We start from the raw sequence: 60948 nt of genomic DNA on the forward strand, positions 1-60948 counted from the left end.
TTTACAAATGTTGATATGTGTTTTACCTAAGTAAAAGAAGTATGGAACTAAAATAATGTTCGAATTAAATACTGGTATTTAGCAATATGATTTTCACTTTGTCTTAAATATTCACTAATGAATATTTAAAAAACAACTTTTTCAAATAATAATAAAGTTAAGAAAATGTTATTGTAAAAATAAATAAATAAACATATAAGTGAAAATAAATACATTTTAATAAAGTTAAGTTAGCAAAATCAAAAGGATGGACTGCGTTAAAAACAGCAGATCCAAACCTTTGACTAAATTTATTAGTTTGTTATAACTCAAAAAACAAGCCGAAACAAAAATAAATCAAACAGGTGTTATCTTTGAACTAAGTAATACTTTAAGTAGTTTAATAGATGACATCAGCTAAGTCAGTTATGTAAAAATTCTAAAAATATCTCCTGATTCACCACCAAACATACTGTGCTTATTTTGTGTTTTACATTATTTCTAGTTTTTTTTTATTTTCTTCTCACAAACTCAGTTATTCTGATAAATTCAACATTATTCTGTAATAGACATCTTGTCAAACCTCCTGCTTTTCAGTGGATTTATTCCTTCGTTCTTAAGGAAAATGAGTTTGACCTAAATAAGTTATAATATTAAACATTAAGTATAATATTTAAGTAGATAATTTATGACTGAGCTTGAGGATGAATCACTGTATATGGATTCAACAGCCAACACAAATTAAATCTGTAGCCTTTACCAGGCAGTGCCACACATTATGAATAAGTTTTAAAATTATCAATCAGTGATGACGTTCTGTTAGTAGAAGACGGAACTAATCAAATGATTATTACCAGTTATAAACAGAACTGATTAGTATAAGGATCTGTACCAGAAAAGTTTTCCAAAGATGGAAGATTTCTTTATAACCTATTAGTCAATGTGTGCTTACCTAAAGAATTACAGACCCATTCTAATAGACTAATGAAATGCCACCACACGCCTGACTTGTTATGTTAGATAGAACGTAGAAATAGAGTTAAGAACTATAAGTGGTCAATATATTACCTACAAATAACAATACCTTAAAAATCAATGTCTAGATAGCCAAAATCTTAAGGCCAATGAACATAAAGAAAAAATATGCATTTTGCGTTTTAAGCTCGACCACTTATTTGAGTAGAGCTTCGAAAGATGAAAATAAGAAAATGCTAGCTGGTCAAAAGTTTAAGATCATACTGAAACAAAACGTTAATCGGTAAACACGTAACAAAATTTAATCATTTGTGTTCAAGTATTAGCGTTGTCAATATCTCCCACTGGCATCTCCTGTGTTATATTGGATAAAAACATGGCAAAGGCTAAAACGTTGACAGAGTTTGAACGTGGCAGAATTGTCGAGCTGCAAAAGCAAGGTCTCTCTCAAAGCGCCATCGCTGTTGAGATTGGGCATAGTAAAACTGCTGTTGCAAATTTCTTAAAAGACCCTGAGGGATACGAAATGAGAATTTCAAATGATCGGCCCAAGAAAATTTCGCCGGCGTTGAGCAGGAAGATTCGACGGATTGTCCGGCAAGACACCAGCCAATCGTCGAACCAGATTAAGGCCCTTACGGACGCAAAATTCAGCTCAAGAACAATAAGACGGCATCTACGAGAGAAAGGCTTTAAAAACCGTAAACGTCTTCAAAGGCCACGACTCCTTCCATACCATGAAACAGCTCGGTTAAACTTTGCTGAGAAGCACCAAACATAGGACGTATAAAAGTGGACGGAAGTTTTGTTCTCTGATGATGCGTGGAAATAACTGGATCTTTCAGCAGGTCAACGCTGCAATCCACAATGCCCGCAGGACAAAGGACTTTTTCATGGCGAATAACGTGATTCTTTTGGACTATACAGCGTGTTCGCCCGAACTGAACCCCATTGAAAATGTTTTGGGGTGGATGGCAAGGGAAGTCTAAACAAATGGACGTCACTTCCAAACAGTGCATGATCTTCGTGAAGCCATCTTCACCACTTGGAATAACATTCCAGCCAGCCTTCTGCAAACGCTTTTATCGACCATGCCAAAACGAATGTTTGCAGTTATTCGCAATGACGGCCGTGCAACTCACTACTGAAACCTCTTGTTGGGCATTTTATACCTTGTTTAGGACTTCATTTCAGTATGGTCTTAAACTTTTGACCAGCTAGTATTTAGACTAATTTCATAGTGTTCACGTTTTCCATATTAAATGCCAAAAGTGTTTTACCCCCTTTTTTTATTTTCATCTTTCGAGGCTCTTCTCAAATAAGTGATTGAGCCTAACGACGCAAAATGCATATTTTTTGTTGATGTTCATTGGCCTTAAGATTTTGGCCAGCAGTGTATATATAAATGTATGTATCTCTGTTTGATATATTGCGAGACAACGGTATTCTTCCTGATATGCTAATATGTGATGTAAACAACAGGTCAAAGTTATCTAATATACGAGTGGCAGGTGCCTCGTGCGTTTTCTCCACTACCAGCGTCTCATTGGTGAGTCTTAGACCGTACATCGCTGAAACATCAGGTTTCCGTTGGAAGAATTGGAGTAGTGTATTGTCTAGTTTTGTATGTAAAAAGTAAATCAAAGGAAACGCTCACGAAATTCCTTATGTAACTGCATGCATACTTTGACAAAATATTGACTGGATGATGTTTGTTATTGTTAACATTTGGAATCTGGATATGAAATCCCACTCTTGTAATAATATTTTTTCGGTTTTTTTTCATAAACATCTTAGGTTTCGTTTTTCATACAGGTAATTGACCACCCACATTTCATTATGACAGCTTATGAAGATATATTTTAATTATTGTCTCAATGATCAAGCTGTATTAACATGCAGTAGTTAATTATTTTCATGTTTAATTAAGAACAAATGTACACTGGTATTAGTGGTTTTATAGGCAAAGACTTATAGGCAGAGTACCCATATCTGTTCATACACATTTGATCTGTGGCACTTGTAAATAAGGTATACATCTGACAAGCGATAAATCCATATAATGATGGGTAGGTCCTTTTACTCCATAGGTCATAGTTAACTCTTCCCACCATGTGGTTTGTACCCGAAGATATTTGTTCGTATTTTATAAGTGATGCTTTTCTTCTTGATGCTTTAATTTTCTTGTTGTATTAAAATATCGTAAACGGTTAAAGTAATATAAGATATACAACTTTAAACTGGGTAAACAATTAACATTTTTTTTTAATTAAAGCCAATCTATAGCTTCCAAAATGTTGACTATATATTTCGACGTTGCAACGAAACGTAGGGAAATCAACTTTTTGGACGCCATAGACTGACCTTAATTAAACGTATTTTAATCGTGTACCTATTTTAACATTATGTTTTATTTACTATTTTAAGTGCCAGAAAACATTACTGGTTAGAAACGGTCTCTTTATTTCAAACGTTAAAATTAGTGTAACTGTTGTGTAACTTCGTAGATATAATTTGTGCGCCTGACTGTTTGATTTTGAATTTCGCGCAAAGCTACTCGAGGGCTATCTACGCTAGCCGTCCCTAATTTAGTAGTACAAAACTAGAGGGAAGTCACGTCCACCCACCGACAACTCTTGGGCTATTCTTTTACTAACGAAAAGTGGGATTAACCCTCACATTGTAACGCCCAAAAAGCTGAAAGGGTGAGCATGTTTGGTGCGACGGGTATTTGAACCTGTGGTCCTCAGATTACGAGTCGAGTGCTTTAACCACCTGGCCCTGCCGTCCGCAGGTTGATTACATCTGTAAAATTAGTAATAAGTGTTTGTTAAGGGTGTAAAATACAATTCGCTGTTTGTGGCGTAAGGAAAAAAAACGTGTTTCAAATTCCCCTTTTGTCTATGTTAAATTACACAAGGTAATAGACAGTTGTTTTCTGTGTCCAGTACAAGCATATTAACTCCTTAATCACTTCATGTAGTACCAACACAAAAACATGTATAATTTCTTCAGAATAGAAAATCTGAGGCCCCCTGATCAATTTGAATCCCTGTCACTTCAAACATGCTTGCCCTTTCAGCCGTGAGGGCGTTATAATTCCACTATTCGTTGGTAAAAGAGTAGCCCAAATTTGGTGGTGGGTGTTGATGACTAGCTGCCTTTCCTCTAGTCTTAAACTGCTAAATTAGGAACGGCTAGCGCAGATAGCTCTCATGTGGCTTTACGCGAAATTCAAAACAAACACAAACCTGATAACGTGAGCAATCAGTCATTTCAATTGTATGCTTAGTAACGTTTAACGACCGCCAGTGCCAGTCTATAGCACAAGCGAGATACCAGGCAGACAAGATTTATTGTTTTTACTTGGAGTTGCTTAATCTTCTTAAAATAAATTCTGAGCATCTAATTCGAGCCTTAAAGGTTTGTGAGTGGACAGGTCCTCTCGTGTCCCTTGTCCCAACTTATGAGTGAACAATCTGGGCTGATTACCTTGCTTCTTGCCGTTAAAAACTACCAGATAGCTAATGTGTGTCTCTGTAATTATTACTAAACTTCTGTTTCACTGTAATGTCAGATAATAATGGGTCGTAATAGGATATTCTTTCAAGTGTTTGAAATCCCAAAACATTTTACATCTGAATGACAGAGTATTTAAAAAAAAAACGAAAACAACTGTATAAAGATATCACAAAGTTTGTTTGTAGTCAAGCGCAAGCTACATAATATGATATCTCTGCTCTGCTCACCCATATTCTAGCATTTTAAGCCCTCAGACGCGTCGCTATAGCACTATTGACTCAATACCCGTTGTTAACGTGTCGGCTTTCTTTCGAAGTGAAGTGACAAGTTGCGCTATCTGCTGCATTTTATGAAGTGAAGACACCGTTTCTCAAGAGTGTAAATGTTACGAAGGGTGTGTTTTCTATAAATTAACTCTCTGTTTTTCTAAAGCAACGCAATCAACCTTATATTTGTATATCTTATTTTTTAATACTATTACTGTTTATTATTGATAAAAATGAAATTAAACTGTTATATTTGTCTTCCAGTATAAAATCGTATAACTTTTAATTTGATATATCCAATAAATGACTGGAATTTGCTGGCGAAATTCTTCTTTTCGGTCAAAAGAGTTGACAATGCTGATTAAGTGACTTCCTTCAATGATCAATAAGCTGAAAATAAGGGGCGACTATGTGCAGGGTAGCAATATTTGCTTCTAGACATTTTTATTTGTGTGTGGAAATTAATATTCCAAAGAATGCTTCTAAGTTGTTCGATAACTCATATCTACATACAATTATTTTTTTCTGTTAAAAGATTACTTCATCGTTTTGAACAACGACACATAATGTGTAATTGGATTTTTAAAAAAATTTTATCAATGTCGTAATTTTATAAAACAATAGATGCAGACTGCGTTTTTCATAGCATAATTTTTCTTTACGGTCTTGCACAAACTACACAGTATTTTATGCATTGGAAGGAAATTTAAACCTGCAAAATATTTCTGAAATGCCAAATGACTTAGTTTATTTACATCCTTAGTGAACTACCATCTATAAACTGAGTTTTTTCAAAAACCTAGAGACATAGTTTTAAATTTTCTGTCTTTAATTCCTTCTGTTCAAATGGTGTTTCGACAAATGTGTGGCATTTACACCTACTGTTTATGATACTGTTTTTCTAAGTTTTGTTAGGAAGGTGTATAGAAAAAAGAAATTTTATTGTCTACTAAAAGTTAGAGCAACATCAATAACTATAGGGACGATGAAATACCTACATAGAGTAGAACACATTAACTCATGCAATATGTTTGTTTCAGTATCATTATCTTTTAAACGGTGTCTTGAAAAAAGTCATAAAATTGCGACTTTGAAGTCAGTTTACTAGAACTCGCGCAGATTTTTAAGTGATATCCTAAGGGCAGACAGCAAGAAAACAACACCAATTGGTTCTGTCAAACTGAATAGTAGGTTTTTATCATCATTTTTGTAACCTTTACAGGGCTCAAAGAACGAAGCACGATTTTGTTGTAAACCGTTGTAACTCAGCTGAGCCATTTCGGCCCTAACTTAAGAGGGGAGCTATTTTGTTAACATAAAAGCTTGGTAGGAAAAGGTAGTATTGGAATTAGAGTAAGAATGATTTCAATGTTTACACTGTTAGGCTACAACTGTAAATACTTCCGCATTTCTTTCCTCCACCATGTTACACAATTTCCCCGATATATCCTCAATTCTAACAAAACGTGGGTAATCCACTTTCCGTTCCTCTGACAGCATGTTACACAATTACTCCAATTCATTCTCAGCTGTAGCTAAACATGTGCAATTAGACACATCTTGTTTTTATACATATTTTGCTACTTCTCCTTAAAGTGATACTAGATTAGATGTATATCCTGTACTGATTTGTTGTAGCAATACAAAGTGTTAATCTAAAACGGAAGCTGTGATATATCTCGCACATGGTAATAATTCCATGTTCTACTTGGTATATGATAAGGGATGTCACAAACAGGGAATTTTTACGATGAAAAATTTTACTGAGGTATTTTCTATTACACATCAAACAACGTTATGTTGCTGAAAAGATAGCTGCCCTCTATCACAGTCTCGGAATGAAACAAATAATAGTGATAAGCATATAGTTATACCAAATAAGAAAGATGGTTGAACATTAAATATTATTTTCACTGATTAAAACATCCCTGTATATTGTACACAAACTAGTTCTTACGTACATATTACTATCAAACACAAAACATCGTCTGTTCTGGTGTGCAGTTCGAAAACTGACAGTCAAGAGAATGAGAATAATTAATCAGATAATTGTATGTAGTCATGTGACTGGAATTTTCGTAGGGAAATAGACAGTGAAAATTTTGAGAAATTAAGTTGAGAGAAAAGTTTTTTTCTAAGCAGATTATCAGTAAAATTCATAGAAAACCAGATCAAGGGTTTGATCCGAGACAACTGGACAATGGCTATGGACTAAGAACAACCTTTAAGATTTCGTAACGTAACGGGTAAGTGACACTGAAGTAGTAAAAATAGCTCAGACAAAGATATTTTCCAGACTAGGTCAACCGTATTTACTGAAGACGAACAGCCAGCAATGTCAGGGTAACGGGAGTTCCACCCACTTGGAAAGCAGAGCACGTGCTGTGAATTCATCAGTCTGTACTCAAGCACGTGTAACACGCGCGCCTTGTCCTACTCAAATTAATTTTCACGACGGAGAATAAACTTAATAGGTATTTAATTGGAATTTATATATTTTTTCAACTATTCGTCACAAACATTTAGAACTCCCCGCTAGTACAGCGATAAGTCTACGGACTTACAACGTTAAAATTAGGGGTTCGATTCCCCTCCGTGGGCTCAGTAGATAGCCCGATGACGCTTTGTTAAAAGAAAGTACGCATACACACAAACATTTAGAAGTGTCGATTTACCAGAACAGCCATCAAGTACTGACGATTCAAAGGGCTCAGGTAAAAGACTGAGACGATTACATGCATCAATACGTCGGAACTAAAATGTCTTCTCAAAACCAAACAAACAAAAAGAACAAGTGAAGCTGAAAATAGTCACACAAGCGGACATATATATTCATTTGCATAATATTTCTTGAATCGTAGTTTTGATTTGCTCTTTGTTTCCTCTATTGTCGATATACTCGTTAAAGTATGTTGCAGCATAAGCAATAAGAAAACACAAGGCAGTGCACCCAGTCTTCCCAAAAGATATCCTAGTGGATGTAACGGTGATTAACTAAATTCTGTAAAATATAGTTTGAATTCATTTTACAATTAGTACAAGTAATTTAAATTTAAGTTAGAAAAACTACTACCATGTTTCCAGGAAGTAATATAATAAAGCTGTGAATTTATCAGACTTTCTTATAGAAATAAGATAAGACAAAATATCTTCAGGAAAGTTCTAGTTTCTTTTCGGAAATACTTCTGCCTTCCAAACAATTCTTGATCAAATCTGTTATATGTTGATGAAATAAAAATAAAAACTTGTTACAACTGGTTTGTCATTACTATTTAGAACTTCCTTATTTATGCTATATGGGTATGCTGCTCCAATTTAAGGCCAAACTAAGCAGAACATTTAGTTTTTTTACTGAATACAGCATTGAATAGTTTACTTAGCTTAGTTTAAACTACAAAATATAGAATTCAAAGGATTCACAACAACAAAATTAAAAAGATACATACGTATATTTTCAGGTGTATAGCTAGCTGTCCCTAAGTTTGAACTATTGATCAAAGAAAAGCCAGACTGACAGTAAAAACCAAATAGAGAGACTGACTGTTGATGTTTTTTAATTCTGAAAGAGAAATCCAGACCAGAATTAACAACGTCACGTCTCAGAGTGCTGACTATTCGATTTAACAGTTACACGTGCTAATCCCTAAGCCACATTTGACCAAGGTATACATAAACCGTACAAAAGTAGTGTACAAACTAACAACAACAAAAAGAGACTCATTTAAGCCAACTATAGAAATATATAATGGGGTAACAATAGTTAGCTGATGAATATGAAAATTAGTTTTTATTTCCCACTAAAAATATTCTATAACGTTTGTTTTTTGTTCGTTCTTTTTAATTTCGCGCAAAGCTACACGAAGGCTATCTGCGCTAGACGTCCTTAATTTAGCAGTGTAAGACTAGAGGGAAGGCAACTAGTCATCACCACTCACCGCCAACTATTATGCTACTCTTTTACGAACGAATAGTAGGATTGACCGTAACATTGTAACGCCCCCACAGCTGAAAGGGCGAGCATGTTTGGTGTGACGGAGATTCGAGCCAACGACCCTCAGATTAGGAGTCGAGTGCCTTAAACACTTGGCCATGCCGGGACGCTTCTTTAACGAAATAAGCTTGACAATATAGATGTTTCGGTATTAATATTTTTATCCTTAATGTATAATTTTCAAGTGTCCGCTTGTCTCCATCTGGTTCGACGATCGGCTGATGCCTTGTCGGACAATCCGTCGAATCCTATTGCTCAACGCCAGCGAAATTTTCTTGAGCAGACCACTTGAAATTCTCGTTCCGTATCCCTCAGGGTCTTTTAAGAAATTTGCAACAGCAGTTTTACTATGCTCAATCTCACCAGCGATGACACGTTGAGAGAGACCTTGCTTTTGCAGCTCGACAATTCTGCCACGTTCAAACTCTGTCAACCCTTTGCCATGTTTTTACCCAATGTAACACAGGAGATGTCAGTGGGAGATGTTGACAACGCTAATACTTGAACACAAATAACTAAATTTCGTTACGTGTTTACCAATTAACTCTTCGTTTCAGTATGGTCTTAAACTTTTAACCAGCTAGTATTTAGGCTAATTTCATAGTATTCACATTTTCCCTATTAAATGCTAAAACAGTTTTTTAAATTTTATTTTCCCTTTTCTTATTTTCATCTTTCGAAGCTCTACTCAAATAAGTGGTTGAGTCTAACAACGCAAAATACATATTTTTTCTTTATGTTCATTGACCTTAAATTTTGGCCAGCAGTGTATAAACGGATAAGCTTCATGTATAAGATTGGTTTGGTTTTTTTCTTTGATAGATTGTTTAGGCGGAGTATTTATGATGAAACTTTGCAGAATGGACGGCAACTGCTTGTTGTGGAGAGAGTTGCCGTCCATTTTACAAAGTTTCATCATGGTTTAGTTTTACTTTGAATTTCACGCAAAACTACACGAAGGCTATATGCGCTAGCCGTTCCTAATTTAGCAGTGTAAAACTAGAGAGAAGGCAGCTAGTCATCACCACTCATTGACAACTCTTGGGCTACTTTCTTACCAAGGAATAGTGGGATTGAGCGTAACATTACAACTCCCCCACGGCTGAAAGGGCAAGCACGTTTGGTGTGACAGGTATTCGCACCCGAGACCCTCGGATTACAAGTCGAGTGCCTTAACCACCTGGCTCATATAAAAAAGGAATGATAAAAGAAAATTTCAAATTAAATCAGAGGAAAACTTTAGAAGTAAATAATCGTTGAAGGGTGCCGTACAACCATTTAAAGTGTTTATAATATAATGTCTGTATCAATGTTGGGATTTGTTCAGGTGTTAAATTTATGAAGTTTCTTTTTATAAATAAGCTTACACGGGTTATGATTGTGCAAGCAATCAATTTAAACAGCAATTTAAAGTAGAAAATGTAAAATGGACTGAAATAAATACATATTTTGGATTCAAGATTTGTTAGTATGACCAGTCTTAATGAAGTTAGCTGTGCATTGAACAATAGAACGATGAATTTTTGTTGTTAGGGAAGCAATAATGAAGGACTAGCCACCAAACAATGTTAACTTTATAGCTTCAGCTGAACTACATAAAGAAATTCATGTCAACCAAGGTACATTCGTAAATATTTCTCACACATCTAAAAATCTGTTCGATTAATTTTCGTTTAGGCTTGTGATGATTGAGATATAGAAGAAGTGACTTTGACACAAGCCTAATGTATATGTTTGTTTGTATGCCCTCCTTAGTTTTCAAGATATTCAGTAATTATGAACCTAATGTACGTGTTTGTTGCATGCCTTCCTTAGTTTTCAAATTGAACGACAATTGTGAACCTGGTGTACGTGTTTGTTACATGTGTTCCGTAGTTTCCAAGAGGTAAGGTAATTGTAACAACCTCCTAGCTTACGATATGTGTCAATGTCCTTAAGTAACCCATAACCGTAACCTTGAGGCTGCAATGTAAAAGTATCCAAAATAACGTGAATCGTGACAGGCTTAGCGAAAACTTGCATGAAAACGAGAACCTGGTTTCTGAAATGCATACGGGTATGCATTGTTTCATCTGAAAATATTAGATTATAAAGCCTACTTTCATTTTAATTATCAATAGCCAAGCGTAGATAATGAAGAGAATCCTTATAAAAGCATTGCCACAGCAGATAGAATGTTTATAATCTATGTGTACGAAGCAAAACACCTGGTGGGAAAACGTAACCAAAATAATTGTTTTCGGAAAATAAGTCAAATAGAAGTTTATCTGTAATTCGTTTTATAACTTTGATATTAAAGATTAAATTTACTTTATTGATTAGAAGAAAACATATATTCGCACAAAAAAATGCCCTGTTAATAAAGCTGGTATAATGAAAATGGAAGATATATTCCACAATCATTGTTTAATGTGTACAAAATCGTTTCTTCAACCAAACTAGACTGCATTAAATCTTGTTGCCTGTAAAGGCTTTAAAAATTAAGCTTACGGTATCAGAAATACCAATTTCACATCGCTGTTTTTGTTTTATTTTTTAATTACAGAACTGAATTAAAATGAAAAAATGTTCAAAATGTTAAAATACAAAAAGGATAAACATTGGCAAAATTATTAAGCATAATAGAAAAATTTTGGGACAAAAACTGCATTGAACAGGCTGGTATGAACATATATTATTTCTTAGATATAAATAAAAAGAAAACTAGAAAAGACAGGTACGCTTGAACAATACAATAAGTAACATATTTTGCGACTAAAAAGAGTGAATATGCGTCTCTAAAATAATGTGAAACGATTAGTTTAATCTCTATTGATTTCAAAACTAAAGCTACCTTTAGACCAGGTAAAAATCCATCCACAAACTGTTGTGAAAAGTCTAAAAGAGTGAGCGATAAACTGAAATAGAATTGTCCTATAAATCAAAAACGTGGAGTTTTAAAATATTTTACGGTTTTGGACAATCTCTAAAGTAATATTTTTAAATTAAGATGATCCGTTATGTTTATGTTGTGTGTTTCATTACCCAGGGTAGTAATTTTTGATATGGTAATTGAAAACTGTTCCACGGTGTAAATGGATTCTTTTGCTTTAGGACTTTTACCAAAGAAGAATGATAAAAAGCCTTTTAAATAAAGCATATTTTGACTTTTTATAGGCTTTTGGCTTCTATTACATACAAATGGTGGCTCTATTACCGCAATGTTTAGTATTGAAACTAACAAACTGTCCAAAAAGGGAGACAAAAACACCCTGAAATATAATTTTTTATACTCTTGGTTTTGAACTTAAAGACATAAATACTAAATCAGATAAATCAGTTGGTATTACCTACCACAAAGCAGAATATGCAGGTAGTATCTAATGGTTCAATTTAATAGGAAAATAAGGAAGGAATAGAAACATATTCTTACATTGTGTTTCCTACATGTTTCCTTCCTTCACGGGTTCCTTCGGTTAGTATATTAACAGTTTTAGCAGATGGTATTATAAACAATCACCAACAATGGCTATTTCTGAACTTGAACATGCTATATGAAGCGATTCGTGACGGTGAAAACCTTAAATTAAAACACAAAAAATTGTGGAACCTTGTAAACTGTGTTGTATGTTACTGATTGATACGTTTATAATTGGTAAACGGATAACCAAGCTTAAAACCAATTAATCAGAATCAACCAACAACATCAGATTGATCGATAAATTATTGAAAACTGATGAATAACCCATTCTGAGAACTCAAGTAAAGTAACACTTTCATGGTATTTTAACTAAATACTTTTAAACAAGTTTACTACGCTGGTACTTTCTGTTATTACTGTTGCTTTCAATTTACTTGGTCGGGTGTATTTACATCGCAAATAGGCCCGCCATGACCAGATGGTTAGAATGCTCGACTCGTGATCTGAGGGTCGTGGGTTCGGATTCCTGTCACACCAAACATGCTTGCCCTCTCAGCCGTGGGGTCAACAAAGTGGTGGTCAATCCCATTATTCGTTGATAAAAGAGTAACCCAAGAGTTGGCGGTGGGTGGTGATGACTAGATGCCTTCCCTCTCGTCTAATACTGCCAAATTCGGGACGGCTAGCGCAAATAGCCCTCGTGTAGCTTTGCGCGAAATGCAAAAACAAATAGACATTGTGAATATTCATAGGGTGTATGGATTAATTCTATCCCGAATTTAATAGATCTTAAATGACATTACAGTGTATCTCTGAATTAATTCCATCCAGCTTTTTGCATACTTTTTTATTAGTATATATACCAAACAATGAATGTTTAACAATTATCTGATTTCTATCTTTCAGTGTATACTGATACCCATCTTTCTTATATAAATTGATTTCTCTCTGCCAGTGTATACTGGTACTCATCTTTCTTATATAAATTGATTTCTATCTTTCAGTGTATACTGGTACCCATCTTTCTTATATAAATTGATTTCTATCTTTCAGTGTATACTGGTACCCATCTTTCTTATATAAATTGATTTCTCTCTGCCAGTGTATACTGGTACTCATCTTTCTTATATAAATTGATTTCTCTCTGCCAGTGTATACTGATACTCATCTTTCTTATATAAATTGATTTCTCTCTGCCAGTGTATACTGATACTCATCTTTCTTATATAAATTGATTTCTCTCTGCCAGTGTATACTGATACTCATCTTTCTTATATAAATTGATTTCTCTCTGCCAGTGTATACTGATACTCATCTTTCTTATATAAATTGATTTCTCTCTGCCAGTGTATACTGATACTCATCTTTCTTATATAAATTGATTTCTCTCTGCCAGTGTATACTGATACTCATCTTTCTTATATAAATTGATTTCTCTCTGCCAGTGTATACTGATACTCATCTTTCTTATATAAATTGATTTCTCTCTGCCAGTGTATACTGATACTCATCTTTCTTATATAAATTGATTTCTCTCTGCCAGTGTATACTGATACTCATCTTTCTTATATAAATTGATTTCTCTCTGCCAGTGTATACTGATACTCATCTTTCTTATATAAATTGATTTCTCTCTGCCAGTGTATACTGATACTCATCTTTCTTATATAAATTGATTTCTCTCTGCCAGTGTATACTGATACTCATCTTTCTTATATAAATTGATTTCTCTCTGCCAGTGTATACTGATACTCATCTTTCTTATATAAATTGATTTCTCTCTGCCAGTGTATACTGATACTCATCTTTCTTATATAAATTGATTTCTCTCTGCCAGTGTATACTGATACCCATCTTTCTTATATAAATTGATTTCTCTCTGCCAGTGTATACTGATACTCATCTTTCTTATATAAATTGATTTCTCTCTGCCAGTGTATACTGATACCCATTTTTCTTGTACAGTGATGCTCATTAATATATTCAAATGACCAACATTTCTAATTGCTCAGTTAAGGACTTTATTATAAGACTTATAAACTGCTTTGAAACAGGCATTCTACAAGTTTTGACATGGTAGTACGTTTATTCTTAGGAGTTTAGAAACAAAATTAGTGCCAACGTATATGCAAACTATTAGTCATGCAACTATTTAATTTACATACTCAATTTAAATAATACAACACTATCTCACCCTCAAGTGGTACAGTAGTACGCGTGTGGACTTACAACGTTAAAAACCGTGTTTCGATATCCGTGGCAGGCTGTGCACGGATAGCCCATTGTGTAGCTTTGTGCTTAATTCAAAACAACAACAACTTATTTAAGATACGATAATCGGTTTTGATGATTTACATTATTTATATAGTTTCTCTAATATTTATGGCCGTCATACAATTCGGTTAAGCTAAAATAACAGTTTTTTTTTGTTTTTTTTTACTGAATTTCATGACCAGTATGACTTGCATGTTCTTCTGTTATTATATATAGTATTTATTTTCCATTACATTATGTTATGAAGTTAGATGTGGGGAACATCAGTTAGAGTTGAGAGAAAGCGGCTAGCTTTCAGTCAGCTTTTACGATACTAGGAAGTTACCGCGCTCTACATCATTAGAAATATTTGAGGAGGCTGCCACCTTTCTTGTTCAGCTGTAATTGAGATTACAAGACTATCTATTATTATGGAATGTTATAATTCCATACAGGAAACAGGCGTGAAAGGTAAAAAGAAAGGGACTTGCTAAGCGTAAGTTTGAGAAAGGTGTAAACGGCAGGAGGGAGTTTAGCAAAAGAAGAAACGTGTAAGAGAGAACAAATAAATGAGAGAGAGGCGAATGAAGAAATCAATACGATACAATTCACAAACAAAATATATTTCTAAATCTGTGTGTTACAAACAATGGTGATAAACAGCTGTTTGTTTTGTTTGCATTGGTATGAATTAATTCTTGATAGGGATAAGAAAAGCCTAAATAAATTTGAAGAGCATAAGAATGGAGAGCGAAGTGTAAGTATATCACGATTGTAAGAAGGTGGTGTCAAAAGTAAGATTTATTACTTCATTAGAACAGAACAACAAAATAAGAGTTTTAGCCACATCAGAAAAAACCAAGAAGGAAAGCTAAGTAGATGAAGCGGTGAAGTTTGAAAAGAGAGTAAGTTTATTTGATGTTCTTACTTTGTTTGTTTTGATTTTGATGGTTCATTTAGTTCTTAAGGTTATAAATTGTAAGATTCGCTGTTTAACAGTAGAGAATTAATGCTAGCATGAATTTGAATATGAAATTACTGATTAAAAATATATTGGTAAATAAGTATAGGGAATTGTATATAACATATAATGGCAGTTTGGAGGGAGAAAATGAAATATGTGACGTTTTAACTGAGGTGACAGTTACAATAGATAATTTTCCAAACCATAAGCTAAATTAAAATAGCGGGCTTCGATACCCGTGGTGGGTAGAGCACAGATAGCCCATTGTATAGCTTTGTACTTAATTCCAAACAAAACAATCTCAAAGCTCGATGTATAGCTTAAACATGTTGTAATGCATGTGTTAGGATATTAGCTAATTTGAAAAGTTACATTGTTCTGGTGATGTTAATTGAGAACTTGCAAAAATACGATTACAAACGAAACGCTTGGAAGCTGAGAAAAAACGTTTAAACCTAAAGTAAGAAAACAAGCATAAACTGAGAGGGTTCGAACTAAGAAGGAGTGGTGAGCAGGATAATTCTGTTGGTAAGGATAGCAGAAAGGAGTAATCATGGTGGTGGGGATGTTCGAAAGAAGCACCCATGTACAATTATCTAAACTTTATAACAGCGATATACATGTATTTTTCTGTATTTTATAACTTTATAAACTTTATAACAGCGATATACATGTATTTTTCTGTATTTTATAACTTTATAAACTTTATAACAGCGATATACATGTATTTTTCTGTATTTTTTTAAATACCTAGAGCATTGTAATAACAGCCACAGAATGTATTGAGATAATTGCTTCTTGCATTATTTGGAAAGACATTAACAGCATAAAATAAGACTGAGAGCACAAAACAACTCACGTGAGATGTAATGAACTTAGATACTGTATAGATTGTGACTTAAGTCCAGAGAATTATTTTAATAAATTCAGATAGAAAAACTACACACGAGACATTTAAATAGCATTGAACAACGCTGCATGAGTCGCTAGTTAATTGAATCTATTGGTCTAAATATATTGGAGACATTGATAAAATTATATATTTGATATTGCAAGAGCAAATTTTGACAAAATTATTAACATTGCTAAAAATGTCGTTGAAAGATAGGATTCATATAAAAACACGTCATTAGAAGACGACTATTAGTGAGAACGAAAACAGTGGGTTGAAGTTAGGTTAAGATCAAGATAGTAGAAATATTTACTTTAAAACAGAATAGTGATATCTGTAAATTGTTTGGAGATAACAGATTTTTTGTTTATGGTTATGGTTGAGTTTATCGTTCATTTATTAGTTCTTCTGTCGTTTAATTTATCTACAAATGTTTAGTTGCATTAAATTGCCAACTCGCTTGCTAGCTAAACATTTGTGTTTTGAGTGAATACTTATGTGTTTTGAAACTTACACGAGCATCCCTAGCGGTGACGTACAGATATGTAAATTACGATCACCTGAGATGTACTCTCTTGGCCTAACAAAGGAATACATACCCTGCTATGCGCGTCGTAAACTCAGTTACGAGATGGCGAACAATATAGTTATTTTTCTTTGTCGTTCGATATTGTTGTTATTATTGAATGGTACTTTAGAATATTGTGTTGTTCTATTTATTCGGAATTAGTTTTTCTTCTTCTGGTTATTTTTCCTGATTTACCATAATTGATTAACTATTAATGCTGATATTTATGCCTTTGTTTCTCATCAAGTCCTAGCCACTACGTGTTTATTAACTGTGCCAAAATCTATTCCAAGTGTTGCTATAAATGAATAAATTATTTTTATTATTCCTCAACCATGGTTGTAGAAGCGTGCCCATTTAAACCGTTACATTGTAAAAAACGCCATTTTGTTCACTGACCGTCTAAATAAGGAAGATAAAATAAGAAACCTCTTCCAAAACATCTATATGTGACTAAGATGGGCGTAGAGCTAAATTATGTAAGCAGAAAAAGAAAACTGCAGAAAAAAAGAAAGAATGTAATATTTTGTATTAAAGATAGAGATAAATTTTCAAATAAAAATTTAGAAGAAGAGATGATAAATAGGCAAGTTGTAAATGCATTAAAGTATACTGGAAGTTGGAAAGCTCTGGTGAATATTGTCTGTTTTAAGTTGCGCAAAGCTACACAGTGGGCTATCTGTTCACTGCCCACTATGGGTATAGAAACCACTGTCTTACTGGAGGCAGCTCTGGTAAAGAAATAGTAAAAGATAACTACAGATTTTATTGGGTTTAGCATCACAGCATGAGGGGCTCTGTATAATATATCATTTAAAAAGACACACTGAAATGTTGAGCTTTAAAGATGAAATAGTCATAGGGGTGCCAGGTGTTATCCAATAACTGATTTTGCTTGGCAGTAAGTCAGAAACAATCAAGATGTACAACTTACCCGTTTCAATAGTAACATGTAATCAAAGTAGTCAGATGACAAATGAGATCAGTGGAAGTTCTGAAAGAGGGATCCGATTAGTGAAGAAACAAATAATAACATTTTTTAAATTGCAGTGAATAGGAAACGTAAATCGAGAACAAACAATTAAATAGCAGTTAGAAGATGAGAGCTTTGATAAATGCCACAGAAAAGCCATCTCAGAATGAACTGGAAATGACTAAATACGGACAAAATTATTTACTGGTGGAAAGGAGTGTTGATGTATAAATGTAATTGTAATGATGTAATAGACGGTATAGATCTAATGATAGTCCCAAATGAATGTAGACAGACAGTATCAAAGTTAGGTCATGATGCAGTGTTAGCTGGACATTTAAACATAACTAAAACAAAAGTACTGTGGCAGGATATATTTGGAGATAAAGATATTATGTAAATAGATATCCAGCATGGCAGGTGACTCGTAAAACGGGTGTGAAATTGTAAAGCCAAATGGTTACTTTAACGGTTATTAGTGAACCCTTTAGTTCTGTTAGTACTGATATTATTAGTCCTTCTATTAGGTTGAGGAATAATTCGTGAGCGTTTTTAAATAATTGCATTCAAGCATTACATGCAAGACTATACAATACTTCAATGCATGAACACATTACACCCAAAACATTTATTATGATACTTTATTTCATGTAATACCTAGGTATATCGTATGCATTGTTTTAAACGAAATTGCAAGAAATTAAATGCGAAAAGCAGATGGTGTCGAAAATGCTCGATTTTGTCCACTTGACATTCCATTTAATGAGCTGAAAATGAAAGCAAAAATTAAAGACATATGAAAATCAAACACACCATCTATTAGAGCAAAATATTATCTACCAAATGGCATGAAATATTTTTCGAAAGCGTTTCATTTATGAATATATTTTGTTAACTTGAAAAAACGCTCACGAATTATTCCTCAACCCAATAGTATGTCTAATATGCGTGTTTTTTGGACAGGTTTATATATGTACTTCCTTAGCTGTATATGTTTTAAGGTACTGTTTGAGTCAAATCTTTACATGTTTAGGGTGCGTTTTGCCAAAACGTTTTTTAGGGTTTTGTATAATTCATGTTACAAAGGGCGCGACAAAAGAAGGACATTGAAAAGTTAAGTTCTTACAGATTTCTGAAAGTTATTTCATATTCATATTATAAGTTGTAATAATTTGGGTTAAATAACATAATAATAACTAGATATTAGTGATTTTGATAAATAAAAGTAAGTTGGTAAAAGTTTTAACTTGGAATTTAGTGGTGTAAATTTTACTACGTCGTTAAAGTAGGCTTAGTACGTGTAACGGTACTTAGGCTGATATTCAACATACTGATAACTAAAACAGCATAGAAACGTTGTTTTATTAAATAAAACAATCTAAAAACTAGGTTATTGTCTCTTTGTGTTTTAAGTGTTAACTTGTTTACTTGAACTTAGAATTAGTTTAAAGTTAGCTTATGTTATTATAATAGGTAGGTTATAAATCAAGATAAATACATTTTATTATTAACGAACATTACGTATATTCTTAGTTCTAATAAATTATTGAATTATGTTTCTAAGTTCTACATAGCTAAGCTAAACTTTATTACTTTGTGAAGACAAAGTAGTAATCAAAAATATTATTTATTCGTTCTTAAACATTAAGCTTAATAGTAAAAGTGTTAAAAATAAACTACTGGTGTTTGACATTAAGTATTTATTTTCAGGCTATAAGTATAAATGCACTGGTTAAGACTACTATAGGAGTCAAATTTCCACATTTTGTTAGGCGTAATAGGTACAATGAGTGGGATTTATTTGGAAACTCGTAACGGCCATGTACTTTAAGGAAACAAATAATGAAGATGTGCATTTTTTAATATCCTAATCAGAGTAGGAGCAATAGATAAACAGAAATATAAACTGTGGGAAATGGCAGTAGGATGTCAGGAGTAGTTTAAGCTTTTACATGCAAGTGATACATATGTTAAAAATGACTTTCAGAAAGTTAGAAAGAGTACTATCAGAATAAACAGTAGTGAATTTAGCTATAATAATCTGCTAAGCAACAAAACTCAGTTCTTGGCTTCTGAAAATGCGGAACTACTGGAAGGAAGTTAAACAAAATAGTTAGAGGTAGTTAGGGGTTGGCTAATTCGCCAAGGTTATTGTCTCAGCTGCAAGGAAAGTTTTAAGCTATCACTAGACAGTAGTGAGGGCCATCAAAAAGTAAATGCAAGCATAATAGAAGGCAGACAAAAGTTTAGCGTAGGAAATAATATAGAAATAACTATAACAATAAGTTTAATTGCTACTATTGTAATGTTAGAAGTATAAAAAATAAAACAGATGATTTTATAGCGCTGGTAGGAATGGAGGATTTTGATATAATGGGAATAACCGAAACACATTTAAACGTAGGTAATTTTGATGACAAACTTTCTCTGAACTTATTTAACAAGAATAGACTACTAAAGAGAGAGGAAGAGTAGTTTTGTATCTAAAATCTGAGTTACATCCTTTTTAAGTTGAGGAAATGTAAAAAAATTACAAAGAAATTGAATCAATTTGGGTTTATATTAATGGATAAAAAAGGAAAATTCTTCTAATAGGAACTTGTTACTTAAAACCAAATTATAATGATGAAAATATTGAGAAACATTACAATGAGATTAATATTTGGGATGATAATGGAGGCATAATCATGGGTGATTTCAATTTCTTGCATATAAATTTGGAAATGCTAGAATCAAACCATGAGCGGAAAATGTTTTCGGAAATGGATCAGAATGGATTTCTTCACCAATTACTCAAGGAACCTACTAGAAATATTGCTATTTTAGATTTATCGAAAGGGTAGAAACTGGAGAACATCTGCGTACAAGTGATCATTACTTCAATAGGTTCAAATGTTTCGCTGCATATGGAGGAAAGGAAAAATGATATTTTTGTTACAAATTTCAAAAAACATCAAATTTTGAAGGGACGTGACAAGAAATAGTTCTTGTATATTGGGCAGCTGTGTTATTTGGAGACACTAATCGGATTTGGAAATTTTAAAATAAATTTTTAAATATTCAAGGTAAACGTATTTCTGATATAAGGAAAATAATAGATGAAATTAAAGGGAATCATCATAAATTTAAGGAATTTAAATAGATTGGCATGATGGCAGGTTTAGAAAATTATAGAACATAAAGAGAGTTGATGAAACAGGAAACTTGGACATCAGAAAGGATGTATCAGAAAAGGTTGGATAAAAATGTAAAACTTAACAATAAGTAATTCTTCAGTTCTTCGGTTTTTACAAATGAAAATTTAAGCAGCATTCCACATTTTGAACAGTCAATAAATGGAAACGAGATCCAACAAGTTGACTACATTAATTCTGAGATTGTTAAGAAAGGTTTAAGAACCTATAAAATACGATAAAACTCCTGGGCCAGATAATATTTCCTCAAGGGTTTTGAAGGAGGTTAAAGATTCGATATTCGAGCCACTTACTACTATTTTTGTCAATCCTTCAACAGTAGGCTGGTCCCAAAGAATTGAGAGTTAGCTAACCTCACTTCTCTTTCCAAGTGAGGTGATAAAATTTGTCACAGTAATTATGGAGCTATTGGACTTATAACAGTTTTGAGAAAAGTTTGAAAGGTGTGTTAAAAGATGCTTTACAAATATATTTAACAAAGTTTAGAATTTATTTGATAGTCAATATGGTTTTACAAAGAGATAATCTTGCCTTAAATCTTTTGACAGTCTTCGAAAAGGTTACTACATATATAAATGAGAGTAAGGATGTAAATTTAAGGTATTGGGATTTTCAGAAAGCTCTTGACAGGGTGTGGGGGTTAAGTTAGAAAATTGGATAAAAGAGTGGTTGGATGGAAAAAACAGAAGGTTGTTACAAATGGAGTTTATTCAAAGTGGAATAACATAACAAGTGAGCTGTCTCATGGCACAGCCTGAGAACCTTTACTCCTTTTGATTTACATCAGAGACATGTATGAATGAATGGTAATAATATACTTAAATTTCTAGGTGATATTAATGTCTTGGGTGTTGCTAGCTGTGAAGAGAATGGTGATAATTTATAAAAGGATTTAGATCATTCAGTAAGTTGGGCAGATAAACGACAAATGGGTTTTAGTTATAACAAATGCAAGATAATGCATATGGGTTGTCTCTTAAGCCCAGGCCCAGCATGTCCATGTGGTTAAGCCACTCGACTCGTGATTTGTGGGTCGCGGGTTCGAATCCCCGTGACACCAAACACGTTCGCCTTTTCAGCCGTGGGGGCGTTATAATGTGACGGTCAATCCCACTATTCGTTGGTAAAAGAGTAGCCCAAGAGTTGGCGGTGGGTGGTGATGACTAGCAGCCTTCCTTATAGTTACACTGCTAAATTAAGGACAGGTAGCGCAGATAGCCCTCATGAAACTTTGCGCGAAATTTAAAACAAATCAAACAAAAACCAAACCTCTTAAGCCATCCAAACAATGTGTAGGGCAAATAGGATATTAGGTTGTATCTACAGAAATATTGCGCACAAGTCTAAAGAGGTTGAAATTTCATTATGCAGGTCAGTTATTAGGGATATTAAAAGGGTGCCTAGAATGGATGTGTTGTCAGACGAGGAGAGGCTGAAATTTCTCATATTAATTTCTTTTAAAAACCAGAGTTAGGGGGAACTGATTGAGGTGTTTATGATTGTAAAGAGAATTGGTAGTATTGATGCATCATCTTTTGTCATATTTAGCAGAGAATACTTGTACTACGGGACACAAGCATAAAGTTTGGCAGGATATGAGTCATATTCAGTTAATACAGTTATATTTTCGTAACAAGTGGTTGATCTTTAGAATTGATTGGCTTCAAATGTTGTAGAATCAGTGAATTTAAATGCGTTCAAGAAAAAAAAAGCTTGACATGTATATGAATGATAAGGACCGGCCTTTATATTTGTTTTAAACATAATGATTAAATATATTTTGTTTAGTTTAGAGAATGGAACAGCCGAGGTGAACCAATAAGTGCCATGTTGTTCAAAAACGGTATATTATGTTAGGATGTGTGCGTGGTTCATGATATAAGAGTTGGAGAGTTGGATCCCTAAAGACATCAAATGTAAAATATAAAAAGCATTGATTATCTTTATATCACGGTCCGGCATGGCCAGGTTATTAGGGCACTCAACTCGTAATCTGAGGGTCGCGAGTTCGAATCCACATCACACCAAACATGCTCACCCTTTCAGCTATGGGGGCGTTATAATGTGACGGTCAATCTCACTATTTGTTTGTAAAAGAGTAGCCCAAAATTTGATAGCGGATGGTGATAACTAAGTGCCTTTCTTGTAGTCTTACATATTACAATTATTTAATGTTCATCTATTAATGGCTGGTGTTCAGGTATCATCTTGTGTCTAAGTTTAAAGAAAAAAAAAAGTACACCATATATCTATGAGAAAACTGACTTTGATAGCTAATGGTAACATTTTGTACACTAAAATTATTACGTTTTTTTACAGTGACGTTTATGTTCTATTATATCTTGATATTTGTCTTCCAGTCCATCCATTAAAAACAGAACACATTTTAAGAGCTTTGAAAACGAATTTGAATGCTTAGAACATATTTATCAGGTAGAAAACTAAGTTTTATAATAAATATTAAAAATGTGGTGATACAAAAAAATTAATTATGGACGTCTAAGAATTACTTCTAATTTTGTCGTCAGCGTTAAAACCTCATAAAGTTAGTCCATATAAAGGTGCAGAAGTCGTTATTCTAAACAAATATAATTATATCTCCAAAATGAACGACATACCAATTGACACAATCTATAATAGTTTGAAACCCTCGATACTGAATCTATCTCAATTATAAAGAAAAGCTGAAATGGATACCACGTTCATGTAACTTCATTCTATAAATTCCAGACTGCCTGATGTATGTCTTACCAAAAATACACAAACATGATTTGCTCCTATTCTATCTACTCTCGGTTTCTGTGCCTACAAACTTCCTAGATACCTCGTGCTTCCATTAAGCTCATTAAATGAGAATGAACTTACTGTTAAAGGCTGTTTTTCTTTGCTCAAGAGATATCTACATTTTCTGATGCTACCTTCCAGTGGACTTATACTTCTAAAAACCTGGTTTTGATAACCGTGGTGGGAAGAGAACACATAGCCCTTTGTGTAGCTTTGTGCTTAATAACAATGGCAATCTTAATACAAATTTGTTCGTAGTGGCCAGCTTTGATATTCTTTCTTTCTTCACTAATATCTTACTAGAAGAAACAATTTAAATAATTTTAAAGCAATTATTTCCAACTAAATATGTCATACATCTAACTTTAACCAACTAAATATGTCATACACTCTAACTTTAACCAACTAAAAAAATCAAACAGCGTCATAAAGTGTCCCTTAAGGCAATCAATGCATTTTTAACGGTCAGCTGTATGACCAGAAAATCAAGATTGCGATGGGATCTATGGATATTAGATATATTCCATCTGTTATTATGAATGTGTTATATAGAAGGTAGATTAATTACACTTTTCTACTCTTTCACAACACTGATTACATCAAGAAGTTGTTAGAATATCTAAGCGCGTAGCATCTGTGTACATAATTTACAAGATAAATAATTGAAAAGAAATAGTGTATCTTTTTAAAGACATTGAATTATTCAACAGACATTCGACACTAAGTTATGTCAGGACAGCTGAAAATATCATTCATATAAATTCAGTAGTCCAACTAGATGTCATAAAAGAAATTGCAATTATAAAAATTAAAATATCAAAACGCAATAAACTGTTTACTTGATATTTAATAGAATGTAAAATAATCTATCTATAAGAAAAAGGCTTATCTTTATGTGTTTTGTGCAAAAACAAACATGTGGAAATATACATCACAATAATGAATTGAAACATAGTCTCAACTTAACATAAAAATATTATTCTCGTGGCCTACGAGATTTTCCGAAAAGTACGCAACCTGCTGTTCTAATTCTCGTTACCGATGACCGTGAAAAGGTTTAATTTTCCTCAGCCCTTCTGACACAGATTTCCAGTTCGTTAGCAAACGTAAGTATGTCGGTAGTACACTGTAAAACAAAGTAAAATAACGCACTAGATCGAAGCTGTCAGCCAATGTAGGACAAAATGTAAAGCAAGTGTCATAGTATAAGTTGGGATTTTAAAAAAAAATAACTTTTTTCTTAATATCAGCATTGTACGACAACAAGGAGCTTTTTGGAAATGTTTGATTATATCCTTATCAGAGTTCTTGTTGTTGTTTGTTCCGTCAACATATAATCACAAAAACTGGTGTACAGACTGGTTTTATCGTGTAAACACATAAACTTCATACTTCATAAAATTCTTAAACACACCGGATTTTGTTTCGTGATCACGTCCTTCACAAAACACGGTATAAACAGACGAGTTTTATCATGTATATGCTTCACAAAATTGTTGAACGTACACGTTTCCTTTTGTGATGCTGTCCTTAACAGAACTAATGATCAAAAGACTAGTTTTCATTTTGTGGCTAGGTCAGTCTTCATTTTGTGATCGTGTCCTCTATAAAGCAGCTGACGAAAGAACAGTTTTCTTGTTATCATAATGCCCTTGATGAATTGATCAGATGATCAATTTTGTCTTCTAATCATGGCCATAAGAAAACTGTTGAACAATCAGTTTTGTTTTGTGATCGTATCCTCAACAAAATTATGAAAAGTCTAGTTTGCTTTTTATTATCATGTCCTTAACAAAACTGTTAAACCAGTTTTCGTTTTGTGATAATATTCTTAATAAAAGCTCCAAAATAGGCGAAGTTTGTTTTATAAAAATATCTTTAAGAAAACTGAGGAACAGACTAGTTACATCCAGTTATGACAACCTTAACATAGTTTCATTTTGTGATCATGAACTTAAAATTAATGAACAAACACCTTGTTTTGTGACGATGACCTTAACAAAATTAATAAACAAACTAGTTGTCGATTTGTAACCATCACCTTACAAAATTAACGAAGAAACTAGTTGTTGTTTTGTGATCATGACCTTAACACAACCACTGATAAACAGACCGGTTTGATCCCGTGAATATATTTTCTCGTTGGTCTGTTTAATATTTGTGATCCAAAATAAGACTTTTTTAGAACTATTGATCGGATTTCCAAAGGAGAAGAATGAATGTATCAATCAATCTTTATATTGTTTGAACACTAATTAGGGTTTTGTTGTTTTTTTTGTTTACGATTTTTTGGAGGTTGAATCTTTATAAAAATGTAACGTCTGGTTCACAAGGAAATGGACATAATTTCTGCAAAAATCATACTTTTTATATTGGCCACGGATCTCAACCCTGAGTGTTTATTACAGCTGAGTTGCCACCATTTGGTCTCACTATTCGTTCACCTGCCAGTCAAATTTGCGAACCTCCTACTAATACATCTTTGGTTTATTTGCTTGCTTTTCTTCCCATAAAAAGGTAAAGCACGTAAGGGCCACATAAAGATATTTATAACTCTTTATGGCTTGTGTATAACGATTGTTTCTTTGAAGTAGTAAGCCTAATAAAACAAACACGTACAAGAAGAGCATAACTACTGATGTAATATTTTTTAGTCTTTGTAGGTTAACTGTAATGCATGTACAACATCTACCATAATGCATCATTATTTTCGTTAAAATTATTTATCTGATGTTGTATTATCTAAGTACATTACAGTTCTTTCATGTAAATACACGATATCTCTGATTACGAGTTCGTCAAGCATACTTTGATAAAGTTGTTATTTGATAAAACAATATGTATACAAAATCTTAAACACATAACGCTGTTGTTGTTGTTTTCCTATTCTCGGTGTTCACAATGCTCAAGATTTACTTTTGTATTATAGTATTTTTGAAAGGTAAAGGTTTTTTTTAGGGATTTGTAGCTGTATTTTAGACTATTTTACTAATTTTCTAATATAAAAGAAATTCAAAAATAAAGATTCAAATGTCAAATAAAATAAAAAAATGGCTTAGCAATATGCTTGAGAGCTTTATAACAATAAAGTTTGGCTCCTCACACTGAGCACAGAATATGTGGAGTGTGCATGCGCTGCCATCTTTCGACAAAAAAGGAAATTAGGAAAGTTCCTTTGATATCTTATTTTCCATATGTTAAATGCTGATCCGAAATATTTTCAAAATAATATTTGAAACGTTTTCATTAAGTATTAGAAACAGTACATATTACACATTTTAAGACATAAAAGTTTTTATTTTGAAATTACTTGAGAGTTTACATTTATAACATCTCGGTATCCATACAAGTGGTGAGCAGACCATGGATAGCCCACAATGTAGCGCTCGTTTAATCACCACCACTAACAACAATAACAAAATAAACAAACCATGAACATTTGTGTGTGTGTGTGTGTGCGTGTGTGACTGTGCCGTCTATTGGGAGGGAATGTTTGGTAAGATAACCGATTCATTGAACTAAATTCAAATATTCCACGTTATTTAAATATATATGTGTCGGTACGAGATTATTTAATAATCTGTATTGGTATAACGTTATTGAATGATCATTATTTGTACCAAATTATTTAATAATCTGTATTTGTCTCATGCTATATAATAATCAGTGTTTGTACGATGTTATAATTATTTGTGTATTATCAGCTTATGTTGTGTTCCGGGTTGACAACACGTGTTTGTATCGTGCAGTTTTGTTATTTGCATTTATATTACGTTACTTGATTATACGGGTTTCTAAAGAATTATATGATTACTCTCGTTGTACCACAGCTTATTTAATAATATGTGTTAATATCATATTATTTAATGATTTATGTTTGTGCCACGTCAGTAGTTATAAGGCCACCAGAGGGCGATACGTATGTTGACCTCAGGCAATAGAAAAGAAGTAGAAATGAAAACGCCATAACTCCACGAAGAAGAGCGAGAGAGTGCATTCCTAGGGGCACCCTACTAGCCGTCTATGGCAGTTGACAGGCGGAAGTTGTTGTATCAAGATCATCCTACGGTATCTCAACATCTTATCACTGCCTATACTTTATAACTAAAACTTTTTGATTTCTTTATTATAGATGGACGACATTACCCAAGCTCAATACACAGATGGTGATACAAAGAATCTGTAAGACTGTATTTCTAAAGATATTGTGCGTGTAGGCGGATGGTGATGCTAGGCAGCTTTTATTTCTGAAATTCTTTAGGTATGTGGACTTATTAGGCGCATTTTGTGTGATTTACAAAGGCAGATGGTGTTTGTGTAGGCGGATAGTATCATTATACTTTTGTAGGATGTATACAGATTTGAGCTTGTCTCAACTTATGTTTATAGCTTTTATTCGTAGAGTTATTATTATTACGATCAATATTACGATATTTCTGCAGGATTGTTTACAAATTTCAACGTTTCTCAACTTATGTCTATGGTTTTCATTTATATATTTCATTGTATGCTTTTTACAAAGGTGGATGGTGTTACGAGGACAATAATTCTACAGATGCATTGAGTTACTAAGATTAGTGATTGTATGGGCAGATAGTGTTTCTGTAAAGCAATAATTCAATAGGATGATGATCTCATTGTAGAATGTCTTAACATAAGACTACCTCATTAAAGTCTAGATTTAGTTATGTATTCTAAATGTTATCAGTAAAAACCATTATTGTAACAAGACAACTATTATAATCAATGTTACCTATGCCAATTTTTATCACGCATAGTGTCCATCATTTGCATGGGCAAATATTAAATCTAATAGCTTGTCTTACATTTTTTTACAGTTATCGATTATTTATGTAAAAAATTATTCACTAATTTATTAGTTCTAAAGTTTATACTTATATATCTGACTTGATTGACATACTTTCAGTAAAACAGTTATCCAACTTAATTTGTTCTATAGTTTTCATTCATGTATCCATTATATAACATTGAATCGTCTGAAAAGGACGCTTATTTAAATCTCTAAATAATATACCATAATTTTCATGTTTAGTTTCATAAGTTAGTGTGTTCTGCTAAAGTTTAATTTTAAAGGATTTACATAAATAACTATATTTAACCATTACTATTGAATAAAATTATATTGTTATGTTTGAATAAATGTTTTCATTTTCAACAATAAATGAACTACTACCTATTGGTATTCTTTTCGCTTCTACTGAAGTCACTTACATTGAACTCAAACATATTGAATCACCAAATTGTGTGGACACTTCACCCCTATTGGAATTTTAATTTGATTCACAAATGACAGTAGGGCAACCTCTTTTGAGAGAAAAGGCTGATAAAATTTTAAAACCAATATGGCAGAAAAAATATACAAACGAATATGTCGATGTTTATGATTATACATTATAAAGATACAAACATCATACACTGATAAAGTTACATTTTACTTGATATTAAAATTAAATTATTGAAACTCGACTAATCATATATGTTTCCTATGTAAATTCAAAAACAGTTGATTATAAATTTTATGTTCACCATACTTTAAGTTAACTAGTGGTGGTTAGTTTTGTGTGTTACTGAAATTAATAGCCAATAAACTTAGCTTCTCAGTTCTTTCATTTTGCATAATGGTACAAAACACCAAATACGTATTCACGATATTCTGTTTCTCAATACGTGACAAGACATGTACATTTTAGTTAGTGTTAATTCTTACGTGTTTCAAACGAATGTATTTAACCACCTAATACAATCCTCATATGGATATGCTATCAACAATGTATATAAATAAAAGCACAAACTCTAAGTAAGACTTGTCACACATTCTGAAACATTTTATATAAAATATTAAATAAACTATCAGACGTAATAAGCATACTAAATCTTCAAGATACACTAGTTATATAAACACCTTAGTTTACAAAATACTGGATTAGTTTTCATACAACTTTTGTGCATTATGTCCATATTACTACTTGTTCGTTTTAGTTCAATGTGTAACATTTTTAATATAGTTTATAAACGAAACTTTAGTGCACAATTCTTGTATTTTGCTGAGTTCATCTTACTTTATAACAACAGAAACTTTTATGGTCACTACTCAGTAAGATTAAATTGTACCCTACAACAAGTAATACAAATTTCCATTCAACTTTCTTGAATAAAACTCATGTTTCATCATAGCCTAACAATTTTTCAGGCGGGGATACTCACCACTATACTTTATCCCGATTACAAATAAAATAAAAAGAGATAGTGATAGTAACGTTATCAATACGTATGCTTAATATTGTGTATGTACATAAAAGAAAGTTAATGTTTGTTACTTTTATCAACGTTTGCTCTTAAATTTTGTTTTTATTATTATCATATCATCAACTATAGCAGCCAATTTTCTATCGTACAAATATTTAGTGATTAACTGAAATTAACAGAAAATTATCGTACAACTACTTTACATGAAAATATTGAAAACGGAAAATAATTTCTTTTTGTTTGTGATGGACCTGCATTGCAGCGCTACCTATTATTAACTCATGTCGCAATCTATTTCTTAAACACCAATATAATAAATTTCAGTTACTAATAAATGAAGGAAAGTTAAATGAAATTATTATTATAATGCAACTTGAAATAATTAATTTTTCAAAAGAGTTTAAAAATAGTGCTCAAGTCTAGAGACGGTCTATGTCAAGCTACTTTAAAAAAGTTGAAACTAAATTGTACAGAATTATAAGTTCTAACGTCTTAGTGATCCTAGCCTTAACATTTTTGTTGCAACGACTGAAACAAAGTTTATGAAGTATATTCAACTCCAATTAAAGCATGGACTTACCGGGTTGAATTTCAGATCTTCATACTAATTAGGGGGCTTCAAGCTATGACTATAGATGTATTGCATGAAGAGGTTCTGTCTCGAGGGGACCTGTGAGTATTTTGTCTAAATGTTTCCGATTAATAAATATCTTTTGATTTAGGTGATTACGCATCCTTTCGTTTACTTGAGGTAAATGAAAAAAATGTCATAATGAGCTACAACCATTTGGATCGAAACTCAATTATTAGTGTTTTGAGCCCTCAAGCTTACCGTTGAGCGGAAACGTTGGCTTAATTGTTGTTGCCGTGAGCTGGGTACCTGGTGGTATGGATCATATGTGATTTGATCATGCTAAAATCTTGTCAAACAGGTTTCTACACTTTTGTTTATCCTTGATTTTGTAAGTACAATTGGCTAAAGTAGCATACTTTTCATGAGTGTAGGTAGATGCTGCAGCACTGGTAGCGCTATATAAACGAGGTTTCAAGACAAATGTTTCATCCTTCTATTTCATATCATGTACTCACAGTAGAGAGACGTTATTACCAGATCTTCTTTGTAGAAAAGTGACGATATAGGAACGATTTATGTATGTCTATCAGTTTTGTATTTTCTTTTGTTTATTTATGTCATTTATTGATTTTGAATAAATTACTCTTTTTTTTCGGTAAGTTAACTCAGTATTTAGAAAGCAGTTCTTGGAGTTACTTATAACAAATATGCAATATTTCCAACTCTGAAATTCAAAGCACGTGAAATTTCGTTAATACGTTTTTCAATATACATATCCTCAAAAAATTGGTGATCCTTTTATTGATGTAATAATAACGAAAGAAAATAGGAAAATAGATTTAAATTTCCATGGCGTACATATTAAACAAAAATTTATTCTGCTGTACATTTAGGTTTTTTACTGGATATTTTATTGTGATTTAGGGCAAAGTTTTTTGGTTTTTTTCAGTTTGAACTGTATATAGCCGCTATTTCCTTCTAAGTACCAGTTTGACGGAATATTATGATGTCTCAGCTTTCTGTGCTATTGTTGCTTGCAAGTGCTTCGTTAACACGTTGACCATGTCAAGCTGAATGTGCCAGTGGTCAACAAACCTCAGATCAAACAACAGATATCACAACTTGAGACTTCTGGAGGCACATCGATCTGAAGTCTCAAAAAATACCAGAAGAAATTAAACGAAAGGTCGCAGACGTTGATATCAAAGAAACCAGTATGACAGTCTATGTAAGTTACTTTAATGGTATTAGTTTTTCTATATCCTCTTAGCGTGAGGCTACTAACTCATGCGGATTCACTTACAACTAAGATAATAGATATTATTATAAAACCTCTACTAAACACTTAGATAGAGCAGAATCTTAGTTTTCAGCGTATGCTGACAGCTATTTTGTTATCGTATTCTCAAGACACTGCTATAGGTATTAAAACGTAATTAAAATAAAGTACAGAACAACGTTTTGACCTGTTAACCAGAATACGACTTAAGAAGGTCGAAACGTTCTTCAGTATTTTATTTTAATTAAAGTTTTAATACCCATACCAGCTATCTTGAGATACATTTTTACTCCATGTGGGTTGTTGTTAGTGATCAGTATCAAAACATAATCCTTACTTCAAATTAATTCGTTTAAAAATGGACAACAAAAGGGCTCGATATTCCTACATATTTGCTCTATTGATGACAAATTTAAGTAAAAAATGAAACTTATTTTATAATGGAGTTGTGACAGTTTATAACGTATATGAACGTTCATATTATTTGCCTATATACGTACTTAGTTTCAACTATTAGCTTTACATGCCAGGTTATCTACTGTTCAAGTAATGATGTCAGAGTAGTGACAAGATAGCTATTAATCTTTACTTGATATAGTACATTTTCTTTTGTTACACATGAGTTAACCAACTACATCATATACTTAACTTTACACGCCAGGTTATCTACTGTTCAAGTGATGATGTCAGAGTAGTGACAAGATGGCTATTAATCTTTACTTGATATAGTACATTTTCTTTTGTTACACATGAGTTAACCAACCACATCATATACTTAACTTTACACGCCAGGTTATCTACTGTTCAAGTAATGATGTCATAGTAGTGACAAGATGGCTATTAATCTTTACTTGATATAGTACATTTTCTTTTGTTACACATGAGTTAACCAACCACATCATATACTTAACTTTACACGCCAGGTTATCTACTGTTCAAGTAATGATGTCATAGTAGTGACAAGATGGCTTTTAATCTTTACTTGATATAGTACATTTTCTTTTGCTGCACATAAGTTAACCAACTACATCATATACTTAACTTTACACGCCAGGTTATCTACTGTTCAAGTGATGATGTCAGAGTAGTGACAAGATGGCTATTAATCTTTACTTGATATAGTACATTTTCTTTTGCTACACATAAGTTAACCAACTCCATCATATACTTAACTGAAGCTGCGATAAGTTCCAAGTTCTTTTACATGAGTTAGCTCAAATTATGTTCCAAACAGATGTTCCGACACCACAACTTGTAATCATAACCAGTTTTTAACAACATTGTTATAAAAATTTAGATTTTTTGCAATTTAAGCAGTTTAGATTAGCACCATCTTGATTCCTGTATACGCAATGATGCCAATAGGTTTGACAATTATCAACTTATTGGCTGAAATGGTTTCTTAACAAGTATAGCTGTAGGATTTTACTAATGGAAACAAGTTTTTGTTTTTGTGTAAAAGTTTAACAAGTTGTAATCAGTCAGAGAAATTCAAGTTATTTATTCAGCATTACAGATTTATTTCCTTTAGATAAATTATTTAAACCATAGTATTACCGATATACAGTATTGTGCAAAATTGTAAGGACAAAATCAAGGATTAGGTTTTAGGTTTCTGTCAAAGAACATTGGAAGGTAAATCACAGGTGAAACACCAAAATGTTATTAATCTTCATATTTAGTACAACGGATACTCAGTGGAAGTGTTGAGTCCAGTAAACATAGTTTAACAGAAACTCAGTGGAAGTGTTGAGTTTAGTAAACATAGTTTAACAGAAACTCAATGGAAGTGTTGAGTTCAGTAAACATAGTACAACAGAAACTCAGTGGAAGTGTTGAGTTCAGTAAACATAGTTTAACAAAACTCAGTGGAAGTGTTGAGTTCAGTAAACATAGTTTAACAGAAACTCTGTGGAAGTGTTGAGTTCAGTAAACATAGTTTAACAGAAACTCAATGGAAGTGTTGAGTTCAGTAAACATAGTTTAACAGAAACTCTGTGGAAGTGTTGAGTTCAGTAAACATAGTACAACAGAAACTCAGTGGAAGTGTTGAGTTCAGTAAACATAGTTTAACAAAAACTCAGTGGAAGTGTTGAGTTCAGTAAACTCAGTGGAAGTGTTGAGTTCAGTAAACATAGTTTAACAGAAATTCAGTGGAAGTGTTGAGTTCAGTAAACATAGTTTAACAGAAATTCAGTGGAAGTGTTGAGTTCAGTAAACATAGTTTAACAAAACTCAGTGGAAGTGTTGAGTACAGTAAACATAGTTTAACAGAAACTCAGTGGAAGTGCTGAGTTCAGTAAACATAATACAACAGAAACTCTGTGGAAATGTTAAGTTCGGTAAACATAGTACAACAGAAACTCAGTGGAAGTGTTGAGTTCAGTAAACATAGTTTAACAGAAATTCAGTGGAAGTATTGAGTTCAGTAAACATAGTACAACAAAAACTCGGTGGAAGTGTTGAGTTTAGTAAACATAGTACAACAGAAACTCAGTGGAAATGTTGAGTTCAGTAAACATAGTACAACAGAAACTCAGTGGAAGTGTTGAGTTCATGAAACATAGTACAACAGAAACTCAGTGGAAGTGTTGAGTTCAGTGAACATAGTTTAACAGAAACTCAGTGGAAGTGTTGAGTTCAGTAAACATAGTACAAAAGAAACTCAGTGGAAGTGTTGAGTACAGTAAACATAGTTTAACAGAAACTCAGTGGAAGTGTTGAGTTCAGTGAACATAGTTTAACAGAAACTCTGTGGAAATGTTGAGTTCAGTAAACATAGTACAACAAAAACTCAGTGGAAGTTTTGAGTTCAGTAAACATAGTTTAACAGAAATTCAGTGGAAGTATTGAGTTCAGTAAACATAGTACAACAAAAACTCGGTGGAAGTGTTGAGTTTAGTAAACATAGTACAACAGAAACTCAGTGGAAGTGTTGAGTTCAGTAAACATAGTACAACAGAAACTCAGTGGAAGTGTTGAGTTCAGTGAACATAGTTTAACAGAAACTCAGTGGAAGTGTTGAGTTCAGTGAACATAGTTTAACAGAAACTCAGTGTAAGTGTTGAGTTCAGTAAACAGCTAATATTTTGTCTCCCCCTTTTGGTTTAATAACTACAGATAGTCTTTCAACCATCGTTGCAACACATTTAACAAAAGTGTCCTTTGGGAATTTACTTCACATGCAATGCCATCAAATACAAACTAAACCACCTAAAGATAAACCCTACCATAGTTAAATGGGTATCAAATTTTCTAACAGATAGAACAGCACAAGTAAAAGTCAACAAAACTATATCGAAATCATTCAATATAACTGCAGGAGTGCCCCAAGGATCAGTCCTTTCTCCACTTCTATATATTATTTTCCTCAGTGACATACCTTTCCCCAATTTAACATACACGCATAATTTGCAATACGCAGACGACATTGCTATCTGGAGCACCTCCAGAAACCCAGTGATGGCCAAGTCTCGCGTGCAAGAATCACTTAACAACGTCTCGACCTGGAGTAACAAATGGAGAGTAGTTTTAAATCCAACCGAAACACAAGCAATCACCTTCTATAGGAAATTAAAAAAACAAAGAAAAAATCTAGAAAAAATAAAATTATCACTCGGAAATACGCCCATTAACATGAGCAAAAACATCACATTCCTTGGCATCACTTTCGACACAAAACTGACATGGAAAAAACATGTTAACAACATACACTCATCAATTAGAAAACGGATTTCACACTTAATGACTCTAAGCAGTAAACACTCGAAATGCTCACCAAACACCATTATCCAAATATACAAGGCTTACATCCGTCCGCTAATAGAGTAGGATGTCAAGTCACATATGTCAAATAACACACTTCAGAAAATCCAAGTTCAACAAAACAAAATCCTAAGATCTGCATTCAGTCTACCATCATTCACTCCAGTAAATTATATACATCAAATCAACAACTTACCAACACTAAGAAATAGACTAACGGAAATATCGCACAATTACTATTTAAAAGCAGAAAACAGAAACAAACTAACGGCATCAGTCCACAAATTAACAGTGCACCAACCAAATATATTTCACCTTCCAACATATTTCAAGAATCACAAATTACACAACAAAGTACTTAAAGGACAAAACTCACGTTAATACTATGTATTTTCTTTTTCAGGCCTCGGGCACAAGACAGGTAAAACTTTCGGCGCCTGTCCTGTGAAAGTGGGTTTTTCTCGGGGCACTCCCGTTTCCCCCACAGCAAAAACTCAGGCATTAGATCTTTAGATCCCAGCCAAGGCAACTATTGCCATGCCCTGAATCTGGTCGTTTAGATTTATGTTCACATTTGCCGTGACATCTGCCTTTCGGGACGGGATGTGGCCTTTTTCTCCGGTGCTACCTGTGCCTCGTTCACGAATAATACTAAACTTTACTCCTTCACCCAAAAAAGAGTTTAAAAAATTATTAAAAAAAGAAGCTAAATTCAACGACCTTCCACGAAAGGGGACGAAGAGAAACCACAACGTTCCTGAACACCTCAGTTGGAGAGAGAATTCTTCTGATTTCTCTCTTTCTAAACTAAACCCCTGTCACGTTTGTTTGCGTTACTTCACATGTCTGTAATACACTTCCATAAAGTTTTTTTTAGAAGTAATTTTTGACATGTCAAGTTTTTGATCCATCATGTTCCAGATCTATTTAAGCTGGTTGAGATCGGGACTCTATGGGGTCATTGTATCATTTAAATGACTCCAGCAGCTTCTTGTCCCAGATCTACTCAAGCTGATTGAGATCGGGGCTCTATGGGGGCCATTGTATCATTAAAATTACTCCAGCAGTTTTTTCTTGATGTTTGAAAGAGGGAAGTTATTTTCTAGATAGTAGAATCCTTAACCAATAATACACAAACCACTGGATATACCATGACGGATCAGTATCTGATGGTATCTGTACTGGTTCATTATTCCATTTATTTTGCAAATATCTCCTGTTGCATTAACAGAAAAACACCTCCATACCATTATACTGACTCCACCTATATTTCATGGTTGGTGCTATGTACTGAGGTAAGTATCTTTCACCTTTCCTCCGTCGGACGTACGACCTACATTTTGAACCAAATATTTCAAAATTGGACTTATCCACTCATAAAGCCATTTACCAATCATTAGCAGTCCAGCTTTTGTATTTTTTAGCAGATTTCAGTCTCTTCATGATGATTGGAGATATAAGTAAAGGTTTTCTAACTGCTTCACAACCAAATATTTCATTCTCATTGAGTCTTCTTGACACTGTATATCAGGACACTTTTCTGTCATTTGGTTAATGGTTGTTTATCTCGTGTAGTCTTCCTTCTGTCCTGAAAGCTGTATAAACAAAGATACTTAACATCAGTATAACTGAATTTAGGTGTTCCTCTTCCTTTCCTATTTTTTTATTTACCTGTCTCAGTCTCATGATCTAGGGTGTGCTTGACAGTTCTAGGAGAACATTTCAATTCTGAAGCAATTTGCTGGAGAGTCCAATCAGCACCACGTAAAGTTTTTGTACGAACTCTCTGCTTTACTGACAATTCTCTAAGCTTTTTGGGCCATGAAAATAAAACTTAATATAATGTGTTAAACATTTTCTGTATGAAGGTTTATTTGTGTAGTGTCATTAAATTGATTTCTAACATACACCGGTACCGTGTTCCTTACTAGCTTCTTTCTATATAGTTAACACACTGCATTGGGCACCACGACAGTTATTTCAGACCTTAAATTTAATCAGTATGTTCATTCGAGCAAAACCCTTATGATATGTCCTTGGTACAAGTTTACGGAAATTCTAAAGAATGACAAGTATTCTCATGCTGGTTCATCGGTTGTCAACAGTAAAGTATTACCATGTTGTTTTAGGTATAAAATATTTGAGTTTTCTTACATGGTGACATGGAAGAATGACAAAATATTTTCTTGTCCTACCACTTTTGTGTTTGTGTTTTCTTATAGCAAAGCCACATCGGACTATCTGTTGAGTCCATCGAGGGGAATCGAACCCCTGATTTTAGCATTGTAAATCCGTAGACTTACCACTGTAAAAGGGGGGTACAACACTTTTTGTTCAGTACTGTAATTGAATACTTGTTAGATATGATTTTGGTTTTGTTTGTTGTAAATTTCGCGCAAAGCTACTCGAGGGCTATCTTTTATCAATGAATAGCGTGATTGACCGTCACATTATAACGCTTCCACGGCTGAAACGGAGAGCATGTTTGGTGTGACGGGGATTCGAACCCGTGACCCTCAGCTTACGAATCGAGTGTCTTACCCACCTGGTCATGGCGGGCCTGTTAGATACATATACCCTAGTCAAAAATGAGTGATATTGAGAAAAAAAGAAGACATAATGCGACTATTTTCACAAATGTATATTGAATTCTCTATTTGTTTCATATATAAAATATTTGAAGTTTTGCGTATTTTACAAATAGAATATTTGATTTCGCTATGTGCTATATATATAAAACCAATAATTTCATCCTATTATAAAGTTCTTTATACTGAATGTTGTAATAATAATATAGATGTAGCAATATGATGTAATGTGTAGAACCTACGTGTACGGAGACACCTAAACAGTCTGTAATTTTAATGTTATCTTAACACTGTTTCAAAACTGATTTTTAAATGATATTTTTTATAATGGAATTGTGAGAAGGCTTAAGGACTGTTTGATCATTTTGACTGATGGTGAAGATAGTTTGTACTGTTTATTATTTTATATCATATTAAACAACATGATTGGTAATATTGCAACTTCCTAGGTAGGAAATACAAACAGGTAGTCATTTACAAAACTGTCACAGTTTCAAACAGTTGTACATAATTTTTTTAGACTTTCTCACGGAATCATGTTCATGTGATACTTAGCTACAGATAAGCCTTAAAATCGTGCATACAGAACTATCTAAGTGAAGAATAAATCGAACACGGATGGTAGGGTAAAGCAAGTGAACCAAAGTTTAATTTAAAACAATAAAATTGTTTATTCTACACTAACACAGTATTCTGTTACCTAGGGGCACCTGGCGTTCGACTCACGAACTACAACTGATTGTGAGTTTGAATCCCACCATCAAACATGCTCGATCTTTTAGCCGTGGAAGCGTTTTAATGTTTTTACTTTTCTTGTTAGCGGTGGGTAATGTTAACTAAATTCTTTCCTATGCATTCATCAGAAGTTTATGTATTTCATGTTTGAATAGGCTGTATTCCAAGAAATTACAGTAGAAGGATTAACTCACGTTTACGGACAACAAAAAATTTCGTGAACTGCAAGGACAATTAGAGTAAAAATTTATGGATATAACTGAATACATTCATGATGTTTAGAAAACATAAATAATTAAAATAAAGAATAAAAAATTTGAAGCCCTGAAGCCTAAATGATTTCAAAAGGTGGAATTTTGTTCATCAGGGATCTTCGAATAAAGATATATTTGAATAAACTGGAAACAGTTTGATTTAGTAACGAATAAAACTTTATTATAAATGCACACCGTTTCGACCTGATTATTTCATTATCAGGTACAAGTAGTTTACAGTGACACAGTAATACACACACTAAAGAATAAAGAGGTCACAAGACTGGAGATTGCTTCACAACATGGTATAGGTATTTTAGTACCCTGGGTATTGGTTTTTGGGCGGGGTTGTTTTGTTCAATTAAGATGGCTTCCTTCACTCTTTGTTTATCGTTATTTGGTTCTTTGTTTAAAATTACAGTGTTTTTTGTGGATGCACTGTGGATTTTTGAGTTACAATGGTGGAAAACATGGGAGAGTTTTTCATTATTATGTTCAGTGAATCTGATTTATAATTTTCTGTCGATTTCTCTGATGTAAAATTCTGGATAGGTTTGGTCTGTTTTGGATTTTGCTCAAAGCTACACGAGCGTTATCTACGCTAGCCGTCCCTAATTTTGCAGTGTTTGACTAGAGGGAAGGCAGCTAGTCATCACCAACCACCGCCAACTCTTGGGCTACTCTTTTACCAACGAATAGTGGGATTGACCGCAAATTATAATGTCCTCACGGCTGAAAGGGCGAGCATGTTTGGCGTAACGGGGATTCGAAACCGCGGCCCTCGGATTACGAATCCAGTGCCTTAACCACTGGATAAACGTTTGTTCCTTGTCATAAAATTTAAAGATATATTATATATGGATGGATGCAATTTATTAATATTTCAGTCATAACACCTGCGAACTGTAACCATCCTCCTATTTTTACATTCAGTCAGTTTAATTAAAATTATATAGAGCCAAATAAATTTCATAAAGCTACAGAAGATTAAACGAACGTAGTGACAGTCACAGGGACTTTATTAGTTGTGCTTTATTTTTACAGATTACCTAAAGTTTATTCAGGCTTGAGAAAATTATTCAATAACTCATATTTTTATATATAACTATACAATCTTCTTAAATTGTCCTCATTTGGATATTTCAAGAGATCTGTCATTGCGTTCTTACCATTCGTACTTCTAATAGCACAATGATATTACACTGCAATTTTAATTTTTGCATACGATTTCAAATTATTTTGATTGTTCTTAAGCATAAAGATATACAAAGGGCTATCTATACAATGCCCATCACGGATATCAAAATCCGGGATATCTCCCCCTCTCTCTACACACACGTCTAGGGTTTATTGTTAGCCTTCTGGAAATCAAGATTATCTCCCCCTCTCTCTACACACATGTCTTGTGTTTATTGTTAGTCTTCTGGAAATCAAGGATATCTTCCCCTCTCTCTACACACACGTCTAGTGTTTATTGTTAGTCTTCTGGAAATTAAGATTATCTCCCCTCTCTCTACACACACGTCTAGTGTTTATTGTTAGTCTTCTGGAAATCAAGATTATCTCCCCCTCTCTCTACACACACGTCTAGTGTTTATTGTTAGTCTTCTGGAAATCAAGATTATCTCCCCCTCTCTCTGCACACACGTCTAGTGTTAATTGTTAGTCTTCTGGAAATCAAGATTATCTCCCCCTCTCTCTACACACACGTCTAGTGTTAATTGTTAGTCTTATAGAAAAGTACCAATAGTTTTTATCATATTTCAAACTCCTACGTTGGTGGTGTTTGGAGAGTATGATCGTGGGAAAAATTCCGCTCTGTTATGCTTGTTACCCAGAAGTCAAGGAGTTGAGATCCCCAGAGGAAACCATCCGGCTTAACTAACTAGCCCTGGGCTTTGGCATTAACTTCTTTACAATTTCCTTCGTTATTCAATTCATGTTTTAAAGTAGTTTTATGTAGTGAGAACGTTTTTTTCTTTTTTGCACTTGACTTGCAGATTCCATATTAATGATGTTGATAAAAAATGTGCTAAAAACCTATCCATGAAGTAATAATAATAAACTTTATAACTATGTATACTGTTATACTGCTTGTGGGACATACAGCAGTGGAAATAATTTGGAAATGTGCAGGTGATTCACACTGATGAGTAAAAAAAGAATGAATAGTTGCATTTAAATGTCCAGCTTGTTACTCTTACAATAAATACAAACAAAAAGTACATACGTTCTATAATGTACTAATTTTATATATGTTTTAAACCTATCAGTAGATTTTGTTCTTGCGATAACATAAGTCCATTAATGTATCTTTGTTAATTGTTACTTCAAACTGTTATACCACATAAATCAGCTAAATTCTCAAGTTGCTGCTTGAACTTTCCAGTTTCATATTAGTCCATACAGCCTATTAAAATCTTTGTATCTGGACATCTAGCTGGTCGAGACATGATTGTGAGTGATTTTCCTCCCATTTCTTATTCCCTCACATTTTCTGCATGTTTGGGATCTCAGTTTATCTGGATTATGAAACTCTGTCCAACAAGTCTTGTCTTTGAAAGCTGACACGATGAACAAGATTATGTTGTACTTGTTATCTGTCAGGATACTATCTAACATCATTGACTGAGATGTGTAGTACTTGCTTCACTAATCATGTTATATATTGATACCACTTCCCTATTTACGACTAAAGAAGCTGTCACGAACTTTTGTCAAATGATTTGAATTTGGGTGCATTTGTAAGGACAATCTCCTCAAGCCTTCTAGCGTTTTCGTTTTGTTATTCCATCTAAGCAATGGGTTTGGGACAACAAAACATCGACTGAAGCCATATCATGCTAGCTATGTACGTATTGTACTGCTCAAGAGGTAACACTCACAATTATATCAGTGTCATTAGAAAAAAAATATCTGATATTTTAATTTTATTCACTCTTTACATAATTATTACCAGTAAAGCTCAAATAGCGTAGTAAGCAAATTATTTAGAGTTAATTATTAGTTACATATAGCTTAAAAGGGTCGTGATAGTAGAATGATAACTGGGTCACTGCAACACACGACTTAAAACTTTAATTCGTTCAGACGGAAAGTTATGAAGTGACTTCCTAAAAATCAGTTGGTTGGTCTACTGAGTGTTAATGTCAAATGTCTTTAATGGATGTTGAGGACGTTATGTCTGGAATTTGTGTTTGCGTATAGAGATCATTATATCCCAATGTTGCTGCATTTTTTAAATACGACAGTGTAGCATGTCAGCTTGTAAGACTCCATGGTGGGTGAGTCAGTCGGCACCAAATTATATCTCATTTTTATGAATACTGTCTTATCTTGTTTACGATCTGTTTCACAGTTTCAGATTCTTCTTCTTTGTTGGACAAAACTTCAATCCTTATTGGGTAAAATGATATCATTATTTATCCAATAGGACTTAGAGGAACTCCCTAAATGTGTTGAAAAACTCTCATCAATTATCATTGTTGTTATTGAAACATCAAAGCTTGTTTTTAAGGTATAAAATTGAGAAACGTCTTTCCAAGCCACAGGACCAGGGTGTTAGATAAACTGATGCACACCAACCAGCACCATTATTCTCAGTCTGTTTTCTTCCTGCTATTCTGAAAATACTAAGTCAGGTTTTTAAAAACCCTCTTCAAATAATCTACCATTAATGTGGTTATTAGAATACTTTATATTACGTAGCTTTAACCTGTGTTTGCTACGGAAATAATAACTATGATAGCAGCAAATGTGAACATTTATGTTTAAACTGTCAGGGATCACGCCTTCTTATCGCCCCGCTAGTACAGCGGTATGTCTCCGGATTTACAACGCTAAAATCAGGGGTTCGATTCCCCTCGGTGGGCTGAGCAGATAGCCCTTTGTGGCTTTGCTATAAGAAAAACACAAACCTTCTTATTTCCAATCATGCTGCTACTGGAAGGACGATATTATGAAAATTGGTTGTGTTATTAATGGAAGCGAGTTATTTTCAGCTGTGCATTTCACTATTTTATTTGGGTTTAGACATCGATATCTGTACAACATTTTGTGTATTTTTGCCTTATCTCAATATTTCGTAAACTCCTGAAATTCCCTTTGCTGATAAAGTTATTTCAGATGAGTCTTCTCCCTCTAGAGATATGGCATAATTATATATCTCAGGCCAAACTATTTGGATGTTGATTTGTTCATTTTGACTTGTTCCATCCATTAAATGGATGATAATCTATGATCCATCCTATGAAAGTGATTGTTCTCACCAATCTAAGAGAGGTTGAATGCAGCTAAAGCCAACTATTCCTATGCTTTAATGAAACTTGAAGGAGGCAAAGTATCCTTCCTTACTATTCTAAGCATGCCATGGAGTTATGGTTAGGAGTCTCCACTCACAATATGCAGATCGGGGGTTCGAACCCTATGGTCAAACATTTCGCCCTTTCAGCCTTTTAATTCCACTATTCATTGAAAAAAGAGAAGCCTAAGAGTTGGCGGTAAGTTGATTAAGTTTCTTTCCTCTAGTCTATCATTTCTAAATTAGAGACATTTAGTACAGATAACTCTCAAGTAGCTTTGTGTAAAATACAATAATTTACCTCTTCTTTCTAACTTCATCCTGCTATTGTTAACAACTGTATATGTCATCCTGAAGAATACTGACTGTCAAAAAGTACATCATAGACACTTTATTTTACCAACCTCACAGCGTTCTGTAGGCCATACATGGTAAATCATGTATTAAATTATAAAAAAAGAATACCAAGTTCTCTTTCACCACCACCACCACTTTAAAAGTTTTCTGGTATGAGGCTCGGAAGTATATATCCATTCTATTTTCTATCTTGTAACCTAGTGGCCAAAAAGTGTTCTGTCTTGTATCCTAATGGCCAAGAAGTATTCTGTCTCGTAACCTAGTATCCAAAAATTGTTCTGCCTTGTAAAGTAGTAGCTAAGAAGTGTTCTCTCTTGTAACCTAGTGGCCAAGAAGTGAATAACTTACAGGCGATTAGTAGTACTCTCAGAGAGATCTTTTCGTATAATTCTGGTAAGTACCAGGTTCTTCCGGAGTTTGGGTCAACAAAATAAATACTGAAATTAATTGTTCTTTCTCACTTTACTACGACTGAACTCAAACTATCTCTGTAAGTTGTTTATTACGGCTACTGGACAAGATGTTGGGTTATTCATTTTTGGTAACTTTTAACTCGTAGGTGGAGTAAAGACAAAACGTTTGGTCACGCTACAGTTCAACTGGCTCTTGTCGGTCATTACGTTTGTAAGTGTACATAATACGTTCCAATGTTTGGAAGACGAGACATATAATTTGTTTAACTTAGATTTAACGTGGTTAAAAAGTGATAAATATTCACAAAAACATCAAAATTTGATTTCTTTATTGTACGTACATTACACAATTTTAAGAATAAATAATTCTTTGCATTTTAAAATAAAGTATTACATAAAAGTATAAGAGTAATTTGAAAACAATAATATTCTTTTTATCTGATTTATTTAGATAATTTAATCTTTCCTTGTTACTCGACGTGTCCATAATTGTAACATTGGTTTCAATATAGCTACAAAATACATTTGACAAATTGTCACATATCTAAAGTAAAAAAAAAAAAAACAAGAAGTTTGAAAGTCGACGAGAATGTAGGATCCACCATCATGATGATGACTTCATTTGATGGAAGTTTCTGGTTACTAAAAAGATGAACAAATATGTAATTATAAAACACTGTACGACGCTACCAAAGCTGTTTTGTTTTTCACAGATTTCGTCTAAACGATAACACCGTTGTCTCGTTTTACCAGAATCTTCATTATAATTCATAAACGTCACAAAAATGGGAAGTATTAAATATATTTATATACTATCTATATATAATATACGTAATAATGATGAAATCTGAAAACAGAAATAGCCAAAAATGTGTTCGTTGTCAAGTCACGGGGTAGCTTTGGTTTGTTTCGAATTTCGCGCAAAGCTACAATAGGGCTATCTGCGCTAGCCATCCCTAATTTAGCAGTGTAAGACTAGAGAAAAGGCAGCTAGTCATCACCTCAGATTATCACAGAGACACTTGGGAAAGACAACTTCATGAAATAGATAATTTGGGTCTAGTTTAACAATTTCTGCTGGAACGTTATGGGTAAAGATTTCGGCAACAAGAGTATGTTACTGAAACTATGGTTTCCTTCCATCAGAAATTGTTTATTACTAGCCTTAAGATGAAGAGGTAATTTAATATATATATAAAAGCCACTGTCTATCTTTTGGTAACACATTAAAACTTTGTTAAAAATATAAAATATCATGTTATACAGAATGGTTCCATTGAACTATATGGTGTGCTAAGAAAGTAATAAGCCATTAACCTCATATCTATAGAAAGTAATGAAGACGATTTTTTGAGAAACAAAATTTAATGTAAGAAAAGAAAAATTCATTGTAATTTAGGATTTTTTCTAAACTTTATGGTAGTACAATGTATGGTTGTTTTTCTTTTATGATGATGGAGGAAATTTAATAAACAAACTCGCTGAACGAAGGAAGAGGACGTTTGAGGGGGAGGTAACAAACCCCCAACCCCTCATTTCTTAACGGGCGAGGCTAGTTACATAATAAACACCAGTGACTATGAGTCAGAAAGAATTAAATATATTTTACACCAACAGATGACGCTATATTATATTAATAAAAATATTTTTCGCCTTAGGTAACAGATTTTTAAACATTTAGTCAAAAAATGTATAATAATTTTTTATGAAACGTTAATGTAAAAAGAGTTTTAATAAAAATTCGATTTATTCATTTGTTACGATATTTTAAAGGTAGATTAGAAAAAAAACATATTTTTTATTTTGTAAATATTACTAGGAATTTGTACATTTCTCCTTTACCATAAAACTCACAGATTTTACCATCACAATTAACAATTCGCTGGATTGGAAATTTGACAATTCAGAAATATCTCTTTGAGTTTACTTCTTGTTTTTATTATAAGCCTTTGCCAAGAAGATTTGAACATACCATAAAAATATCATATATAAGCCCAACTTCTAATCAAGAACCACCTATACCCAAAAAATGTTTTATTTTTAAAATACTAGAACATTAATCAGCATTCACCGTAATATGACAGAAAATCAAGTTGTAATAACATAAATTTAACCTAAATTTAAAAACTTTCACACAAAATGTTAAAAGACGATAAAATAGCCAGTTATTTACAATGAAAAAAATTGATAAAAATGCAGACTCAGCCAAACGTTTTAATATAACATAGGCAATTTAATTATGTATTTTTTCATGGGACATAAAAGTCTTAAAACAAATAAATACATAAGTTACATGAGGCAGTTTTAAAACTTTCGATTTCGCTCACCATGAAAATATTTCGAAAACAAAAACCATCTTTGAATATTATCGCCACCTAAGTTACTTTAATACCCACCTAGATCTGAACCAAACGTTAGCCTAATATTACTCATTAGTCTATTCTCTTCTATATTTTCGTTTATTATTATACGATCGGAAATGAACGTTTTGTTTAATGAATATTTATAAATGCAAGTTACATCGATATTAAAATTATCAACGCAACATTCATTAAATCATTGATGTGTAGTAATATCTTACATTATTCCTTATTTGAAACATTATTACATACTTAGCATAAACAAGTATTCACGATATTTTGTAGACACTAGTTGAACTACTATTAGAGAACAAGTTTCAGAGGAAGTTGAACGTTTAGCTTCTCGAATGGGCCTGGCATGGCCTAGCGTGTAAGGCGTGCGACTCATAATCCGAGTGTCGCGGGTTCGCGCCCGCGTCGCGCCAAACATGCTCGCCCTCCCAGCCGTGGGGGTGTTATAATGTGACGGTCAATCCAACTATTCATTGGTACAAGAGTAGCCCAAGAGTTGGCGGTGGGTGGTGATGACTAGCTGCCTTCCCTCTATTCTTACACTGCTAAATTAGTGACGGCTAGCACAGAAAGCCCTCGAGTAGCTTTGTGCGAAATTCCAAAAACAAAACAAACAAACAGCTTCTCGAATATCCTCGCGTGCATTTGAATTTCGAAGCTTTCCACGTTAGAGACAAATTGTACTCTCGTTCACAACAATGTTGATGCTAAAAACAAACAAACTAAGGTTTACGGGTTTGATACAAAGTTACATTTAATAACTAAAATGCTATACATGTATTGGTATAAATATATTTTCTTAGCTGTCCAACCATAATTACAGTTATTAGGCGTATTGTGTTTTTAATATCATGTTATTTATTCAGTTTCTCAACATTTCTTCTTGAAAAAACAACTAAGGGACCGAATAGCGAATGTAGTGTTAAAATATAATACGTCTAATACTAATACTGTAAACTGTACGATCCGACGAATGGAGATTGTTCCAAACGCTTTCTTTCTTTTAATGAAAAATATAAATAACTTGGATATTATTCAAACCTAGTATTTAATTTTCTGATACTAATGTTAAACTTGTTATTTAAATAGTTACAAAAATGCTTTGACGAGGTTAGGTATACAAAGTAAAAGAGAACACAACAAGGATTAATTTAATTCCTAGTCTTCGAAACATTAAAATTCTGAATTTTAACAAAAATTACACAAATTCAGTACCTTTTTTTCCAGATTCTTTTTAAACTGTCCATTTCTGATTTATGTGCTTTTAATTTTAAATACGAAACTGACAATTAATAGGATCGTAAAAAACAACAATAACAAAAACTCAGCAGCTTACGTGAACTTTATCACATACTTTAAGACTAAAAAATAAACTTTACTCGTAAAATTATCATAAAGTTAAATAGTTCTGTTACGTATTTCAACTAGATGAAAAACGTCGCCGAAACATAGTCTAGAATACACTTGTTAGTATTTAGTCAGTAATCCACAACATAATGTTACGTACTGTGATTCACATCTACAGAGCACACACTTAATTTTTCAATCACATTAACTCTATACATCCCAACATTAACTTCACATGTGAACAAGAAGAAAGCAATCAAATATCATTTCTTAACCTCAAAATTACAAGAACTGATACACAATTTAAAACAGAAATCCACCGAAAAATCACCCATACTGGACTATATATTCCTTGGAACTCAGCACATGAAACAAAACAAAATTCAGCATACTAAGAAACCAAATAAACAGAGCCATAAAACTATTCTCACCAGATAAAATGAAGGCTGCATTAGACAAAATAGAACAATACTTCATCAACATCAATAAGTTTCCTTCACAAACCGTAGAAAACATTATACGCAAACACCTAGACAGAAAGCAAAATCAACTAACAAAAGTAAATATATCTCACGAATTAAAAAATCACGAAACCATATACTGCTGCATACCATACATTCCCGACATCAGCAGAATAATAACTAACATTTTGCAAAAACTAGTAACAAAATATGACATTCCAGTTAATACCCAAATCTATTCCAAAACCGGGCACAAAACTAAGGTCTATACTATGTAAAAACTACACTGACAAACACCACACCAACATTATTTATAAAATACAATGTGATAACTGCCGCGACTTCTATATTGAAGAAACAAATAGAAAAATGGAAACCAGATTCAAACAACACAAAAAGTCACCTTCACACATTTTCGAACACTGCAAATCAAATAAACACAACATAACCATAAAAAACACCCAAATACTCAATAAAATATTATATATTAAAAATAATATAATAAATAATAAAAATAAAATAACTAATATAAAATTATATAATCAAACATCTAAGCACGCTCTCTACATTCCGACACTCAGTTACACAACCTCCTTCAAACATGTGGTCAGCTATCGGTCAGTTACCTCTTTCTTTCTTTGGGAACCTCCTCTACATAAAAATTTTCTCAATCCATACCAGCCATTTTTACATGTATAAATTTAACATATCAGACTCAGGGCAGATGGTCTCAACTCTTTTTACTCTTACTTTATCTCTTGCAAATTTATTGTTTTTGCTTTTAAAACGTTAATAGTGGCTTCTTCCCATACATTTTCAGTTTCAACTCTTCAAATTTAAGAATGTACCAATTTATAGTAAGAAAATTGGGTTTTAAGAAACATTTATCATCTATGTCTGTAAAATATATACTTTCAGCATACCAACACAACCTTAAATGTGGCAATGTCCGATTGTATTCAGTAATCTGACACTTTGTTCATCAACCTCTTCTTCTACCTCTATACCATACACAGAAACATCTTCCTCTCCACTATTCATGGATGAGGTTTGGCTAACGCTTACGGATCTGGATCCTGCGAGATCAATCCTCAATTTGCTGATTTGACTGTTGCATTTGATAATTTACCTACAGACACAACTCCTGAAGTTGTTGATTTGTCACTACAATTTGTTGATTAAACTTTCACTGGCCTGCTGCATTTGTCAATCCGGTCTGTTGGTTTATCAATTTCTTCAAGAAACGCCTTGAGCTGGCGATGATTAAGTGCATGACCCCAAATGAAGTTCACTGCAGAAATGACTGGTTTCAGTATGCAAGAAATATCTAAGTCTTTTCCACAGAGTGCTTGCTGATGTATGATGCAGTGTATGAACAGAGCGCTTAGGAGTTGAAGATCTTCCAACTGTTTCCTGATCAGCCCCTCCAGACCCTTCTTTACTCCAGCCATGTTTTTTCTCCATCAACTGTTACACCTCTAAGCTGATTCCACTGAAGGTTATAATCTTGCAAAGTTTTATGCACTTCCATGAAAAATATCTTCTCCACTTGTTCTTCCGTGCGTGCTGCAAACTGATGCCAACTCTTCTGTGATCTCAAAGTCCAAATTAACTCTACAAATGAACACGAGAAGTACTCGAGAGATCAGTAGACTCATCCTGTGCCAGAGAATACTATAAGAAGTTCCTAGATTTTTGGCGTATCTTTAATGCGATGTTCTCTCCAAGTTCTTCTGCTCTCCGTACAACTGAAGTTGCTGAAAGGCTGATACTTTCAAAGAAATGGGCTTTTTCAGGAAACAGCTCATTTGCAGCTTCCATCATACACTCTTTTATGAAGTTGCCGTCAGTAAAAGGTTTTCCTCGCTCTGCCATCCGTTGCACTATTTTGTAACTTGTATGAGTGACAGATTCATTTTCAGTAAACTTTCTCGTGAAGAGATTCTTTCGAAATTCAGAAACACGTTTCATAGATTCAAATTTCTCAGAAAGGAGCTTTCCTGAAAATTTCAAATATGTTGATAGATGTTTTGTTTCATAGTGACGCCGAAGATTGTACTCTTTCAAAACGACAACACTTTCGGTACACATCACACAAGTATCTTTCTGGTGTTTTGTTTCCACAAAGAAGTACTTTTCTGCCCATTCTTCATTGAAAGCACGACACTCAGAGTCCACTTTTCTTCTTTTAAAAGCAGCCATAACGATGGGTGAAAAAAACATGATCTGAGAATAAAAAACAGAACGCTGTGAGAAACGTATTGTACAGGTCCAAGAACGCACAAACAAAATATATTGAAACGTACGTTTGCCACGACACTTTCCTAAGAACGAGTTACGAAAAGCGCATAACCCGACTAATAAGAGAAATGAGCTTGCTGAAGCGGTAACCCTCGGTTGCTGAATTTACAAGACGAGTCGATAGGAAAAGGGTTAAGTCTGTTCTTGTTTTCGAAATCCTAATGCTTTCATAGATTCGTGCCTCGATATGAATAAACGGGCAGCAAGGACGAATGAAGAATTTTCCTATTGGTTAAAAATGCGCGTGACAGCCTTGATTCTTTTTATCATAACGTCTTGTGTTTGCCAGCTTAAAGCGACCATCGGTGTGATTTATTTTGTTATGACAGTCGGACATTTTAATATCACTTTTTATTGCCAAGAGGCCAGCTGCTGGTGGGCCGTACAAAATGACCTCGAGGGCCATATCTGGTCCGCGGGCCGTAGTTTGGTGACCCCTGATTTAAAGAAACGATCTATAATTTTGTTTTTTGAATTTCGCGCAAAATTTACATGAGGGCTATCTGCGCTAGCCGTCCCTAATTTAGCAGTTTAAGACTAGATGGAAGGAAGCTAGTCACCACCACCCATCGCCAACTCTTGGGCTACTGTTTTACCAACAAATAGTGGAATTGACTGTTACACTACAACGCCTTCCCGCCTGAAAGGGCAAACATGTTTGGTGTAACAGGAAGGTAATAAGTATCCCAAAAATAAATTAACTTGGTAGAAGAAAAATAAAATCGCCCTAAACGTACAGAAACAAAAAACAATTTATTTTTTTTTACGAATGCAAATTTTATCAACCGTTGCAAAAATAAAATACTCAAGCTAAAGAAAATATCAATCAAAGTGTTGCGTAAATTTAAATTGGAGGGTTTACATCTTAAATATCTGATGATGTATTTGTTTGTCCTTAAAGTGAAATTAAATAAACAAATAATCTTGAAATTCTTCAAAATTCTACTACAGTTTTTCTACTTTGTGGCCAAAAAGTATCTTCCCTTTCCAACAAATAAACATCCATTGGCAATCTGCAGGCTTACAACGCTATAATTCGGGTTTCGATATCCATGATGTGTACAGCACAGAGAACCTATTGGGTATCTTCGTGCTTAACCAATACAAAATCTTACTTATGCCAATGAATCATTAGTTTAATTACCCTGAGCTTTTAAAATCCGTTATTTTAAACACCGCCGTATACAATCACTCATTGTACTGTAAAAATGTTTACTTCCAAAGATTAGCTCCCCAATGGCACAGCGTTACGTCTGCGGACTTACACTGCTAAAAAATGGTTTTGATATCTCTTATGGGCAGAGCACAGATAACCTATTGCATAGCTTTGTGTTTAACTACAAACAAACAAAGAAACTCAAATATTAAGCATAAGAACAAGCCAGTTCCAAATACTTTTGATGTTCGAGACGTGCTTAACTTTTGTTTTAAATGTTATTACAGACAAAGTCTACTTACTTTCCCATTCAGAAGAACCCTAATTAACATGAATCATTATTAATAAACGATTAACCCTTCATTTGTTCAATAATAAAACAAGAAAAAAATACGTGAATACAATACTAAAAATCTTTGATAAGATAATCACTAATTTTCTCTTTATTTGACAAAAACATCATGTAGGAACCAGTGATACACTAAAATGCACTAAGTAGGTGTGCAAAAACGGTTATTAGCGAAATTTTCAATATAAAACAACAGTCTCAAATCACCCCAGACAAACAAAGTTATTGTTCGCTCTTTAGACAATTTCACAAAAGTTGTCCAATTTAGATTCATTATTATAGCAGTTGTATTTTGTGTTAAAGGTTTGTTGGTAGTTAACAATAAACCTACGCAAGGGAAATTCTGTACTGTGTCCACAAGGGATATCGAAAACCGGTTTGTAGCATTGTAAATTCAGAGACACACCGTTGAGCAACTGAGAGTGTATTTAAAAAAATCGTAATTAATTCTATTTTTATTTACAATTATTTAAATTAAGTTGTCTCCACAGTATATGATTGAGACAAAATTAGTTACTTATAATGAATTATTAAAATGGATTGAAATTAATTTTCTACCCGAATTTGTTTTTCATATTTTCTTTACAATCGTATACCACGGTGGCATAATGGTTAAGGTGTTCAGAACGTGAATCAAAGATTTATGGTTTGCGTTCCTTTGCCACGTAAGGTACTCAACACTTTGGTGGCGTGAGTGCTCTATAAGAATGGTAGTCAGATCCAATTTTTTTTAATCTTTTCATTCAATATCAGAGCTCATCAACTGACTGGAAGGTAAAACTTGTGATCAAAACAAGCTTTGTGTACAAAATCCAACGACTCGTATGAGCTGATAGTATCTAAAACCAATTTCGAAGAAGTTTTTTTACAGATGAGTGTCATGCAACTCTTGATAGACCAGATGGGTGGGTCAGGGGAAGGCTGAAACGTCATCAAGGAAGAGAAGGAGGAGTGATATTTTGGGCTGGTATCATTGGTAATGAACTTCAGGGTCCATTTAGAGTACCTGATGATGTAAAAGTGACTTCTGAAGCCTATGTTGCATTTTTTAAGGACAACTTAAAAACCTTGGTATAGGACCAAGTCTATGGGATTCAAAAGAAAAGCCATTTTTATGAGATATAATGCCCCATCTCATGCTGCTCATGGTACATTGAGTTATCTTGCAAAATTAGGCTTGAAAACTAAATAACTTACTGAATGGCCAGCTTCCTCTCCAGATTAAAACCCTATAGAGAATTTGTGACATATCATGAAACTTACGATTTATGCTGGTGGAAGAAAGTTTACATCAAAGGATGATCTCTGGAATGTTGTACTATCATCTGCAAGGGATGATACAGCAAAAGACATTTAAAAACTGACCAACTCTGTCGATGATAGGATCATCAAAGTCGTGTCAGAAAATGGTTGTTATATCAACCAATAAATGAGGTATCATCTTCTGATTCTTATGTATAAGGCTGTTTGTGGGTTTTCTTTGGTTAACATAGATTAATTGTATCAGTTTTATTTATTATTACCTCCAATGGCTGTTATTTTGTGCTGTAGAGTCAGTCATTTGCCAGGAACTTGCTTACTTATTTTCCACTGTATAGCTCATGGCATTTTAGAAAACCTTGTTTGTTAGTAGATTTCGATGACAATTTCACAGCTTGTGTATAACAATATGGAAGTTATTCTGCATAAATTTAACCTAGATCATAAATATACTTTTCAAAATATTGGTATGGACACACCTTGCACAATGATTTGGTACGCACTTTACTGAACTGTGTGATCATACCTCTTCACATATCATAAAACTTCTTTTATCAGTTTAATACAAGTTATTTCATTCGTATTTTTAAAATTCAGTGTGTAACTATTAACGACTTGCTCGTCCTCAAAGGTAGCCACTTTCATCACGTGGTAACCTTCAAAATATGTACCGAAACAATGACAAATTTATCTCAACATAATTATTCAACATAATGACTCAGCAGTATATTTAAAGTTACTAAGTTGTTTCACGGATATTCTTTTACACATTTTTATTTTCTCTCATGTACTGTCTGTTGCTGCCCATTTATGCAGTTCATCTCTTAACTAACACGTTACACAATTTCCCTTCTATAAGAGGCCCCCCCCCCTTCAGTGGCACAATGGTATGTCTGTGGACTCCCACCGCTAGAAACTTGGTTTCGATACCAGTGATGGGCAGAGCACAAATGGCCCATTGTGTAGCTGTGTACTTAATTCCAAATAATTAATCAATTAGAAGTCTCTTTTCTTGGCCGAAAAGGGGAGGAAACTTTCTGCTGGTTCGCCATTGATTTTGAAAGACTGGAGTGAGATAACGTTGCAAAAAGAGGATATTTATGCTTCTCAAAATCAAACCTAACAGATGAATCCTGACACTGAACGTAAAGCTTCTTGGGCAATAATTTGTAAGAGCCTGAAGAGAGATCTGTAATGCTATTTTTTATGCGACTCTGATTTTAAGTCATAGTGTGAGATATAACATTTGCATTTAACTTTGTTTCTTACAATAATTTTTCCAATGCTTCGATTGTATTTGGCGTTTAAGTTGTAAAGTCTAGGATATTTAATAAGTTAGCACGAAAATGAAGTTTTATTTCATGAACTCTATAATTTATCGTTAAATAAGGCGACGGGTTGCTAGGTGATAATGCACAATTATAAAGTACAATATTAATTTTCGATATAAACCTCTTAAACGCATAATGAGTTAAATTATTCACTTACAAAGCTCCTTTTGCCAAGTGCGAGTCATTTCTTGTGGCGTTGGCGAAGAGATACTTAGACATGTAGTCACTTTTAATGCTGCCCATCGCCAAATCAATTTATTTACTTTTAAAAGTTGTTTTTACTTTTCAAAAACATTGTAATATGCAAGTCAAATTTTGTAATTGACAAAAAAGTATTGAAAATTGTATATTTAATAGAAAAAGTAAAACGTATGCATACCTATCTCCCCGGCTGGGAATAGAACCAAAATCACAGGCTTAACTATCACGTATACTGAAACATTTGTTGAAAAAACTTCAGGATATCCTAATATAGCATTTATGAAAATACTATGGAGTTTATAAAATAATGACTTACAGCTAAATGTAATAATACTTCTTCTAGTATTGTTATTAGACAAATAGAATAATTCACCATAAATGAAAAATGAGGGACATTTCCCAAAGTGATTCAATTTAATGTGATTAAACGTTACAACACACAGTACGCGCTTTAAATCCGTAACTAAACTGACTGTCCCCACATTGTACTGGAATTTCGAACATTAGACCCATCCATAGTCAACAACTTAAAAACCTGACGTGTTTCACAACAGTCTAATATGCTACCATCAATATATATAATTACAGTATTTTTCAAGTGTCAAATATACTGAAACGTTTATTGACATAACTTCAAGTGTGAAAATACGACTTTATTCAATGTATATCATAAATAATGTACATACATTCTACTTTTAAGTATTTTAAGAACAAAATATGTAAAAGGATTTGACAAATATTTCAGTTTTGTTGCTTTTTACTATAAAAGTTATTCAATTGTCTGAATATAAAATATGTATTTGGCTATAATTATTTGTATCAGATTATTTATAAATTGGGGTTGGTATCATATTAATTAGTGACTAATGTTTCTATAACGTTTTTTAATGATCTGTTACTTTATCGTGATATTTAATCATTTGGTTTTGTGTCACATTATTCAGTGATTTATGTTTCTATGACGTTATTTAATGATTTGTGACTTTATCATGATATTTAATTATTTGATTTTGTGTCACATTATTTAATGCTTTATGTTATTTCACATCAGTTTGTGATCTGTGTTGTTAACATGTTCAATTATTAGTACTTGTAAAAGGTTATTCAGTGAACTATATTGGAACCATGTTACTTAATTATTAATATTGATATCAAGTTTTTAATGATCTGTGTTTGTATCACATTATTTAATAAACCATGTTTCTCATTTTATTTAAATTTTTGTTTTTATATTACGTTATTTAATGATTTGTGTTTGTGTCACGTTGTTTAACTATCTTTATTTAAATCACGTTCTTTAATTATTTATATCTGTGTCATGTTTGTCAATGATTTCTACGTGTATCGTGTTATTTAATTATCTGTATTTCAATATCATTATTGAAATACATGAGTTTGTATACTGTTATTTAATGATTTTTGTTAGGATCAGATTAGTTAGTAGTCTCTTTTTGTATCAACTTATCTATTTATCTGTGTTTTTATAATGTTGCATAATGTATTATTATATAAAGTACTTTAATAGTAAATTCTAATATAACGTTATTTTGTGATATGTATTTGTATCACATAATTTAATAATCTGTTTGTATTGCATTATTTAATTATTCGTGTTTCAATCAGGTTATTTAAAATATCTGCTGCTATAATATTATGTAATTTTCTCTGTTTGTTTTGTGTTTTTAATTATCTTTTTGTGAATCGCCTAAATTAATTATTAGTATTTTTATTACGTTATTAAAAGTATTTTTGTATCACGCTATTTAATTATTAGAATTTGTATAGAATTATTAAAAAACTGTGTTCGAACTGCATTATTAAATTAACTGTTTGTTTCCCGTTGTTTAAATATATTTTAGGGGTTTAATAAGGCCTATCATGACCAGGTGGTTAGAAAGCTCGAGTCGCAGTCTGAGGGTCGAGGGTTCGAACTCCTCGTCAAACCCAAGATGCCCTCATTTTCAACCTTGGGAGCGTTATATTGTTTCAGTCAAATCATCATTCGTAGCCCAAGCATTGGCGGTAAATGGGGATGACTAGTTACCTTCCGTGGAGTGTTACACTGGTAATTTAAGGTAGCGCATATAGGTCTAGTATAGCTTTGTGCGAAATTCAAGTCAAACCAAACGGTTTAATGAAGAATAGGGGTAGTGTTATGTTATTTAAAAACATGTTATATCGTGTTATTTCTGTATCACGTTACTTAATTATTTCTGTTTCTAGTATATTATCTTCTGATCTGTGACCTCCACCCCAGTAGCACAATGTGATGTCTGCGGACTTATACTACTAGAAACTGAGTTTCGATACTACAGAGCACATATATCTTTTTGCGTAGCTTTGTGCTTAATAACAAGCAAACAAACTGATCTATGTTTGTATTACTTTATTCACTGTGCCCTTATACAGTTCTGAGAAAAAGTGTCAGGAGAAGAGAATATTTTTCGTTGGGCTAATTCTTCTATGCAGTAACAAAATGTAAATTACAACAGTATGCTAATGTTTCACTGATCCCTATTAACAAATAAATAGGCTAGAGTAAGAAAACTTATCATTCTTTATAGTTCCCATATACCAAATACCAAGTAAATGTCATAAGTGTTCTGCTTGAATGAACATACTGATCAAATTTAGGGTCTGAAACGACAGTCATGCAGTGTCTTAACTATATAGAAAAAAAGCGACCGTGATTCCGGTTTATGGTAGAAGTCAACTTCGTTGCAGTAGACAAACATACCTTGATTTTTTAAGACCATCTTTAACACCATATATTACGTTTTGTTATCTTGCCATGACCAAAAAAAGCATAGATAATTTTCAGTAGAGCAGAGTGTTCACATAAAAGCTTTACATGATACTGGTTGAACTCACCGACAAATTGCAGCAAACCTGAAATGCTCCCCAAACATTGAGATCGAGACATGTAAATTGGAAAATAGGAAGAGAAGAGGCAGAACCTCTAATTGATACTGATGATAAGTATCTTTGTTTATGCAACCTTCAAAACAGAAGGAAAACTGACACTGGCCTCAAAGATGAGATAAACGACCACGTAACAAATTACAGAAAGGTGTACATATCTACAGTATTAAGAAGACTCGATGAGAAGGGAATATTTTGTCGTTTAATAGTTTAAAAACTTTTACTTCAGTTTCTATTTATTGTCAAGAGACTGAAATTAGCTAAAAAGTGCAAAAATGGACTGTTGCTGATTAGAAAAGGGTGTTATGGACGGATGAATCCAAATTTGAAATATATATTTGGTTCAAGCATAGGTTGAACATCCTGCAGAAGAAAGGTGGAAGATACTTACATCAATGTATAGCACCTACCATGAAGCATTGGTGAGCCAGTGTGATGATTTGGGAGTGTTTGTGTACTGAGGCAACAGGAGATATTTGCAAAATAAATGGAATAATAAATCAGTGGAAGTACCGTCGGATACTAATCTATCAAGGTATGCCCAGTGGTTTAGGTATCATTGATAAAAGATTCTAACACCCCGAAGATAATAACCCCAAGCATTTGCCAACCTATGCATAAATTACTTAGCTAGAATAGAAGTTTAAAGAGTCATTCCAATGGTGTACCGGTCCCCACAGTGCCCTGATCTCAACCCGAAGAGCAGATCTGGGATTAGATAGATCAAAAGTTACTTCCAAAGATACTTTAAGAGAGTGTATTAAAGACATTGGGAGTAACATCCCAAAGGACAATTTGATTAAATATGTTGCAATAATATCTGAAAGACTGTCTGCAGTTATTAATGAAAAAGGGGGAGACACACAGAATATTAACTGTTTACTGAACTCAAGCACTCTACTAAGTTCCTGTTGGGCTGTGTATGGAGATCAATAAAATTTTAATGTTTCATCTGTGGTTTATCTTCCACTGTTCTTTGGAAGGAACCTGAAATCTAATTTTTTTACTTTGTCCTAACACTTTTCCACAAAACTGTAATTGAAATACCTGTGTTTGCATCACATAGTTTAAAAAGGCGTTTTACATCAGTATTTAATCGTCTTTCTTTATAAGTTATTTGTTTTTGTAACGGGTTATTTAATGATATGTGTTTGTTTCACGTTTTCTAATTAATTGTGTTATTATTACTTAATCATTTGTATTTATATCGCATTATTTAATGGTCTTTGTTTTAAGGATGTTTTCTAATTATTTGTATTTGTATTACGTTAATTAGCAATCTGTATTTGTATAAGGTAATTTAAATATTTATGTTTGTTATGATGTTATATTATTACCTCCGTTTACATCACATTGTTTAATGAATTCTATTTTGATGACGTTATATGATAACCTGTGATTATACTAAGTTATTTAATGACCCGTGCTTTTATCAGTTTATTTAATGATGTTTTCATGTTGCTTTACTTAACTGTTTGTGTTTGTATCATATTATTTAATTATCTATGTTTGATGCATCTAAAGGCTGTTCGTATCTGAAGATGATCTAAGAAGGTCGAAACATTGTACTCTACTTTAGTTTAAAAAAAGTTTTAATACCCATACCAGTCGTCTTGAGATACATAAATACGGATAGAATTCTTAGAACAAGAATTTGCTAGATATGTGTTGGTTAACTTATGGTGTTCTTGTCATGTATGAAACTTTTTCTACTATCTAGAATTTGTGATGTGACACATACAATTCATCTAACAATTTCGAATTTATCAAGTAAAAACTAATTCCAATACTTCAAACAGTCAGATCTATTCAAACAGATTATATTCCTCAAAGCGTCAACACATTTTCAATATAATGTATGTATTAATATTGTCCAGGTCTAGTATTACTGCTTCTGTAGTTTAAAGCAAAAGATCTGATGGTGTTTTTGTGTTCCTGGTATGTCAGTATTGAGATTCAGGGCTTATAACGCTAACGTTCTGGGTTCTGTACAGGTCATCGACTACCAGGTAACGATCGTGTAGAACAACTATATAGTTTCTATACAATTCATCGACTACCAGGTAACGATCGTGTAGAACAACTATATAGTTTCTATACAATTCATCGACTACCAGGTAACGATCGTGTAGAACAACTATATAGTTTCTATACAATTCATCGACTACCAGGTAATGATCGTGTAGAACAACTATATTGTCTCTGTACAAGTCATCGACTACCAGGTAATGATCGTGTAGAACAACGACATAGTCTCTATAGAGGTCATCGAGTACCAGGTAATGATCGTGTAGAGCAATTACAACTGTAAGCATTCTGCAAAGAGAATATATTTACAATGTTACTCTTGAGAGATATTTACAGTTACGACAGAAAGTGTTCGTGCCCCTGCGTCGTGAGTAGTTTTTTCCTCATAACTTAAAAAAATATTACGATTAGGATAATGAAAGTAGAGCATATTATAAATATTATTCTAACACACATCTACATAAAGTTTTATGTAAATTGAGCGACAAATAAACTGTATATAAACAAATAACCAAACATAGGAGGGACAGAAAGTGTTCGTGTGTCTACTCTAATGGTCAGTTTTGTAGACTTTCAGGTGAATTACTTGGCGCAATCTCTCCTCATAACCCTCCATGATCGTTTGACAGTACTCGACTAGTGTTTTCTTCCATTCTTCTTTACAGAAAACCTCCAACTCTTGCAAGTTTTGCGGATGATGCTGATGAACCCTGGTCTTCAACTCATGCCAAATGTTTTCAATTTGGTTGAGATCGGGTGACTGCGATGGCCACTCCAGAACGCTTATATGGTTCCTCTGCAACCAAAATTGCACATATTTCGATGTTTGCTTAGGGTCATTGTCGTGCTGGAAGATCCAACGACGCCCAAGCCGCAAGTTCCGAGCATCATTCTTGATATAAGGGCCTAATATATCAACGTACTCTT

At 33.3% G+C, this 60948-nt stretch overlaps 1 long non-coding RNA gene across 1 annotated transcript; it reads left to right on the top strand.

Moving 5' to 3' along the window:
* The first annotated feature begins 31104 nt into the window (after positions 1 to 31104).
* Positions 31105 to 59150, top strand: LOC143257534 (uncharacterized). Its single transcript, XR_013031913.1, has 3 exons — positions 31105 to 31179; positions 31552 to 31830; positions 56931 to 59150. It is a non-coding gene; the product is annotated as an uncharacterized LOC143257534 (long non-coding RNA).
* Positions 59151 to 60948: the final 1798 nt, after the last annotated feature.

Source organism: Tachypleus tridentatus, chromosome 7, assembly GCF_004210375.1.
Source record: "Tachypleus tridentatus isolate NWPU-2018 chromosome 7, ASM421037v1, whole genome shotgun sequence".
In the NCBI taxonomy this organism is placed as follows: Eukaryota; Metazoa; Arthropoda; class Merostomata; order Xiphosura; family Limulidae; genus Tachypleus; species Tachypleus tridentatus.